The following is a 72089-nucleotide window of genomic DNA, read 5'->3' on the forward strand; positions in this document are numbered from 1 at the left end:
ACTCGACAACGATGTAGATTTTGTAACCAGTTAGGACATAATCGAAGGAAGTGTCCTTCGTTACTAAGACGGGCTCCAGATAGTTAGAGATTGAACAATAAATAATTTTATTATATATTCAATTTTTTTTATGATAATTTATTGTATATTCAATTTTTTTTATTATAATTTATTGTATATTCAAATTTTTTTTTTTATAATAATCTACTGTATATTCAATTTTTTTTTTTTTTGCTGTAATCAATAAATTTTACATTATAATAATCTAATATATTCAATTTATAGTATAATAATCTAATGTATTCAATTTATTCAATTTATTGTCTAATGATTATTCAATTATAGTATAATATTCTAATATATTCAATTTGTTGTCTAATGATTATTCAATTATAGTATAATAATCTAATATATTCAATTTATTGTCTAATGATTATTCAATTATAGTATAATAATCTAATATATTCAATTTATTATCTAATGATTATTCAATTATAGTATGATTATTAGCTCTTTTTTCTTTTTTTTTTTATATATATTTCTATGGAAAGTTCAAATAAAGTGAAGACTCTCGCTCTCTCCTAAGATCTCGCTCTCTCACTCTTGCTCTTTTTTAAGATCTCGCTCTCTCTCAATATCTCGCTCTCTCTGTTATTGTTGTTATTTTTCCATTAATGATTACTAGCTTTCATTTCTTCTGAAACAATCACAAACACTTTTTTTATTATGGATCTACTACTAAAAACTCAATGCGTAATCTTAGCATTCAATGTGTATTCTTGAATAATCTCATTTTTCAATTATTCAACCATTTCATTTTACCAAATTCAATGTTAGTTAGATTAGTCAATATAAACTAAATCTCCCTCTTTCCAACATTCTCGCTTTGAATCTTGCTCTCTCCTAAAATCTCGCTTTGAATCTCGCTCTCTCTTAAAATCTCGTTCAACATCTCTCTCTCTCCTACTATCTCGCTTTGAATCTCGCTCTCTCCTTAATCTGCTTCAGTCCACTTATCTCCTTAATCGCTTTGAAGTTTCGACATGTGTGTAACCTTCGATAACCTAATATACAAAATTTTGTTCGTAGACAAAGCTAATTCGGAATTGTCCTTCATTCAAAGGCATAACTTGTATCCATGCGCTTCATATTCGCCTAGAGTTCGCTCCAGAAATATAGCCATCTCCAACCCCTCACGTCAATCCCACAAGCCTCTGTCTAATTCAAAATGATAACAAAATGCATAGGTTGTTAGAAGTAGCTCGAGTACACAGATACATATAGTATACCATCTCATTACTTTATTTCCTCTCTGAGGGAGAAAGAAAAGTAATAAACCTGCAATCTCGAGGGTGGATGTGTGTCAAAACTTCAACCTTCGACAACCTAAGCGAGATTCGCGAGATTTTCCTTGTCGAGGGTTGAAGTTTTGGCCTATGTATTGTTTCCAAGTTTTTCTTTGTTCGTCGAGTTCTCAACGTTCAACCTCCACATTAGTCGAGTTCTCAACGTTCGACCTCTAGCCTCGAACTCCCAAAACAACAATATTTCTCTAATAAGTTTCAAAACAACAATATTTCTCTAATAAGTTTCAAAACAACAATATTTCTCTAATAAGTTTTGAAAACAACAATATTAATATTAAAGATCCATCCACCCTATCACAAATTATTTTGATGGAAGAACCCTCATTCGACAATCTCAACTCCTCAGCATAGTCTCATAATTGCTGGTATTGATCTAATAAATTTCCATGAATCTTTTACAAGACTTTCTTTCTAGTTTTATAAACTTGGGTCCATGAAATTTGAACTTGATAGTCATTTTTTAATGTTTCAATGAATTGGCTGAGACTTCATTCAGATTGGTTTCTAATACAATCAATGTATGTCTTGGTCAACCCAGATGAGTTCATATTTCTATTATGAAACATCCTAGGACATGTATGTTCATCAGTCAGAGACTTAATTTGGAATGTAACCTCCATTTACACCCAACAGACATATTGCAGTGACTCTTTTCTTATCAATTTTTTTTTTCAAGTTGTAAAACTTTTTAGGTCCATAATTCTTTAGAGCATCTTTTAAGATTTTCAAACTGCTAAATTCATACCAATGTAGAATTGAATATGATCAATATCCGTCTCATCCCTAAACTCTAGTGGTCCATCCACCTCCTCCCCATCAGAATTAAGTGGATCATTTAGGACGTCCTTTGACCGATAAAATGACTCAAGTTTTCCTTCAATATCAACTTGCACATCTAATTCTAAAATAGGTGAAGTTGGTCATTATCGATCTCATTCGACCCTTCACCCCTTGTAAATAACAAATGTACTTCTATTCAAGTCTGACAAGTGTAAAAATGCATGTAATGCACTTTCCCTTAGCACAAAAACTAGTTGTAGCTATTAAAAAGCAAAATTAAACAAAACAACTAAAGAAAAATTCATTTTCCTTAAGCAGAATCAAAATCTATCTCAATTTCTCTCTACTTCACATGAACGAAATAAGCAAGAAGAAGTTCAGATATACGGTGAAGAAAGAAGATGAAATTCAAGAAGAGAGAAAAGAGAAGAAGATATACTAGGGATTATAGTGGTTCGGCCAACAATGCCTACATCCACTGTAAAGAATAGCCACACACCATCTTTATTCAAGAATCGAGCATGGAGAAAGCTAATCAGTGTACATTCAGGTATATTTTTCTCTATCTCTCTCAGACTCCCTCAGATTTTAAAGAAAGCTCTCGCTGTAATAAATGAACATCCAACCTTTCTATTTTCTTTTTTTATTACATCAAAGAAATAATGCAAAATCAAAATCAATAAATGCCTTAACCGAATTTTTTGTTTTGTCATGTGCATGTGAGCTGACAGAGGAGGTGGTCCAAAGAGAGAGACTCCCCATAATTTCAGTGCAAATTTATCCATTGTAAGTATAAATTCACCATTAGCTTTAACAAATCTCCACCTTGAATTTAGACTTACTTGTGACTATTCCTTATTTCTATTATTATTCATTGGTAGATCTATAACCTTGAGCAGTTTTAGACAATGCTCAAGCTTAGTTCGAGTAACACCTTTAGTTTACATGTCTGTAGTGTTATCTTCTGACTTTACTTTTACTATGTTAACTGTCTCTTCTTCAATTACATCTCTGACAAAATGTAATTTCACATCTATATATTTTGTCCTCTTGTGAAATTGTTGGTTTCTTGATAAATGTATTTACAATCACATAGTATTGACCGTTTGTTGAAGGAAACCAAGTTCTTCTAGAATTCCTTTAAGCCACATTGCTTCTTTTAATGTCTCTGTCATTGCTATATATTTTACCTCTGTAGTTGACAATGCCATTATTGTTTGTAGATTAGACTTCCAAGAGATTACACTTCCCCCAAATACAAAAGTATAACCAGTTAAGGATCTTATTTTGTCCAAATCTCCTGCAAAATCAGAGCCTACACACCCATATAACTCTAACTCAGTAGACTTAGGGTATTTGTAAAGTAGTCCTCTATTTATTAATCCATTTAGATATCGAAAAACCCATTTATTTGCCTTCCAATGATTAAAGTTACTCATATATCTACTTATTAGGTTAGAACAATGTGCAAGATTAGGTTTTGTACAAACCATTAAGTACATGAAACTCCTTGTGGCACTAAAGTAAGGCACTTTTCCCATTCTTTTAGCTTCATAACTGTCTTTAGGAGAATCTAATGCTGAAAATTTAAATGTTGAGTTAGAGAGGTACTCACTGACTTAGCATCAAATATGTTAAGCTTCTTTAAAATTTTCTTAGCATAGTCACTTTGGCAAACATATAGTTCCCCCAAGGTTCTGTTTCTTGTGATCTCCATCCTTAGGATTCTACTAGCAGCCCTTAGGTCTTTCATTTAAAGTTCTTTGGATAGTAGCTTCTTGACTTTATTTAGTTCTTTGATATCTTTCCCCGCTAACAACATATCATCTATATATAGTAGAAGATAGATTTTCTCATCATTAGGAATCTCCTTTAAGTAGACACATGGATCAACTTACTTCTCTTGAAGTTAATTCCAGTGATGAATTCATTAAATCTCCTATACCAGCACCTAGGAGTTTGTTTAAGTCCATATAGGGATTTATTCAATTTACAAACTAAGTCTTTGGTTTTAGGATTCTCATTTCCTTCAAGTTGCTTCAAATAGATGTCTTCCTCTAGTTTTCCATGTAGGAAAGTTATTTTTACATCCATCTATTCTAGCCACTACAAGAAATTTGGGCTTTAATGTCGGTTGGAAAAAATGAAACCAAATGTATAATGTCGGTTTTTTTTAAAAAAAGAAAAAACGGATCTTTAATGTTGTTTTAAACCGACATTAAAGGTCTAAATTTATTTTTTTTCTTACTTTATTAAAAAATATATCTTTCATTTTAACCAAACTTGCTCTCTCCTTTCACCCTTTCTTACCAAACCCTTTCTTCTCCTTGGCCGTTCGAATCTCCAAAGTTTTCGTTGTTCCGATCATTGTTGTCACCGGCATTGTTAGGGTCTCTATCATCGTCAGTGGTTGGTCTCTGTCATTCGATCGTTGATGTGGGCGTTGTCAGATCGTTTCCTTGGGCATTGTCATGGGTCTCTGTCATCTTCAACAATGTTGTCCAATCGTTGTTATGGTCTCTATCACCGATATTGGTTGGATCTATAGATTTGGGTCACCGGCATTGGTGGATCGTCATCGGCGTAGTGGAGTTCGTCGTTCATTACAGAAGAAGTACGACATTGGTTGGATCTGTAGATTTAGATTGTTAAGAAGTAAAACATATCGTCACCGGCGTTCGACATTGGTTGGATCTGTAGATTTGGAGTACGTCAGCGTTCGATCTACTCATGGTCTTCCGATCCGGTTTTTCTTCTGTAGTAACTTGGCTTTTCGTTAGGTTGCTATCATTCATTTTAAGAATTACATTGCTAAGAACTGGTCCTCCGTTGACCTAGGTAATAGATATATTTGTTGAATTGTTATTGGAATCATTGGCTAGTTTTGGTGGTTTAATTGTTCTTGTTGAAATGATGTAGTTGAACAACAGAAGATTTCTGAGAGTGATAAAGATGCAGTTTGGAAGAACATTCTTCCATTCTTGTCACAGGTTCCATCTTTGTTAAGGTAAGTGTCTGTTGTCTATTTATGTATGATGTAAAATAGCAGTTGAAGACTACCTTTCTGAATATTTTGGATATAATAGGAGTTTGGGAAACTCATTATTCTATGAATAATCTTTTTAAATTTGGTAACTTTAAAAAATAATTGACTATGACATGTGTGGATCTGAATTCTTTTTGTTGCTTCAACATCGTACATATGCAGGGTACAGCTTGGGGAGTGCTTAAAGTCTATCATTCATGTTGATTATCCGAAGTAATGGTCGTGTCTTCTTGATTGAGTGAAAGAAAATTTACAAGCTCCAAACATTTATGGGGCTTTATTTTTGTTGCGAATTCTCGCTAGAAAATATGAGTGAGTATATTATGTTTTTTAGTTGTGGGCTTTTCCGATCCGGTCATCTACTTGTCTGATCTACTCATGGGTCTTCCGATCCGGTTTTTCTTCTGTGTAGTTTGAATTTTCTTTAGTTATGAAGCAGTAGCAATGTGAATAAGTTGAAATTTAAACAGTCAATAGGTTCATTACAGATGGAGTAATCTATCTTTCCATGTTCCTATGCTCTGTTGCTATCTTTAATGTCATTCTTCTTTCTTTCAGGATAATTTCTCTTAAGTGACCTTCTTTATGACAGTGATAGCACTTAATCGCAGGTTTTTGCTTATGAAATCTCTGCCCCTTTATAAACTTTTCTTTTTGAAATGATTGTTCTTCTCCTTTGAAAATAAGGTCTCACCATTTCCAAAACTTTTAGATTCTACCTTGAATTCCAGCTACTTACATCTGATGGCTGCACTTACTACATCAGTAGAGATATTATCATTTCCATACTTAAGTGCCATTTTTACATCTTTATAAGTATTTGGTAATTAATTAAGAAGAATGGTTGCTTCACTTTCTTTGCCTAGTTTCTCCTCTGTTTGATTTATTTCTGATGTTAGTCTTCTACAGTCATCTAGGTTCTCATACATTGTTTTGCAGTATTCATCTTGAATGAAAACAACCTTTCCCTGAAGAAAATTTTATTTGACACATCCTTTTTCTCATATAAAGCTTCTAATTTGTTCAAAACTACATAGGTTGTGCATTCATCAATTACTTGCCTTAGTATGTTGTCAGTTACATTCAATAACAGAGTTCTTCTATAGGCTACTTCTTCAATATTTTGTTTCTCTACTTTAGTTAAGGTTGTAGGCAATGTCTTAGGATCTTCTAATCCTTTTAAGGTTTTTTGATATGTTAATATCATTTTAAGCTTCTTTGACTATAGATTAAAATCATTATTTTCAGTGAACTTTTTAATTGTGTACTTTTCTACTGCCATTGCTAAGTTCTTTTCCAAGTTTTGATACCAAATTGTAAAGAGAAAACAACTACACATGTCTCACTGTAAAAGGTAATACAACAATTGAATATGATTGTCTTTCTTCTTTACTCTTCTGATCAACATGCAAATTCTCTCTAAATTTCTCTGATCTTTCTATTCACTCACATTGTGAGCTAAATGATGTATGTGTTCTTGAATATTCATTTTTTGGGAATTGTGATAGTTCTGTTGAGAACAATTGGTTGTGAAATATTTTTGGGAGTGTGTTTCTTTGAACAGGTTCAAGGTAAAATTTTGGTTTTGTTGTGGTAGCATCGTTATGCTGCCGAAAATTTTTCATCGTCTTCGTATCTCATATCTAGGTAACACTATGGTTTTGTTGTGGTTTCTACCCTATTTATAGGGTCCCTAGGTTGTATTTGAGGTATTATTCAATAAAGATTAGATTCAAGAAAACTCCAAGATTGGTCTTACATTAGTCTAGATTAAAAACAAAAACTCAATATTTAGTTTGATACTTGAGTTTGCCAACAACCAATTACAATATTAATTATTAAGCTTCTAGACTTGTTCTCCTAGGGTGAGCTTATGCGTGCTTTAGGAGGTGTCATAGCATCAGCTTCTCTTCTTAGAGTTCCTCTAGGACATAATTCATCATTTCTTCAAGGTCCAGCATTTGCACCTCCTCGGATCAGGGAGGCCATCTGGTGTAGGAGCATAAATCCAACTACAGAAGAAGGTATTCTATTCCGTTGCCTTTAGGAATTTTCATAAAATTAACTTGGTATATGTTTAACGTGGAATAGCACTAAAGTTGGTTTATTCTTAATATAGAATAACAATAGTAGCATTATCTTCGGTTGTTACTTGAAATCTTATCACCTTTTCTATTTTTCAAGATGGTAAATCATAATTTGTTTCATAAAGACCTTCAATGTCGGTTGCAACCTACATTGAAGGCTGTGTTATTGTTGTTATTGAAGCCCTTTAATGTCGGTTTAAAACCGACATTAAAGGGCTTTAAGAACACTATCTTTCAACCGACATTAAAGCCTGAATTTCTTCTAGTGAGTTCTAGGCCTTTACAAGCAACAATAGCTAGGAGAATTCGAACGGAAGGATGTTTCACTACTGGTGAGAAAATTTTTGTGTAGTCTATCCCTTCTCTCTATGTAAAGCCCTTTGCAACTAACCTTGCTTTAAATTTTACTCCTCCTTCAGTGGCCTTTTCTAATTTCTTTTTTAATAATCATTTACAAGAAATCAGTTTTTTTTTTTTTTTTTTAAGGTAGAATATCAAGATCCCGTGTATGATTCTTAAATAAAGAATCTAACTCTTCTTTTATTGCCTTTCTCCAAGAGGAACCTTCACTACTACTAATAGCTTCTTCATATGACTTAGGTTCATCACATTCAAAGTCATCAATAGTATTTAAAGCATATCAAGCATAGTTGTTTTGAGAATATCTTGTAGGAAGTCTGATTACCCTCCTTTTCTATCTCTTGATCAAGTGTATTTAGAAATATCCTTACTTACTGGTTCAGCCTGATGTGATTATAACTCATTGGTTCAGTTAGTTTCTTGAATCTCCTCTGTTTCATCTTCTTGATGGTCTTTTCCAACCTTTTCTTTCCCTTTATTAGAAAGCTCCACCTTAGACTTAGTACTAAAAGTTTCACTTTTCTTCTCAATCTAGTTGCTTCTCTGTTTTAAGTTAGATAGAACTCCTTTTCCCTGAAAACAACATCTCTTCTCACATTACTTCTAGTTTTAAAGTCTCATAGCTTGAATCCTTTTGTGTCTTCAAGATAACCTAAGAACATGCATTCAATGCCCTAGGATCCAACTTTCCTTGTTTGGTACGTATAAATGCAACACAACCAAACACTTTCAAGTTAGAAAGGTTAGACGTCTTTCTACTCCACATTTCTTCAAGAATTTTTAGGTTAATAGTAATACATGGATTTCTATTGATTGTATAAGTTATTGTGGCTACTGCTTCAACCCAATAAGAGTAGAATAAGTTACCTCAAATAGCATACATCTTACTCTTTTCATGATTGTTCTATTCATGCGTTCAACTACTCCATTCTTTTGTGGACTATAAGGAGTAGTCCTATGTCTTGTGATTCCATTCTCTAACGAAAACTGATTAAAAAATCCTCCAAGAAAATCCAAACCATTGTCTGTTCTAGATGCTTCACTCTCTTGTCAGTCTTAAAGGGATTGAAATTCCCCGAAGCGGAAGCAATCATTGAGCACAATTTTAATTTTACAGAATCATGAAAATAAAAAAGAATGGAAACACAATATGCATTATAATTAAACATGCAATTAACCAGAAAAACAAAGGAAGAGGAAGAAGAGATCCAAAGATCACTTACCTATGAAGATCTATATCTTCTTGTTTCCACTCCACAACATGAACACAAATTGCTCCTCCTGATCTCACGAACCCGACACCCACGAACATAATGTAGTAATGATGAAAAAGACACCACAACAAGATCTTTCTTATTATTCTTAGGGACGAGAATCATCCAGAGGTGTGGGCTTGCACTTAATTTTGGCATGAGGGAAGGAGAAGAAAATTGAGAGAAGATTCTGAGAAAATAATGTTTCTGCAGAACAAAGAGAGAAGTACGAGATCGCTTCACACCTTGCGGTGCTTACACCTCTGGGCTACCCAGAGCGTCTATATCACAGGGGGGAAAGAACCCTCAACTATACCTACCTTTCATAATACGTATGGCATTGTATCCGTGCACTCATTCTCTTTTTTTACCCGGGGGGTGCTTCACTTTCTACCTTGATTGTTACTTTCAAAACTTCTAATCCATTTACGATATTCGATCAGAAAGTTCTTCAAGTGAGAATCAAGGTGAGTGAAGCACCCCCCGGGGTAGAGGTGTGAAGGAACAACTCTTTCTTCACATGTTGAGGACTATTGATTAGAAGTTCTGAAAGTAAAAATCAAGGTAGAGAGTGAAACAACCTTTGGGGTGGGGGTGCGAAGGAACGACTTTTTCCTCGAGGAGGAGGGGGCCACTCAGAGCGTCTATATCACAGGGGGGAAAGAAGGAAGGGAGGGTTCGGGGGGAAAGAAGAAGGAGATGAAAATGAAAGAATCTCTTTCTCCCTCTCTTTCTTTATGTGAGATTAGGAGTTGAAGAGTTGAGGGAGTTATAACTCCCTCCCCTTTAATTTCAAAAATCAAATTCAAATAATTTGAATTTTTAATAATAATAATAAAGATAATAAATATAAATATTAGCTAACTTAATATATATAAATATTAAACTATATGTTATGTCACATCTAACATATAACCTATAGTTTATATTATATCACATACAATATAATCTATAGTTTATATATAAATCACATTCATATAATTTAATATTTGAATCACATTCAAATACAACCCCTCTCATTAAAGTATATAAATTTAATATAAATCATATTCATATTAATTTTAATATATAGTTCTTATATGAATCATATTCACATAATTAATATTTGAATCATATTCACATTAAATTTTAACATATAGATTTTATATTAATCATATTCATATAATTAATATTTGAATCATATTAATATTTATTTCTCATATAAAACTATATAAATTTAATATGTATCATATTCACATTAAATTTTAACATATGAATCATATTCATATAATTAATATTTTTTCCTCTCATAAAATTATATAATGTATCAACAAACATTATTTAATTGTATCTTATACAATTAATTCACTTTAATTAATTTGAAAAATTCAAATTACATCAAGGTTAATTTGATTCTCGCCAGTCCCCATTGAGCTAATGAAGAGACCTTGGATCTACAGATTAAAGCTCTAATGATACGAGATTAATTGATTAAACTTTTTTAATCAAATTAATCAATATTCATTAACTGTCGATCACTCCATTAAAGACCGACAGTTGAACTCTTCGCATGATAGATATATTTCTGTGTCTATTGGATATAACCAATCAATAGTGCGTTGACCCTTCACAAATTGCTCGTAGGTATAGTTAGGTCAAATTACCATTTTACCTATGTAGTTATATCTAACTCCTTAAGTACCACTGATCACTCTAATGAACAATTAGTCATAATCCAGCTATGATCGAACCCCTCTCGAGCCAGGAGAAGGTGAGGCTGAAGGAACTCGTATTTGAAAGAGATCGTTGAACGGAAGCGGATCGTCCAAATTTCATTAATTATTGAGAACTAAATTTACAGTAAACATATAGGATATGCATTCATAACAAATTACAATACGCTTTTTACAATGAAAAAAGGTTCAAGAGATATTACCTTTGAAGAACCTTTCTTCGTGTAATTTCCTCGAACAATCATGAGCCTTGAAACACAGCAACCTCTTGAAGACTTTTTTCAAGAACTTCTCGAACCAAATGGAAACACAACCATAATGAACCTTTGGTATTTTCAGGGTGAGAACCCAAGAGTGGTGGGCTCTGACTATTTTGGTTTAGAGGGATTGTTTGAGTTTGGAGGAAGATGATGATTGAGGAAACACACATAACTTTTCTGGGATACTCTCTATCGTATAGTCAATCCTTCAATCGTGTAAGTGTTTTTGGAAGAAGAAGAAAACTAATTTTCTTTTATTCCACTTGCCACAAAATTAATAACCACTTACTAAGGTGATTGGAGAGAAAATAGGAAGTTATTATTCAAAATAATAAAATAATATAAATAAATATGATAACTAACTTATCATATTATATTTATATTAAACTATATGTTATATCCAATATAACATATAACCTACAGTTTTAATATTGTATCACATACAATATAAACTATAGTTTCTTTTCTCTATTTTATGGCATTTAATATAAATCATATTTATATTAAATTTAACAATTATGAATCTCATTCATAGAAAATACATTTGAATCTCATTCAAATATTTATCTCCTCCAATTAAACTATAATGTATCAAATAACAATTATATCATATATAATTGAATCAATTTAATTATATCATATATAATTAAATCCCTCTTATTAATTTGAATAATTCAAATTAACCAAAAAACTGATTCTCAACTAAATCCTTTTTTAGCTATCAAATGGACCTTATGAACTTGTAGCTTGAAGCTCCAACGGTACGTAAATAATTAATTAAACTCATTAATTACATTACCCACCATCCGTTAACTGTCGGACACTTCATAAAGACCAACAGCTGCATTTTTCGCACCACAGATATATTTTCGTATCTATTGGATATAATCAATCAACAATACAATGACCCTTCACAAATTGCTCGTAAGTACAACTAGGCCAAATTACCATTTTGCCCTAATAGTTATATCTAACTCTTTAAGTACCACTGATTCCTCTAATGAACAATAGATCATAGTCCTACTATGACTAAACCTCTCCTGGGCCAGGAGAGAGTGTGGCATCACATTGAATCAGCCCTTAAAAGAGCAATTTATCTACTTACCCCTACTTCGGGGAAGGAGTGAATTTCATCTTGTGTAGCTATATTTCCAGCTCCCCAATCAGACGAATCCCCAAAATAGTAGACGTGTTAAGTTAGCGATCTGGCTACTCTCACCCATATAAATTAAAGGACTGCACTCATAGGCAGGAGTTCACAACTCACTCAGGATTGAGGTCATGTTACCTATGGTTATCCTAGTAAAATGTAAGTCTCTATTATGAACGACATTATATAATGAGACTAAACATTTCGTAGTCCAGTCTTATACAAACTCCTTTATATAGAATATCTCCGCTCACATGTCTAATACATGATCAGGATCATATCATTTGTAGGACTTTACAACAATTGTGACCTACAAAGCAGGTCATACTCATAATGTCACAAGGATAAGGTACCCAACCTTATCTATATACTATAGACCATTTATGTAATCACTTAAACATGATCCACATGTATGTCTCCACATACATGTTTAAGTTACAATGATAACCTTTATATTATCACTTAAACATGAGATCCACATGTATGTCTCCACATACATGCTTAAGTTACAATGATAACCTTGGATGTTAGTTTATTGGTTTGTGGTTAATGCAACTAAAATATCACATATTTTATAGATAAAGTGAATAAAATATCATATATTATTAATCACATAAAAGTTTGTTCATACAATGTTTACAAACTATAGGATCTTACGAGATTTAGGGCATCAACCCTAACAATCTCCCACTTGCCCTAAAGCTAATGGAGTGTACAAGATAATAAAATACAAGTACACAAAATAATAAACTAGGGCATAACACGCCCAGTACAAGATTTCTCACTTGCCCTAGTCCATCCATAGTCTGTCCCATAGACCCATACTCTGCACGTGACCTTCAAACACTGTAGTCGTGTGGGCCTTCGTAAACGGATCAACAATGTTGTGCTTCGAAGCTATCTTCGTGACAATCACGTCCCTTTGATGCACAATCTCTAGGATGAGATGATACTTTCGCTTTATGTACTTGCCGCGCTTATGACTCTGAGGCTCTCGGGAATTAGCCACAACACCATTATTATCACAATAAAGTGTGATGGGCTTTGGTATGTTTAGAACAAATTCCAGATTAGTTAGGAATTTTTTGAGCCAAACGACTTCCTTAGCAGCTTCACAAGCCGTTACATACTCAGTCTCCATGGTGGAGTCCGCGATGCACCCTTGCTTGGTGCTTCGTCATACTACTGCCCCTCCGTTAAGAGTGAATACTGATCCTTATGTGGATTTCTGAGAATCCTTATTAGTTTGAAAATCAAAGTCCGTGTATCCCTTAAGGATCAAATCCTTAGAACCAAACACAAGCATGTAGTCCCTCATTCTCCGTAGATACTTGTGGATGTTCTTAACGGTTTTCTGGTGATATAATCCTGGATTAGACTAATATCTAGTGACTATCCCCACTTCATAGCAGATGTCAGGTATAGTACATAACATCGCATACATCAAACTACCCACGATAGATGTATAGGAGATCCGCTTTATATCCTCAACCTCTTAGGGTGTCTTAAGGATGGTATTTTCATAAGTAAAAAAAAAAATACACAAGGGATTTGTTCAAAAGGTTCAAATTCAATGAAGGTAAAATTGTAAAAACTCCTATGAGCACATCCATTAAGCTTGACAAGGATGAAAAAGGTAAGTGTATGGATATAAAAACTTATAGAGGTATGATTGGATCTTTACTTTATTTAACCGGTAGTAGACCCGATATTATGTTTAGTGTATGTCTTTGTGCTAGATTTCAATCTTGTCCTAAGGAATTACATTTACATGCCGTTAAAAGAATTTTTAAATATTTGCTTGGTACTATTGATTTAGGCTTATGGTATCCTAGAAATGTTGAATTCAATTTGGTAGGATATTCCGATGCAGATTTTGTGGGTAGTTTACTTGACCGTAAGAGTACTAGTGGGACTTGACAATTTCTTGGTAGTTCCTTAGTTTCTTGGTTTAGTAAAAAGCAAAATTCGGTTGCATTATCCACTACCGAAGCGGAATATATTGCAGTTGCTAGTTGTTGTGCTCAAATTCTTTGGATGAAACAAACTCTTTGTGATTTTGGATTAAAGTTTGATATTGTGCCTATATTTTGTGATAATACTAATACTATTAATTTGATTTTATAATTTTACTTGTTAAATCTTTTCGAAGGCATTTTGATAGAGGGAGATATGGAAATCATGTGTTAATATTCTTAGAGGGAGTTGTGCTAAATTTATGTTCATGTTTTTAAGAGAAATATTTATGTAGTTCTAAATTTTTCTTAATTATTCTTTTTTATGATTCCAAAGGGGGGAGAAGTTTAAGAAAAATATGCTATAAATTTGTTATGATTTTGATTGTATTAATTAGGGGAAGAATTTATTTTTTTGAGTGAATTTCAAGAATGATCTTTATGGTGATATGTTGAATTTTATTATGTGCTACATATGGTTTACATGTATTTCAAGCTATTTTTCTTGAATGGTTTGTCATCATCAAAAAGGGGGAGACTGTTGGCTTTTTGGCCCTTAATCTCAAATTAATTAATTAATCAATGTTTTGATGATAACAAACTCAATTTTTAATTACTGAAAATCTTAGTGTTTTAATTTCCATAGCGTAGAGCTCGGAACAACGATTCCAACACCTTTTGAATCATTCAAATCGGAGCTAAAACGAAGACAATATGACCGAAAAAATTCTATAAAGAAAATACCGCAGTGGATGACGTGACATAACCAGACCATTTGCATGTAGACATGTGGCAGCATATTGATTGAATGGTGGATCATTAAGAGATTAACACATGATGAACTTTTGATTTTTGGACTTATTTAAAATAAAAAAATTGAAATTTAAAAGAAATTTAAAAGGAAAATAAATTTAATATTATTTTATGTTTGTGTCTAACGCCTAGTTTTTTACACATAGTATGTTTTTTATATTTGGATTGACTTTAAAAAAAAATGAATTTAAAAAGAAAATGAATTAAAAGAAAAATGAATTTAATATTATTTTATGTTTGTGTCTAACGGCTAGTTTTTGACATATTGTATGTTTTTTCTTTTTTGGATTAATTTTAAAAAGAAAATGAATTTAATATTATATTTGGTTTGTATCTAACGACTAGTTTAGTTTAAAATCTCTACCATTGATTTTTCTTTTCCAAAATCTAATGGTCCAAATTAATTGTGGTTTCTAAAAATTTTTCCATCTCTATATAAACCATCTTCCTCTCCAATTTTTAAGCAAACAAATTTTACATTTCATAATCCTCCAAAACTCAAAAGTTCCATTGTTGCTCTCTCTAAGTTCCCAATTTTTTTTACTTTTCATCTTATTCTTGAGAGAGTGTTATTATATTGTGAGGATAAATTTGTTGAGTGCTTAAACTTGTAAATCCACTATAGTGAGAGTTGTATTGTGTTCTTCAAAAATTCTAACATTTGTAATGGTTTGATCCTAAATCGTGGAAAGGATCGAGTTTTCTCTTGAACCCGTAAAAGGAGCGGTGGTGTAACGGTTGGGCTCTAATCCGTGGAAAGAGTCGGAAAGATTTTATTCAAATTCCTAAGAGGCGCTTGGGGGTGGAGTAGGTTGAGTTTGACCGAACCACTACTTCTCCTCCTCCTCTAGGGTTGCCATATCGATCCAATAGAGGTTCCCTCAACACTTGAGGTAGATTTGACCTACTAGATGAACCTACTTCAATAACTCTTGTTGAGGTAATAAGCTTTTCAACAACTCTTGTTGAAGATTCAGTAGTTTCTTTAGAAATCTCATTCAACACAATTTTACTTTTGGGTTTGTGCTCCCTTATGTGATATTCTTCAAGAAAAGTAGCATTTGTCGACACAAATACTTTGTTTTCTTTAGGATCAAAAAAATAACCACCTCTCATTCCCTTGGAGTAGCCTACAAATAGGCATAACCTCGATTGTGGTTCCAATTTCTTAGGATTGGCCTCAAGCACATGTGTTGGGCAACCCCAGATTCTGAAATGACGTAAACTAGCTTTACGACCATTCCATAACTCCAGAGGTATTTTAGCAACACTCTTAGAGGGAATGATACGTTGCAGTCTCCACTGCATAACCCCAAAACGAGTCAGGTAAGGAAGCGTAACTCATCATAAACCGAACCATGTCCAACATGGTTCAATTTCTCCTCTCTGATACACCATTTTGCTAAGGTGTACCAGGAGTTGGGATACTATTCCATGTTCTATCAAATAGTTCTGAAAAGTCAAATCCATAAACTCTTCACCTTGTTCAGATCGAAGTGTTTTAATCGTTCTATTTAATGTATTTTCAACTTCAGCCTTGAATTCTTTGAACTTTTCAAAAGACTCAGACTTATGTTGCATTAAACAAACGTACTCATATCTTGAATAATCATCAATAAAAGTGATGAAATATTCACAACCTCCTCTAGCTGTTACATTCATCGAACCACAAAGGTCTGAATGCACTAGCTCTAAAGGTTCTTTGACCCTATAACCTTTTCCAATAAAAGACCTTTTAATCATTTTGCCTTCAAAGCATGACTCATACACAAGTAAAAAATTTTCTTCTAACTCGCTTAGAAATCCATTCTTCACCAACCTCTCAATCCTATTGAGATTAATGTGTCCTAGTCTTAGGTGCCAAAGTTGGGCATTTTTTTTTAGGAGAAATTCTAAGTCTTTTATGTTGAGTTACGACAGCTTTAAACATCTCTATGTTATGGAGGGCATTTGTTATTAACGGTCTTAGCACATACAAATTGTTTTCCAATTTAGCAGAACATTTTAAACAAAGTGACTCGAATTAAAAGAAAAATGTTAATAAGGGAATTCCCGCGAGAAATGAATAGGAAAATCCCCACAAGGAATGAAGAGGGGAATCCCCACGGGGAATTAATAAGGGAATCCCCGCAGGGATTAATAGGGTGAACCTCGTTTTCCCGACGAGGAATCCTCGCCCATTGAGGACAGGGGTAGGGATGGGGTGAATTCCCCCCACAAGGCCAGGGATGGGGGACCCCTCACCCCACCCCAATCCTATTGCCAACTCTACTAGAAATAGTCAAATTGAAATCATAGAGATCGAATGTACCTAATTTAAAAAGGTATTTTTCCCTATGCTCTAGAAAGTTGACAATAAATTTTAATTATTATATTATTACTGACTTTTCATCTCTCGTTTACTTTATTTTAGTTGATGCATATTAATGGTTCAATTGAAAATATCAAACAAAATTGACACGACGCAGTATGTAGAAAGTTGACTTTGTAGCAAAAGTTTTATTATATAATTACATATACATGAAAATCTCACACCACAGCCACACCATATAAAACGTCTATAATGTTCCGCGTCATTTTTTTTTTCTTTGAAGGGGACGGGGTCCTGAATTTTCATGTTGGGGGCAAAAATTACCATATATATATATATATATATATATCTATATATCTTTACGTAGGAAATGATCCTTTTTTATATATAAAAAAAAAAAAATAGACATTTATTGATATAAAATGATTCATCTCATATCTGAGCAGTATCAATTATTTATTTGTTTAGTTCAACATTTAAAGTCGTAAATTCCAACCTTCAATCTTTAAAATTAATGTATAACATTTTAATTAGTTGAATCATATGTGAATATCTGTAGATTTATTATTACTTTGTTATTCGTCAAACATGTTTCTTACATATATTTTGACAATAATCTTTCCATAATCATATATAAAATGACATCAAAATCGCATCACATTTCTAATATTCCCTCTCATATATCTTAATAGAAAAAATTCACTCATCCCCTTTAAACAAAGCATAGAAAATCTGCAAGTATTTCTATAAGGAATACTTACATTAAAAAAAAAAAACCTTTATAAAATCACACAATGACAATGCATTGTTTCTTAATAGCTCGCCAATGGTAAAATCGACAAACTATAATGGATGACAAAGATTAGTTAGCCATATTTATTTGTAAATATGATACTATATCCTTTTTTGACATATCATTTGGTATCATTGATAAAATAATATATAACTATAGTATATAATGTAAAAGTATATATAATTAATATATTGGTTTTTGTATCACTGATGTTCTAATATAAAACATAAACTTAATTTATTATTTTTACATTAATGATAACATATATCACTGATATATGCCTAATGTGATTGGTAAAATTGTTGTGCTTGGTTCAACTATAGAATTTGGGTGAGATCTCAATATAAATAATCTTGGTAAGAAACTAACCCTTTATAATAGTCGAGTTGTCGTCTAAATTATATATGATAAGGAGAGAATTAAACCAATCCAACCCATTCAATACTAGAGAAACTTCATAGAGAATGTTTTTTCATCTTCCAAGTTTGGGTGAGTACTTTTACAAATGAACACGAACCCTAATCTAGCACTAGAGTATGTTGGCGAAGCACGTATAATATCAATTGCGAATTTTTTTTAGAATAATTGTAGGTAGGAAGATTCGAACCACATATCTCATGATTATTAGTACAATCGTATGTCAATTGAACTATGCTCACTTTGACAATATTATTCCAATTTCAATTTCAATTAATAACTTCGGATAAACACCTAATTTCAATTTTGAGTTAATAATTTCTAATAAATAACATTAAACTAATACTATTCCGATTTCAGTTTTTTAAAGGAAAATTTTAGTTGATTTTTACGAGCTATGAAATAGTTAAAATTTTATTTTTTATTTTTTATTATTTTTTTACCACATATGAAGTGAAGGAATCAAATCTCTAACTAATTGAGTTATGTTGATTTTATCTTTTTATCATTTTATTATAGAGAACGATTTAAAAAACATTTTTATTAATTCTCAGAGACAAAATTTGAATCAAAATATACAGCTAGATCGAATTTTGATTTGTATTTGTAGCTTTGATCAGCCGGTTAAGTTTTATAAACTCTAAAGTTAACGACGGCGGTAACATAACGATACTGTCAGTTATCTTTTTTATTTTTCCTTCCAAAATGAAGCCCTAATTTTCTCAATTTCAGTTCATCATTCTCTCTCTCTATATCACTCTCCATTCCCTTCTCCCTCCATCCCAGATTCTGAGCTTCATCCCTCTTAAATCCACAACCTGCTGCCGGCGACCAACCGACTAACCGCCACCTGTTCGCACCCTCTTCCCGCTCATCTTCCATTTCGATCGATCGAATTTGCGGCTCGCAGAGTCAAGGCCCCCGCCTCCCACCTCTTATTTCCTTTCTCTTCCTCGGTAAGTTTGATTTTTTTTTTATTCACATTCTCTTCCTTTTCGGTTTCTTTGATTTGTGCTTCCTGTTTCTGCCGGCTCCCATTCCCTTGATTTTTTTGTAAAATTGAAGTTACTTCTTGATCCTTTAACAACTTTTGGGTGTTTGCAATTTGGTACTTCTAGCTTAGCTTTGGCCACCTTCTAGTTTTTGCTTCCATTGGAATTTACAGATTGAATATAGTCGGCAGTTAGACAACCGGACAGATAGTCCTCTTCTTGTTACGAATTTCATTTTACTCAGTGAGGATTACGGGCTGGAAGATTCAGAGTGAATAGCTATCGGAGAGACGTTGTATGATTGATTTTTTATGCTAACATGTGAATTTTCAATTTAAATAAAATGTGAGACTCATCACGAAAATAAAGGTACAAAGATAATTTTGAAGGAAAACTTGAGTCGAATCAGACTGACGCGTTTCTAGGACAAACAATGGGAATGAGAGAGATTGATTTTCTGTCTTGAGATAAATGGACCCATAATATATCGTTTGTTTTAACCTAAAACTTAAGCTAGAATGTCTACAATTTATCCAAGTAAAATAATTCGCATCTTATTGTATCAATCTAGTAGATCATTTTGCTCCCTTACTTTAGGGTGTTAAGCGTGAATTGATTTTACTTATGTTAGGAGAATCATATGTTCCAATCTTAGACGTTTTCCAAAAATAAATAAATGAAAACTACTTAATTGTTACTCAGAAACTTGTTAAAGAAATTCATACCACTTATGATATAAAGATGTGGTGGTGGTGGAGATTCAGAATATTTGACCTTGAGGACAGATGTAATACGTTACTGCTCTTTCTTTAAATTATTCAAACGATTGAGGTTTACTTAAAAACAAGTCTGTTCACTAGGCAGGCGGGGACTAAAAGAATATGTCTTCATAATATTCCAGAATGTATCATGGCCCATCTTTTCATCTTTTTATTAAAAGAGAGAGTTCTGCCTCTCCCCGAGGCCTGGAGGAAAAATAGGCATGAGGAAGAGTGAGAGGATTAATTTCTCTGGAGTGTGACAACTCCTTCGCATGAATAAACTATCCGCATAAAACAATCGGGCAGAGGAGAAGGATGGATTGTTAGCGTGGCGATTTGGAAAACATAATTGGGGGGCATGTATGGTTAGGGTCCTTTTTGTACCATAATCTGCTGAAAAATAATTGTTAAGGTCTCTACTCTATGCACTTTAGCCATTCGATTCTATTGATTGTTAAGCTCATTGTCTACAAGCTTAAATTGCATTGCATAAGGCTTATTAGAACGAAGCATGGTTAAGGTAACTTGGGCCCAACATTATCATATGACTAGCTCAGCAAACGCAGGCCGTTGTGACATCTTCATTTATGGCAACTCAACTCTTTTGTCACCTACCTCTTCCGTGGTTTTGAGCTGTAGCTGTCTGAACTACCTAGCAATCTGAATTACAATATTTTGATGCCCAAGTTTTAGAAGAGTGCCAAAGGTTGAATTCTTTAGAAAATACATGTTAGAATCTTCCACCATGTGCACAGGATTCAGTCGACCAAAAGGGATTTGATTTTATAGGACTGGATTACAAGTCCTATAAAATTTGAGAAGTGAAAGAAAAATGCTATTCTGATTTAAAAGAGGGAGGAGAGAAGAGAGGAGATGATGTGGATATGAGAAAGAGGGAGGAAGACTAAAAAATCTGCAACATTAATTATTTTGTGAAGGGCTTAATGATAGAGACGAACTACAAGTATTTAATAAACTATAGGAATTAATTCAGATTTGAAATTATGGAGGAAAGATAGAGCAGAAAACTAATCCAGAGGCTCAAAGTGTTATTTTTCCCCAATAATTCATTAGTTTGAAAAATGTAATTTGCTGGAATGTACATCAATCGTTAATTTTTCTGATTGCATATTTATCTAATTTATACCCATGAATCCTTCTGCAAGCTCTTAACTACCTAACTCAAATCCAACGTTTCTTTTTATCAAATTATAGTTATTATATATTGCTGCTAAAGTAATTTAATGATTGCAGATATTTGATGTTGGGGAACATAAGGAAGGCAGTGCGTTCACTTCATACAAGCCGCAGACTTAGACATTTAGAAGTGAGGAACAGTGGGACAACTGTTACAGTAGAGCCTCTCCTTCACAATAAATTGTTCTCACATTATAGATTTTTAGCTAGAGGACATGGTTCCTCCCCATCGTACAGCACAAAAAGAAGTTTAAGCTGGACTAGGGAATCTAGAAATTTTTGTATCTGGACAACGAGTAATGTTGTTAAACACCATGCACAATTCGTTTGGAATAGGGTTTGCAGCAAGTTCTCTTCCAGTGGCCATAGTATTCCCACCTTGAACGAAGTTGCTCGGGCATTTTGCTTGGCCATGTCTCGTTCTCACCTGATAGTTCCTGGTGTCTTTGCTTTTACATGTGGAGAGCTAGCATGTGCCCAAAGAACATTCACAAACATAGATCCCTATTCATCTCATAATTCTTTCTACATTCGGGCACAAGATGGACATGCCTATTTGATTTCGTTACTATTTTCTACTTTAGAAGGCATTATATTATTATTTAGAGCCCTTTATTTGGCAATCTTGTTCTCACCTAGCATACTGATGGCTCCATTCGTGGACATCTTTGGACTTCGCTTCAGGAGACTCTGGCTTCAGGTTGTTCATCGTTCACTGGAAAAAGGTGGTCCAGCATTCATTAAATGGGGTCAGTGGGCAGCAACACGACCAGATCTCTTCCCTAGAGATTTATGCATAGAGTTATCAAAGCTTCACACTAAAGCTCCAGAGCACAGCTTTGCCTACTCAAGGAAAACTATAGAGCGGGCATTTGGTCGAAAGCTTTCTGAGATATTTGAGAATTTTGAAGAGCAACCTGTTGCATCAGGAAGTATTGCTCAAGTACATCGAGCTTCTTTGAAATTTCGATATCCTGGTCAACAAATGGAGCCCATGGTGGTTGCTGTAAAAGTCCGACATCCTGGCGTTGGGGAATTAATTAGGAGAGATTTCATTATAATCGATTTTGTAGCAAAAGTCTCGAAGTTCATTCCTACACTCAATTGGTTGAGATTGGATGAAAGTGTGCAACAGTTTGCTGTTTTTATGATGTCTCAAGTCGACCTTGCAAGAGAAGCTGCACACTTGAGTCGCTTTATCTATAATTTTCGGCGGTGGAAAGATGTTTCATTTCCTAAACCTGTGTATCCACTTGTTCATCCTGCTGTTTTAGTGGAAACTTACGAACAAGGGGAAAGTGTTTCACACTATGTTGATGAGCTTGAAGGATATGAACGGCTCAAGTCAGCACTGGCACACATTGGGACACATGCTCTTCTAAAAATGCTTCTGGTAATATAACTGTATACTATTGCTGTAGCCTTGTTGATGGTTCTTACTTCTTTTAAACGATTTTCATTTATCTGCTAAGTAACCATTTTGTCCTGTCTTTACGACGTGCACTCATCTAATGTCAGAAATTGTAATTTCTTGGATGTGTTTGCATTTAAAATACTGTCCTATTCTGAGATGGTTTCTTTAGTTATTTGAGTGTTGCACTTTTCTCTGAATGCCAAGGAGTTCAATCTTCTTTGTTTCAGGTGGACAACTTTATACATGCAGACATGCATCCTGGAAATATCCTTGTCAGAGTGTCTCATGAAAAGTCCCGGCGGAAGCGACTCTTCAAATCCAAACCTCATGTTGTCTTCCTTGATGTAGGCATGACTGCTGAACTTTCTGGTAATGATAGAGTAAATTTACTGGAATTTTTCAAGGCAGTCGCTCGTAGGGATGGCCGTACTGTTGCCGAGCGTGCCCTTAAATTAGCAAAACAACAAAATTGTCCTGATCCTGAGGCATTTATTGAGGTAAACAATGTGTGTCATTCATATTCTTTATGAAGCCTTTTAAAATAATTGCGGTTTAGGTTGTGGAAGGCAGAGTTTGGCTTTAAAGGATTGTTTTGTAACTCCACTTGTTTCTTGTTTTCAATTTTTTTAGGCTCCGTTTAATAACCATTTGATTTTTAAATATTATACTTTTTTTCTCATATTTTCTTTGCAATGGTTTTCATCTTTGTCAAGAAAACACTTGGATTTTTAGCCATGTTTTAAAAACAAAAACAAGTTTTCAACTTTTCACCCTTTTTTCCCTCAAATATATATTTGTTTTTTGTACTCAGAATTCAAACGGTTTCTTAAAAAAGGTTAAAACCATGCTAAAGAAACAGTGAGTAGACAGGCATAAATTTTAGAAACAAAACTAAAACAAAATTGTTATGAAATGAAGTCTTAAAAACATGTGTTTTGGTGATGGTTCTCTATTCTTTCTCATTTAAAGGTACTTTCTATATATTGTATAAAATTTTTGGTTTCTTGTGTTTTTTGTTATATTTTAAAACAACAAAGCACTGTTTTATTGGTTTATAACTTATAAAATGAAAAAGAATAATTGAAAGTAAAGTGACATAATAATTTTAAATATTTTGTTTTTAAAATTTGTTTGTCAAGTAGTAGGACTTTCATTTTTTGTATTCTAGCGGTTGCCTTTGCCATGGAAACAAAAGTAAAAGAAATAAGAAATGGTTCTTAAATTTTTTCTTAAAAAAATAAGTAAAATAAAATAAAAAGAAAGAAGAAAATAGAAACCAAGGGAAGCGACAAATAAAAAGCAAGAAAGGGAAACGATACTATGCTATGCGTGCTTTTAGCTTATTGGCGGCTCCTCTGTGAATTTGAGATTGAGATTTATTTACCTCGGGAGTCTTTTCAGTAGGTTCGATTCTATATTTTGCGGGAGTATTTCTGACCAGCTGCTTACAGGAAGTGACCGAGGCTTTTGATTTCTGGGCTACTCCCGAAGGTGATTTAGTTCACCCTGCTGAAGCCTTGCAGCAATTACTGGAGAAAGTGAGGCGTTACAGAGTCAACATCGATGGAAATGTCTGCACTGTGATGGTGACAACATTGGTTCTGGAGGTAACTTCAGTCTTCCATTCTTTTTAGGATGTATATTTAAAGGTTGCGAGAATTATTTTATGGTCTAGTGACAGTCCCCAATTGGCAATCACTGATACTTTGTTTACTTCTATTTCTCATTTGGATAGGGCTGGCAGAGGAAACTTGATCCTGCTTATAATGTGATGGAAACACTGCAAACTCTGTTACTGAGAGCTGGTTGGGCTGAGTCTCTTTCCTACACAATTGAAGGATTGATGGCCCCGTAGAATGTTGTGCCTGATCTGCTCCAACAAAACAATTTTGACGATGTAAAGGAGAAGTTACAGATATTAAGCTTAATCTGTTATATTTAAGTTCCAATCTTTTATTCACATCATTCTTTCCACTAAGTTTTTGCTTTTAATTTTCTTGTTTTTAGCTCAAATGTCGGGCAGACGCAGTAGATAAAGGTATAAAGCATAAAGCAAATAATGTGGTAAACAACCTAAGTTTCTTTTGATTTTACTGTAAAGTTAGCATCTTCTGCTCCTGGTAAACAGAAGCAGCAGGGAAAAACATGATCTTCTTCATAGTTATTTCTCATTTGAATTTGATTTCCTACACATTGAATTAGAAAACCATTCTCATGAATGTAGTAAAGTATTGTATAGATACGTTTCAATAGTGGTAGTTGTTTGTCTGAAGCATCATTTTGAATGGACCTTGTTTACACAGGATTCACATGTAAATATTAGATATTTAACACCAATGAGACCTCGTTGGACTTCCATACTCGTTTTAACAAAGAAATCTCTTTGGATAGTCAATGTCTGGTTGTTTTTCCAATTGCTGATGTCTTGATGTAAAATTGACTAATTCGAGCCTATTATTGTATTGAATATAATAATTAGGCTAATTCCTCGTGGCCATTCCATCTGATTAAATAATGGATCTTCTAGAGTATCCTGATTGATTATTCGTAGCCTACATTTATAAAGTCCTATTCCCTTTAGGTGGTTGTATTTTGGTCAATGTTTTGCATTACTAAACTAAGTCGCATCTTGCTCGAGGCATGACCATATATTGTATAATCAACTAATCAAGAACGTGTATGTTAGTTGGTTTTTTTTTAAAATTCATGTTGATAATTAATATAAAAATTTACTGTGTATATTTTATAGAATAGTCAGTTATCAAATTTACTCATCCTTCGCCGTATTATTAGACCTTTTTCCATTTGAAAAGTCTAACACTTCGAATTAGGATGACTTCTTCAAATGAGCCGAGAGGCTTTAATCTTAACATATATTGTCATTTATAGTTCGTTCTTTTTTCGTTTTTGTTTTTGGATAAACATATACGGTAAGTCGGTAGCTTCTTGAGTTACAATTTGAATTTTCCCTTATATATATATATATATATATATTTACATACATTAAGATTACAGAGGGTGGTATTGAATTTGTGATCATTATTGATATCGGTAATTACATCAATTCTTGCTTGCTATCTCTTGTGAAGATTGTTCAAAACCTTACCTCTAGTGTATATAGGTGCTATGTGGATCAGTACTCAACTGTATGGATGGAAAAATGGTGCCATAAAGTCGCTGATTAAATTCTGTTGCAATCAAAATAACTTGTTATTTTTTAAGAGAATTAAATTTAGAACTTATCGTAGCGTATCCGTTATCAAGGAAAAAAAAAAGGAGAAAAAAGAGATTATTTAAAGACATTAGATAAAATTAGACGGATGGTGGAACAATATTAGATTCCAATTTTACCGAACACGCCGTTGTTGAAGGTGCAACATAAAATTCAACCATCCATAAAATAAATTAGAAAATAAGAAGAAGGAAAAGAAAAACCCGAGTCTACCTCAAAACCTGACTAATCCACGAAAGGCCGAAGAAGAAAAGCCTGTTTGATTTTATTTAAAACAACAAGAAATCAAAAGCGAAAGAACGGCATTGAAGCCTTCTCACAAATGCAGGCATGTCTTTCTCCTTTCTATTTCTCTTTCTAATTTCTTTTACATTCCGATTAAATTTGTTCGTTCTTCAATGGCAGGGATTCAAAGCAGCCATCACTTTCCATTTTCAACTTCTGTTTATTTCACTCTGTCTTTTCACCTTCTCTTCCACTCTCAAGGTTTTCCTCTTTTTTTTTTTTTTTTTTTTTGTTCATTGCTATTATTCAAATCTCGTCTCCCTTCCTTCTCCAACCTAACCTCCTCCTCCTTTTAGATCGGAGAAACCTGCTCCTCCGGCGACAAATGCGATTCCGGTCTGATATGTGATACTTGTCCTGCAAATGGAAATACGCGCCCAAGATGTACTCGCATCCAGCCAATTAATCCAACATCCAAGGCCAGTCTCCAAAAACCGCCTCTGATTTCCGGTATCCAGAAATTCCGCTAATAATTTAGCCTTTATGTTTCGTTTCGTTCAGGTAAAAGGGCTTCCATTCAATCGATACTCATGGCTTACGACTCACAACTCCTTCGCTCGTACCGGCGAGAAATCGGACACCGGAGCGAGCATATTGGTGGCCCCGACCAATCAGGAAGATACGGTCACCAGTCAACTAAACGTGAGTTCTCATTCATTCATTAACATCTTCCTGAAGATCTTCCGCTTTCCATGGTTTCATATTAGAATGAAGAATCTACCATTTTCTCTTAATACAATGATTTTCCATTTCTATATGCCGCCTTTCTTTTTACCCTCTTTTTCGCTCTTTAAATTAGATACACAACTCTTTAGATTTCTTTCCGCCCCACAAAGGATTTTTTGCTTTTTTTTCCCCCTTTACTTAAATCTTTGGAGTCTAAATATATGTTTTTCATCATATTTGGATTTTTTTTTACCCAATTCGGCTCCCCATCTTTAAAAGTTCTCAGTTTCATCTCTAATGTATTGAATATTTTCATTTAAGTACTTATTCACATAAAACATTTAAATTGGTTAACAAAATAAAAATGTCATTGCAAAATACACTTTATTAACTGATCGAATTAAATATAGTATAAGCATTAATTTTTACAATTTAATAAATTTGCATGTTAATGTTGGTATACTAATAATTGACAAATACACAAGGATTATGAATCTATTTTGAAAATTTCAAATACATAATAGAGGAAATTAAAAATGGAATTATAAAATAACAACACATAGAAAAGTAAGAAAGTAAAATTTAAAAGTTTTAAAATTAAAAGGAATGTCTTTTTTTAAAAAAATTACTTTTAGCTGTTCGGAATGTAGCGGAAAAGATATATGTTAATGGAATAGACAAACAAATTTAATTTCAAGAAATCGAAAGTAATAGAATAATGTTACATTATCAAGCTGTATGATGTGAATAATCTTTTTAAAAAGTGGAACAGTGACGGTAGGTGGACTGTCCCAAACAACAAATCTCTGTGTGGCCGATAATGAAATTGGTGGATGTCACGTGGTTTAATTATTCTATTTGTGCACTTTGGCTTAAGATCAAAGCATCATCGCTCATTTATGCATACTAACCGACATTCATATTCCAACAAACCTAAACCAAATCTTTACCCCTTTCCATTATATATATTATACTTTTCAATATTCATTTTGATACAGAATTTGTGGTTTAATTATTCTTACGGTTAATTATGATGAATTTGTAGAATGGAGTTCGTGGGTTAATGTTGGATATGTACGACTTTCAGAATGATATTTGGTTGTGCCACTCCTTTGGTGGCCAGTGTGTGAATGCCACTTCATTTGTAAGTGCTCTGCTTAATTTTTCATTATCATCCATTTCATTTTCATTTTGTGGAGATAGATGGGTATCATTTACCAATCGTATTAGAATTATGACTTTAACCTGTAACAAAAATTTTCAAAACAGAATTTGGTGCACATAATTGTTAAATTTATGATCCAATTTAATGGAAGGTGAATTAATTATGAGGTAATAATTAACTTACTACAAGTGGGCGTAAAGTTGAAATAACTTTTTCTTTCCTTTTTCGAGTATAACTTCAAGAGTTGTAACTAATAGTTTTTCTCCAAAAAAAAAAAACTATTATTTGCACATTTCGCTTGCCACGGTGAATGGTGATATAATTCGCTGTTATCTTTCTTTAATTAGCTTACCTGACTAGAATTGTTCCTACCTTTTTAGCTTATTCTGGCTTTATTTTCTTTCATTAGAGTTCTAAATTAAGAATTATTAGGACAAATATCAATTTATACCTTCGCACTTTGAGGGTTATATCAATTTAAACCCTAAACTAATAATTGTATCAATATAAACCATGAATTTTAGGTTGTATCAATTTAAAACCCCAAACTAATAATTGTATTAATTTAAATCATGAATTTTCATAAGTGTATCTATTTGACCCCTAAACTGTTATAATAGTATCAATTTAATATCTCCATTATGTTTTAATGGGGTATAATTATAAAAGTTTTGAATTTAAATTGATATGTTTATTAAAGTTTAAGGTTTAAATTGATACACTCAGACTTTAAATTTATACAATTATTTGTTTACATCGATACAACTTCTAAAATTCAAGGTTTAAATTAATATGACCTCAAATTTAAAGCTTAAATTGATACAATTATCAATTTAGGGTATAATTTGATATTTATCCTAATTATTATTACGGAACTTATCGAAAGTTTAAAATGTAGCTCTGAAACTTACTTAAAAAAGCTTCAAACAATAATCCAAATTGAACTTTTCGAAATCTCTCGTTAAGAAAAAAGTTAATATATCCATGAAATAATGTTATTGTTATTTCCATAGAATGCAGTCTTTTTTTATTTTTTATTTTTAAATGAAAAGAAAGTGATCTTGTTGACTTCTTTTCCAGCAACCGGCAATCAATGTGTTGAGAGAAATTGAGAAGTTTTTGGGAGCAAACCCAGAAGAGATTGTCACAATCTTCATTGAAGACTATGTGAAATCACCACAAGGCTTGAGCAAGGTGTTCAATGCTTCTGGACTGAACAAGTACTGGTTTCCTATCTCCAGAATGCCCCAAAAGGGTGGCGATTGGCCAACTGTCGATGATATGGTGAAGCAAAACCAGAGACTGGTAGTTTTCACCTCTAAAGATTCGAAAGAGGCCTCGGATGGCATCGCCTATCAGTGGCGCTATGTTGTTGAAAGCCAATGTAAGCCAATTCCTATGTTTTTTAGAATCGTGTTGTTATGAGTCTTATGAAAGCAAAAGAGTGGGAATGCATCTGCAGATGGAGATCAAGGAAAGAAGCCTGGATCTTGTCCAAACAGAGCAGAGTCGCCTCCATTGAGTACAACAACCATATCCTTGATCCTCATGAACTATTTTTCTACTAATCCCAACAGAACAGGCGTTTGCTCGGATAATTCAGCACCATTAATTAGCATGATAAATACTTGCCAACAGGCAGCCGGCAAACGGTGGCCAAATTTCATTGCTGTTGATTTTTATCAGGTATAACGAGGATATATCATTTTCCTTGAACTACACTATGTTTGAGTAGGGTAGATTTGAGATTAAGACAATGGGTGAGTTTCTTCTATATATAACATTGGCACTTCTGTTTCTCTACTTATTGCTTGTAGAGGAGCGATGGTGGAGGCGCTCCAGAAGCTGTGGATGTAGTCAATGGGCATCTCACTTGCGGGTGTAATAATATTGCCTATTGCAAGGTTTGTAACCTACTTTAATTTTATCCTCGTTATAAGACTAAGGTGTAGTAGGTCGTAAATACATCCACTAAAATGCGTCTGAATTGAAGAGAAATAGATGCATTTATGGCCTAAAAATTGTAAAGAGCTGATGGTATTTGAGAATAGGTCGTTGGCTAATGGAAAATTGAATGGATAAACAGGGAAATACGACAGGCGTATGCGATAACCCACCGATTTCTCCCCCACCACCAGCCGCCTTGGAAAGTCCAGTGCAAGGTGCGGGAGACTCCGGCGATGCACACTTTAATGGCAGACCAGCCGATCTCAGGTGGTTATTTGGGGCAATTTTGGCCGTCACACTGTTATTACGCCTCAATTAGTCATTATTCCGATATTGATAACCAGTTTGTTGGTTTCAATCATACTACGTATGCAAACTATAATGTTCAAATTCAAACACATTTGAGAATGAATGCTTCTGAGAGTAGTTTTATTTTAAACGAATATTTTCTTTTCACTGGCTCTTTTATCAATCCTGATATCTGCTAAAAAAGGAACAATAATGTCCAATGACGCATACAGCTGGACTATGGATAAGTCCAATAATATTTAAAGGTAGTTTTAAACGGCATTAAAAACCCCATCAAGAAATATCCAAATCTGTCAAAAGGGATGCTCAAAAATTCATTTCGATGTAGAAATAGACCACTTTTATATCACCCACAGGTTTTTAGGGAGACTATAATAGCTGTCAAGTGACATCAAGCTTGAGCTTTGCTACCCTTTCCTGGGAGAAAATGATGGAAAATTCATGTTACATGGAGCAAAAGGGACCCCTTAATTTATTAGGCCCAATCAGGAAACTGTTATCATATGCAACACTGTTGACAAACTGGATACAACTTTCTAAGCTATAAATTGAAATTAATGCTTATATATGGGGTGTGGATGCTCTATTTGAACCTTTTCCTATTATTTTCAAATTTATGTTGTTGAACAGTGAGGGAATGGGGCAGACAATGTAAGAAAATAACAATACCTCATCCGCGAAGACCGTCTTTGGAGCATTGACAGAGATATGAATTGATTATCTTCAATGGTATAAGGAGCGGCAGTGGAAGCTATTGACAGCAAAAATGACGAACTATACACATTGTAATTGACATTGTTGTGGCCGTGTAGGACAGCTAAAATGAAGGACCCGACGTACTAGTGGTGAATGACTATTTGGGTGTCCCAAGCTGGAAAAGTTGACTGCTACTTGTGCTGATGTTATTCACGTATCTCGTTGTCGAGTACTGAGTTCATCCACATTGCTGCCACCTAATTCTGTCGCCTGCCTTTCATTTAAACCATCCTTGACATTGTTTGAATGTGAATTCTTTGGGTCCTTTCCAGCTTTGCGATCCTAAGATAAAATTTCATGCTTGGTTTAATGATCTATATGAAACAAACTTTGAGAGGTTGGAAAAGATATATGGAGCATTCAATGAATTAAAGGTTCATACTTGTGGACTAATGAACTCTTATGAGGGGAAAACCATTTGCAGTATTATGGTGACTAGCCTGAAAATTTGAGTTCAATGACTACTACATTTGTATCTGGGCAACTTAGGATTAAAATTTCCGTTGCATATTAGTGATGCTTTGCTCAAATTAAATACTTGCCACCTCAGCATTATATTCTCATTCATTATCTGAAATTGAAAGTAGCTGGATCCAATGATTACATGTGTCATGGCATTCTGCAATTCCTAACTTCCTATATATTAATAAAACTATCCAAGATATATATAAATCAATAAATGAACTTCAAGTAAACTCTGTCTCATACCCCTTTAAAGTTAGCATCTTCAGCTTCAAGCATATGAATAATATGTCCCATTTTCGGCCGTTTTTGAGCATTTGGGTCCACACAGCGTAATGCGACAAGAAGAGCCCGCTTTAATGCTCTTGAAGTAGGCTTTTCAGAAAGCTTTGGATCCAATACACCCTCTGGATTACGATTACTGACCATTCTCTTAAGCCAATCGATCAAGTTCACCTGTAAATTTTAACCTTTGCAAACTCATAATCGAATTATAGGAAAAGGGAGATCTGAACAATAGTACATCTAGCTCTTAATCATGAATTTTCTTAGAGGTATTGAGCATACCTCATCTGGAGGACGACTATAATCGACAGGGTTCCGTCCTGAGATTATTTCCATAACAAGTATTCCAAAGCTATACACATCACTCCTTTCATTTAGCATTCCCGTACTCGCATATTCTGGTGCTACATAGCTGGAAAAGAGTATAAATCCCATTACAAGCTCCATATTCACACATCAAACACCCACAAGAATGTATATAGACACCTGTGTACGTACCCAAATGTTCCCATAACTCGGGTTGTAATATAACTATTATCAGAACATAGTAGCTTTGCAAGCCCAAAATCTGAAACCTTGGAATTCCATTGCTTATCGATTAGGATATTGCTTGATTTGATATCCCGGTGAACGACTTTTGGTTCTAATCCCTCGTGAAGGTAAGCTAGCCTACATATGCAAGTTATAATACATTAATGACAAGAATGTAATGCAGGCCGGGGCCAGGGGGATGAAGAAAACTCGATTTTCTACAATTGAGTTGAAGCTAGACAATACCCTTTAGCGGTTCCAAGAATGATATTCATTCTAATCTCCCAGGTAAGAGGGCTGAAAGATCCCACATCCCCATGAAGCCACTGTTCCAAGTTTCCATTATTTATATACTCATATACAAGCATCCTATCACATTACATAGAGAAGAAAAGGCAGATTTTAGCGCTCAACATTCACCTATCAACATAAAACATTAAATGCAAGAAAACAAGAAAAATAATGGAATAACTAAAGCCTCATCTTTAGAACCAGAGGCAAACTGGAAAAATTTGACAGCAAAGGTATTTGGGGGGGAAAAAAAAAGAAAAGAAAAAGAAAGAAACAGAGTACCTATGAGCACCTTCAGCACAGTATCCAAGCAATCTAACTAAGTTCTTATGTCTGACTCGTCCAATTGCTTCAACTTCAACTTTAAACTCCTTCTCGGCTTGTCCCCTACGAAATAAATGATTCTTAAATGCAAGTCCCAACCCATAAACTATGGCAGATGAAATTAAGGTCGAAGAAATAAAGGCATAAAGACTGAAAAAAGAGTACCTATTGTTTAGCAAATTCTTCACAGCAACCTGAGTTCCATCCTCCAATATGCCATGGTAAACAATTCCATACCCACCCTCACCAATTACATTATCGGGGGCGAAACCATTAGTCGAAGCTTCGAGCTCTCTGAGAGTGTACCAATGCCCCCAACCCAAATGCGAAACTTCAGGCACCACCATAGGCAACTGATCGCCACCACATCGCCCCTCTCCACTGCCCTGTGAGGAAGAAGACCGACCAAGACGGTCAGGATATGAAATCCTATGATCCTTCCCGATCTCGATATGAATCCTGTTCACTCGCTCTTCCTCCTGAGGCAACGAAAGCAAAGCTTGCCGCTCAATTCCAGGGATTGGTTCCGGCTCCGGAAGAGGGTCAACCTGAAAATGGGACCTACTCGGCTTATGTTCTTGGTTTTGAGCGAGGGAATGATCGATTCTGATCTCTTGGATTTCTTTGGAGACGATTGGAATAGTGGGTCTGTGAGAAATCTTCTTGCGAGAGCGTTTGGAAGCTATCCAAAGAGAGATTAGAAACAGAAAGAGCACAAAAGCTGCTCCAACGCAAACCCCAAGAACAACCCACAAGCGTAAGCCAAAAATAGAGGTCTGCTTGGAGAGCTGATCGGCCATGGAGCCTGATTTGTGATCATACATTCATTAAACCTATCCGATTTGTTATCGGCAGGAAAGGAAGAGAAAGCTGCTTCTACACATAACACATCCGCCCTAAACGAAAAAGAATTGAAAGGATAAATTTATAGTCGGTGGTCACATCAGAGGTGCAGGCAGTGAAAGAGAAAGATGAGTAAAGGAAGAAAGAGAGAGAATTGGGAGTAAGAAGCAGCTGGCATGATGGGACCTTTTCGAATCCATAAAATCACAGTCCCAAATTGGTTCTTTCTTGGCCCTTCCCACTAAATTTACGCGGGTACAGATATCTTCTTTACAAACTCTGCCCTGCCATGTGAGAAATGGTACTCATTAAACTTCATCGTTTTCAGGCTCAAGCTCCACGCCAGGAATATTGATTTCTTTGAAAATGTTTTCCAATTTCCCTAAATAGTAAACCAAAGCTTCATAAAGTTTCCAACTTTGGATCACCCTCATCATTACTCAACTGCTCCCTCCAGCCCATCTCAATACAAATTTTCCCGACCCAATTCAAAGTTTTGAGTTTTTGACAAATCTTTTTTTTTTCTTTAATATTAATCCATTTATTGGATAACATTGTGGAAAATTTGCGCCTATAAATTTTATTTTAAAAAATTAGTAAAACCGACAAATAATAAGATTGATGGCAACTCACATTTCATGCACATGATCGCTAATTTTCAAATCCCTATTTTAATCTTATCTAGTTTATAGTTTTTATTGTAGATGAAATTATAAATACAGAGTAAGTGTAAAATCATGAACAAAGATGGGATTCTGTATACAATATAATTGTAGATGCCTTAGTTTTCCATTTTTTCTCAATTGATTCATTTGAAAAAATGAAAATAACCGCACTTCATTGTAACAACCCCACCTCCTAGGACTACTAAAAATGAATCGTTACTGCATGCATAGATATTCGCATTGAGGAAAATAAAGTAAAATAAAATAGAATAATCGTGATTTTGAACTGCTTTAGTATATAATAAAATGTTTTGTCATTATCTCAAGATCTTAAATCGTTCAACCTGGGCATTCTTTTTAACGTGAAATAAATTATAATAAAACCATAAACGTAATAAAAACAAAACATGAGAAAATATAAAATGGTCAAATGCAGAAGCGAAATCTGGTTCCTTTGACACTGTCACGGATTTCTCTTGTCAGTCGCCCGAGTGTCCTTGTCCTTATTTGAAAAAAAATAAAGATAAAGATTGAGTATAAAATACTCTGTAAGTGATCTCATTACCGGGATCAGACTATGCATCCACGAGCAAAGAAAGATAGCCCGTGGCTCATACAGCTACATCGATTTTTTATGATGAAAGGAAAACCAAAAGACGTACTATCTTGCCTTGATACGCATATCTAGTGGCTCGTAGGCACACCATCAAACATGAAAATAACATGAACGTGAACTCGTCGACTCACGCATGTTTAGCGGCCCGTAGGCTCGCCGTCAAACATAAAAATAACATGAACGTAAACCTGTCGGCTCATGCATGTCTATCGGCTCGTAGGCTCGCCGTCAAACATGAAAATAACATGAACATAAACTTGTCGGCTCACGCATGTCTAGTGGCCTGTAGGCACACCGTCAAACATGAAACATGAAAAAAAAATGTAACATGAACGTAAACCTGTCGGCTCACACATGTCAAGCGGCCCGTAGGCACACCGTCAAATATGGAAAAATAACATGAACGTGAACATTTCGACTCACGCATGTCTAGTGGCCCCTAGGCACACCATCAAACATGAAACTAGACCCGTAGGTCCTCTGAAATAAAACATGCGTCAAGGCAAGACAGTAAACCGCTCTATTGGTCTATTCATGCATCACATACATAATATCAGTACTGATTAGAAATTCAAACATGCTTATAATACTCCTAACTGTCATGCAAGTAAAACATAATGACAAAATAATCATGCTCAAGAGTCCATTAAGTAACTTTATAGGTCTAGTTTAGGCCGCCTGGCACGAAGGCACCGGTAATAGTACCACTTATCTCAACTTGGTCACAAAAGTCCACGCAAATAATTCCTTAAAACCTTTGGAAAACTTGAATCAACCCAAAGTTGTGCCTTGGTCCAAGGCAAATTCCAAAACTTGATTCAATTAGCCAATCTGATCAAGAATGGATTTCAATCCAAAAGAATAACCAACCAACAACTTACCCAAAACTTAACGATCTTTACCAATTTACTGCAAAACGAAAAATGGAGTCTAACTTGATGGTCAATACCTTAAAACTTCCAAATCTTGAATCTAAATTTCACATCAAAGAGAGGTTACTAATTTAACCCAAAATCAAATGGGTGAATTTCACCTGCCAAATTATAAGGAAAATAAGTCTTACCCAAGGTTTTCTCAAGATTCCGGTAAAGATCGAGCAGTGGCAGTTGATGGCGCATCGGCTCGTAGCTACCATAGATAGGCAGTGGGTGTTGCAGTCAGACGACATAAATTGTTTAGGCCAGCGGTTGGTAGAAACGGAGCTGAACGACTAGGCGCAGCGGCTCGCGGTCAACCCGACGGTCTAGACACCGGCGAGGCAGCGGCGGACGAACGACGGGCTCTTTTGCTGCGATGGGGACGATGCTGGCAGTCGACGCGACGATGGCTCGACGAAGCACCAGGCGGCGGCGGCTAGGGTTTGGAAAAAACGGGAGAAGAAAAAAAAAAGAGGGGCGTGTGGGCCTTGAGGAGAGAGAAAGAAAATTTATTTATTTATTTATTTTAACCTTTCCCACAAATATATATAAAAGCTTAAACCTTTTCATTTTCTCCTTAAAAAACAAATTTCCTAATCATTTTTCAAAATATATATACTTATATATATTTTTCTTTTAAAAACTCCAATAAACAAATTTAATTATCTTCATAGATAATCAAATCTCCAAATAGAAGCCAAAATAACACTCAGTTAATTCTAAATAATTAAATTATATTTTAGCTTAGCCAAAAACATAAATCTCACATAATTTATCCAAGTAGCCAACATAAATAAAATAAAATAAAATAAAGCTTAATTACAAAATAAATCAGGATGTTACATTCCTGATTTTCCTCATGTAACATTTCAAATTTTATTATTAATTTAGATTCATTTGATCTAATCACATTTTTAATTTATTCAAATGTTTGAACTGTTTTTCATTATTTTATACATTTTCTTAATAAATTAATTAGATATTTTTTCCATATTTTTTAAGGTTTAAATTGTTTTGTATATGTTATTAGATTTAATTGTACATATTTGATATTTAGTCATTATTTTAGCTGATATTTTAATAATACCCAATTTGCTCTTAGTTAGTTCATATGTTCAGAATATTAAATACAGTTTAAGTCTAGAACTTTATTAATAATCAAGATATAAATACAGTATAAGTAAAGAACTTAATTATTATATTATATTATATTATATTATATTATATTAAGATTCTGTAAGTTAAAATAACATTCAGAAAAAGGAAATTAAAGAAAAATAAAGAAACCTAAGTTTACAACAAAGTCATCCCTTCTATTTCTTCACGAGCTTCCCCCTTCGTGTGAAGAGTAGCGCCATTGTCCATGTTATTCCACTCAACTGAAGTCTACCCCGAGCCATTTTGCCACATTCATTGACTGTCTCACATTTTCGTTTGTGTCGAGATTGCCTCCTTGGCGTAGGGTAGCGTAGATAAGTGTCATCTTCCTCTATCATCCATTCTCTCTTTTTTCTTGATATATTTTTTGTTGCTATTTATCACATACCATTGCTACTGTCATGTATGGTCGTAAGAGTAATCGACCAGTGGTATTTAGGTCAGTATCAGAGGTTTTTGTTGAAGTTTTAGTTTTTATGTGATATGGGTTAGCTTCAATTAAATTATGTTTTGGAGTTTGATGGAAGTTTTAGCTGCTATCAGAAAGGGGTGTTTGACGACATTCGATTTAATGTAATGAAACAGTATAGTGTATTTTGCATAATAATATAGTATATTTGCACTTTTTTGGATTTGTTTTAATTTGTAATGTCTGGTTTTTATCAATGTTAGTGTGTAAGGGTAGTTTGGATATTTGATCATTAGTATTTTCTTATTTTAAAAATCATTTTTCTATTTTTACGATTTTAATTTTTTTTTATTATTATTCAAAATGAAACTTTAAAATTTACTATTTGTCTTGTCAACCTTAACAGTTTAACAAATATATTATCCATAGTTTTTGTTTTTGTTTTTTTTTTTTTAATTTTATGTCTTAGAATTTTATATCTTTTAGATGCTATTTGGATGATAGATGGTATTTCATGGTATAGATATTAAATATTTGAAATTTGAACGTTTGAGTTTTAAATACGAGATAATTAATATCGATGTTTAGATATGTAGGATAAAGAATGTCTGAAAAATAAATTTTTGGGTTTAATTTACCAATTTTATATATAGAAATCAAAATTAAATAATTACTTAATTAAATGCAAGAGACCAAGTGATATAGTCATTAATTAAATTTAACATTATTTAATTTATTGTTATATTGATTAATGATTTAATCGGTAAAAATAAAAATAAATGTATAATTTTATTTAAACAAAATTAAACTTTTAAATTAATTACTAAAAATAATGGAATTAATTAGAATAGTGATAATTAATAATAATAATTTATATTAAATAGTTAAGATAACTTAAATATTAATTTTAAAAGTATTAGCTGAAATTTATTAAGTCTAAATAATATATTTATATTTAATAAATAATTACCATTAATAACAATGAATAATTATAACAATTTATTAATTAATTAAACTATATTTTTAATATTCATCTCTAAGCATAAAAGTCTCAGAATTATGCAGCGTATTAAAAAATCCATGTCAGTTGAGTTTTAAAGTCTCTTAAATAATATATAATATCTTAAATATTAAAATATGAAATTTTATGAAACACACAAATATTAAACGTCTAAAATCTCATGAGAAAGCCCGTGAAACAAAAGGACATAAAAATACAACTTTCTAAAGCTTTCAAGGAACATTTGGTTGAATTATATTAATTAACGTCAAAATTAATATGTTGTTCTTTTATATCTTAATAATAATAGACCAAAAAAATCAATGGTAATTGATTATGCAACTTTCGGGTAAAAATTAGAGCAACCTTGAGCAAGTCATTTGAGTTAGTGTTTGTGTCACTTTAATTATTTAGGGTAATGACTTGTAATTACCAAGGATGCGGCTGGGTGTGATTGATTAAGGATATTTTTAATATTAGCAATCTAGTTAGTAAACCAGTGCTTGATTATTTATTTTACTATAAATACAAATAGGAGGCATTTAAGGTAAAGAAGTAGTTATTATAGCCTTAGATTATTATAATTGGGTTATAATAGTTTGTGTTTGGGTGTAGATTATTTTAGTTTAGGTTATAATAATACGTGTTTGAGGTGTAAACTATTTTAGTTTGAGAAGGAAATAGTTATACTGTACCAAAGAATAAAAAAGTGATGAATCTAAAATAGTACAAATGATAGCAAATAATAAATACTGTAGCAAATAGGGGTTTTGAAATAATGATGATTGTAGTTAATTAGAGGTTTTGAAATAGTATTTACTCTAGGAAGAAGTGATCATTATAATCTTAGGATAATTCTTGCCCCAAACGTCTCCATAATGTTCCTCACTTCAATGCATAGAACACAGCTGAAGTACTTCCTTCACTATTTCTCTCATGTTTCACTCTTTGTTCACAACTTTCCACATTTTTCACTTTTTTTACACTGAAAGTAGGATGTAATTTTGTATATTATTGTTGTTGTTATTTGTTATTATTATTATTATTTAGTATAGTCTAATTATTTTGAACATTACTAAAGGCATGTCCATATTCTTGTTTAGCTCAATAATGTAAAGGTAAAAATCTAACCATCAACCTTTAAGATGATAAATGATGTGTTATCTTCTAAAATATGATAAGACAATGTATCCATACTTTAATTGTGATGTTCTTCTATAGTGTATTATAATTTGTTCGAAGTACGCTAAGAAGTATAATGTGCCCATGCCCTGTAAAAAAGTACGACCTGGAATAATGCTCTAAAAATTATGACATGCCCATGCTATAAGCAAAGACTGCTCTTTGAAATGTTTGTGTTGTGAAAATTAAAGTTTCTTTTAAAATTTAAGTAATTTGAATTGTTCTAAAATGGAAATTCTTTAATCATCCAAGATATTGTCTATCAAAGGCAGATTCCATTCTATTCTTGACTGAGTGTTAAAAGTATTTTCTATTTGGAGATAGAAAATCAGTGAAGAAAAGTGGAGTCAGCTACAGATTGTCTCCCTTCCTTTACATGTTGATTAAACAGTCATTTTTTTCATTAAAAAAAATCACAATAAAGGGGCTGGGATGAAGAATTGTTGAAGAAGCACTTTTTCAACAAATCATGAGCATCAGTATGGGTAGAACAGTAATGGGAAGACAAGATAATATGGCATTTTGTTGTTGATAAAAAAAAGAAAGTACATTTTTTTTTGAATGGGGGGGCTTAGATTCTGACAACAATGGCTTGGCCAAAGCAATTATTGTTTTGACAAGTGGATATGGAGTTCAAAATTTGATTGTCACTCTGAGAAGAGCTTTGCAATCCTAACCCAACTTTTGAATCCTGTTTATTAAGATCACAAAAACAACCTTCAAAATCTTCTCTCAAAAAACGAAGTTTGTTCACCAACAACTTATTTCCGTGGTGTAATATTCTTAAACTACGTAATTTTGTGACAGAACAAAGAAACAATGATTTATAGTTTTAATATAAACGGGAATCTGAACATAACAGTTACAAAAAAAACCATCATATCTAATCTGAACTCCAAATCAAATACATATACTAGAAACAAGAAACGTGACTACTAAACCCCAAAAGATGGACGAGGAGAAAAACGATCCAACCCATAAAAATAATGATGGAGAAAAATCAGTGAGTACTTGAATGCAGATTTGTACAAGAGGAGAAAACTGTGCAGATCCTCTCCACAATGAAATTAGCCAGCTCAATGCAGTATCTTTTCCCCATTTTCAGAATGATTTTGCCAAATTCTAGTGAATGATTTGAAGAGAATAAGAACATTGACGGTCACAGAAAATGTCAACAATGTTGATCATTGCAGCTCTGTTGTTTCAGTTGGCCTTCCTGTGTTAATGCTGGAAACATACGTGAACCAAAAGTAAAGAAAAATGGCAGAGAAACGAGAAGGAAGGAGTTAAATTCAAGTACGTTTACCCATTAAAAGGGGAAGGGAATACAAGGCTGTGCTCTGGAGTGTAATTTAAAAGCACACCTGACCGATTTCCTTCTACGATGCTCGGTTCCACCGAGATGCAATTCTGTAATCCTTGTAAATCAGGAGGTGCTGATATGTTATAGGGGCGTGACACTGCAATAAATAAGATTAAAAATTGAAAAAACAACCTCATTTTGTTGATTAATCGTAGATTTAACAGTGATCTAACATGGTATCGGAGTAGGAGCTGTCGAAGATCCCACTCCGACATTGAAAAAATCAACAGACTTAATACTCAATAAGTTACTCTTCTCACTGCTAATTAGTTTTAAGATGAAACCTCATGTTATCTAATAGGAGCTCTCACATTATAACTCGATAGCTCGAGCTACCTTTTGGTTTAGCAGCAATTTAACAATTCTCATGAAATAATGGAATACAGTAGAAGGTTGGTAGATCAGATTACGCACCAAAGGGAGTTGTCTCCGATTGGCTCACATTCACATTCACCTGGTGATCATCTCGCAGTACATTTCTGCTGCAAATCTCCTTCAAATGCAACATGGAAGAAAATTTCAAGCATTGTTAGTTTATATTGAGAGGGAATTTGAAATAGATTTCTATCTAGGTTATACTTCAGTTTTCAACCTTGTACTAACACAAATGCAACCTGTGAATGAATTACTTCAATGTTTTACCTTAGACTTGGAGGACTCACTCAAGTAAAAAGGGACAAGGTGAGCCTGGATGGGCGGGGTCAATTCAAATGGAGTTTCCGCATTAGTTCTTCCAATGTCTGACATGAAAGGATGGATGGAGGCAGCCTTTTGGTCAGCCAAACTGAGAAAGATCTGGTTTGGTCTTTCTTGGTCAGAAGAAATTGACCTGTTTTCTTCACCAAAGTCCATTCTCATGTGGGAAAGTTGGAGATATTGCAAACTTCCAGGAAAGTTCATAGGATGCATACTCAAGCCATTTCTCATCGACAGCATCTGGTTGATGTGAATGACACAGCAGAAATGAACTTGGAGAATGCAACTATTTATGTATAACTAGAAAAGACAGCCACCCATGCACCTACCTGAACTTGAAGTTGAAGCTGCTTCAGATATTCAATTGCTTCGTCCAGCATCGAGGCCTTGTCAGTCTGTTACACTTGCACGCAACAGAAAAACAAATCTCAGAGAAGGGGAGGAAATTAAAACCTAACAACACCTTAATTTGGAATTCAATTGTGTGTTACCTTGTTAGAATTGGGGATCAGATTTTGCAGTGCCTTCATTTTTTCATTAATTCTGCTCCTCCTTCTCTGCTCAGGAAAACGATCAAAATAAAAAACGATGATAATAACGTTTGGAAATCAAAATAAAAGGAAAGAGATTTACCTTTTCAGACAAATTATGAACTTCGGCGGCTCTGCTTCTTTTGGAAGAGCTGCGAGGATTAGGCTTTGTAGGTAGCTCTTCAACCAATGCCTCCAGACCCTCCTACGCATTTACACAAACACATGGACTGCATAAGAAAGTCTTCATTCCCATGCCCACCAGCTCAAGCCTCAAAATGGGAAAGAAAAAAAGAAAGGAAGAACAGAACCGAGAAGTGGAATGAAGTAGGTACCTCACTTTCGCAGTCAAATTCATCGTTTTCGTTGTGATCACTAGCTCCAACCGACGTAGAAGATGCATTAGGTGGAATGGGTGTGGGACAAGAGCGCAAGGGATCATGTAATACACCGGACGATGAGGAATTTGCAAATTGTTCTGAGGAATCGACGGTGGAGATCTCGTCGGGCACTGCATTAGGCGGCCCATAAGAAGGGGGAATGTTATGGGTTGATGGGGTGAAGGCTCTTATGTTGCAGGTGAGTTCGGAGAAGATGGAGGGTGAAGGAGAGAGGAGAGAGAAGTGGGAAGCAGAGGAAGAGGAACGTAGCAAAATCTGTTGCAGAAACAGGGAGATATCGTCGGGAGGGGAAGAGGAGGAGGCGGCGGCGGCGGCGGGAAGAGTCCACGTCGAAGAAGTACATGCATTTCGATCGCGGTTGTTAGGAATGGAATGGTCCATTTTAGAGGGATAGGAAGCAGAGTGGCACTTCTTCAGCTCCCGTTGGTCGGCGCTACCCTGTAATCTCTCCGGGACACAACTGTCCGGAACTTGTGGGCGGCTTACGTTTTTTTGTTTTCCTCCCTCTCCTTTGAACCTTCTTTAAAACCTTTTTGCCAACCACGAATATAGTTATCATGGTCCAAATAACACAACATATAATACAATGCAAGAGAATTAGTAAATACAATGTAGTTTATATCAAATTCATTAAAAAATATTTACAATATTCTATCGAAATCTATTACGATTAGACACATATTATGATAGGAACCAAATATAGTTAGCACAGTCAAAATAACACAACACGATAGACACATATTTCCTCCCTCTCCTATGAACCTTCTTTTAAAACCTTTTTGTCAATCACAAATATAGCTATCACGATCAAACTAACACATAAGCAAGAGAATTGGTAAATACAATGTAATTTATATCAAACTCACATAAAATATTTACAATATTTCATCGAAATTCTACACGATAGACACATATTATACTAGAAAATTCATCCGTGATAAACTTTTATCATCACTAACAAAATCTATTATAAACTTTTATCATCACTAACAATAGACTGCCATCACTGATCAAAATCTATTTTCGATAGACTTGCTATCACTAATAACTCTATTATGGGTATAGAATTATTACTTTCTTTGTATATCAAGTGTGAAGAAAAGAATCATAAATAGCTCGATAATGAGGAATAAAATTATAAAAAAAATAGGAAAAGAAAAATGCATGATAAAAGGGTGTTTGTATTAAGTAGTGATAGACTTCAATTATTACTTAGGTTAGATATGTTTGTTACTGAACACATGTTACTTTTATTTTTTATCATTTACAAACTTCGATCATAAACATGTGTTAGTTTTTTAAAATTATTATGGTAGAAGTCCATCACCTATAGACTTTAATCACAAAACACGTAATAGTTTACCATGGACAGATTTGTATAAATGTGTTGTGGAAAGAAGTTTATCATTAATAAACATCCATAATAAAATATATAATCTATCAATGGTAGAGTGCTATCATTTGTAGACCTATATAAGATTAGGATACATGAGTTATGATAAAAGTCTATCATTGATAGACTTCAATCACGAAACATAAAATCTATTAGTGATAAACTATTATCATTGATGAATTTGAATAACATATACGACAAGAAAAAAGGTATTTCCTGATGCCAAGAAGAGGCAATGTTAGGAACACAATAGTCGGGAGAAATACTAACTCCCAATGTTGTAAATTATGCGTTGAGAATATACTTCTCTTATGTGACTCAAGATATTATAATCAAACTACTATATATGTAAACATTATTCTCTAGTACATTTCTTTTATGTAACAAATAATATTTTCAACGATTTCGGTTAATTTGAATGTATGTGAAAACTTTTGTTTTGCGAAATTAGTGATTTGGGTCCTAAATTTTAGGTTATACAGATCAAAATTAACAATAATGAAAAGAAATAATAAAAATACAAAACACATACACTTATCTCCTGACAATATCGTGGCGAGATCAATGAGGAAATCGACCGGCTGTAGACATCAATATCTCCCCACGATGCCCTAGACTGTCAGAAGAAATGATAACTCTTAACGCCCTCTGGACATCGTTGGGGGATTATCAGCCAACGGTTTTTAGCTATCTTCTAAAAAATTTGGACGTCGGAAAACTACTCTTTTCTTGTAGTGATAAATGTTGAATAGTTAGGTGTTGAAATTTAGTGATTAATCATTAATTATGAATTTCTATTACTGACATATTTGAATAACAATAAATGAATTATGATCTCCAATTAAAGGAGAAGAATACAGAAAAGAACATAATTATAATTAAAAGTATTAACAACAAATGTTGAAGTCTAGTGATATTTCTCTACAATTCCTTCAATGGATAAACAAAGAAAAGAACATAATTATAATTAAAAGTATTAACAAATGGAATGAAAAGAAACATTTTTAAACGATGATGATTATCATCTTCCATGGAAAAAAAAAAGTAAGAAGACATTTACCAAAAAAAATTCTCTTTCTTTTCATTCGCTTAGATGTTGTCTTTGTTTAGTTGATGTATAATAATAGTTTTTTTTAGACAATGATAAAAGTCTATCAAGGGATGTTTTGGATAAGAAGATGAGATGAGTTGAGATATAAACTAACTCATTGTTTGGGAGGCCAACTTTATATGTCATTGATATTTTATACCATGTTCACTAACAGTGCACTTAGCCTTCATCACTACCATGCCTCATTGCTCAATTCTAGTGACCGCCTTCGACGGCCAACTCCAACGACCACCTCCAATAGTCAATTCTGAAAACCACTGCTTGTGCCCAACTCTGGCCAACATCCAACCATCACTGTTGACAGCCAATGACGATCATTCCATCAATTCAGACGACCATTATTTTAAATTATGACTATTACAAATTTGAGCTTTGTTGACACATAAGTTTTTTTGTTTTGTTGATGCTCGTGATATAAAATAAGTCCTATCAAAACGTTGAATTCTTTATTTTTTTATTAGTTCATAATATTTTATAGTCGTTCTTTACAACAATTTAACATTTAAAAAAGTCACTTTTATTAGGTAAGAAATCAAATAAACTTGTATGTAAAAACATCTTTGAGAAAAAATTGTCACACATAAGTATTTTTATTTTAATTTTTTTTATAAAAAACGTTAAAATAAAAATATCACATGCACAAATTTATAAATTGATTGCTTTAATTAAAAAAAAAAAAGAAAAAATGAAATGCATGAGTGAAAAATGAACTCTAAAACTCCAACAATACATGTGACTTAGAAGGTAAAAAAATAAAGTTATTAAAATATATATGAAAAAAAACGATCATATTTATGTAAAAAAATGCATTAAATATCCATGAAGTAGGAAGATAGTGAAATTACAGTATATAAATCCAAACCATGAAATACTGGAAGAGCTTACTCAAACACCGTGATGGTGATACAGACAGCAGACTCCATTTACTTGAACTTAAAAAAAGAGGTTTAGAATTATCATATAGTGCGTTGGAGAGGGTGCGGTCATAAAATGTGTAACTGAATTATGGTATGAGGATCAGCTTTTGCTTTTGAGCAGCGTGGTCTGAATTTTGTCAGTAACTGAATTATGATTGGACCCTCAATCATCCATACTCTACACCAAATTAATCTTAATCTCACTCCTTATTCTATTCTTTCCAAACTATTGGCTGCTAATGTTACCTCCACTTCCCACCCCCACCATCTCATTTTCCTCTTTATTCACTCTTAATTAACCCTCCGCACTGCACTATACGACTCTACTCATCCATCTCCCTTTTTTTCTATAATTTTCCTCCATATTCTTTGTCCCCGTACACTGTCTAAAACATTCCACCTTGTTCTTTTTTAAATCCATCTCCCTTCATTTTTACATTATTCTTGTTTTAAACACATTTCTGCCATAAAACAAATCAAATAACAAAAATGCTTCTTGTTGCTATGGATTAAAACTTCCTTTGTTTTTTAATCAGTGTGTAACAAAAATACTTTGAAACTATCCACCATCAACATTTTGTTCTTTTGATTTTAATATCACCCTTCATAAAGTTAATTGTAAATAATGCCTCTAACTACTCTAAGCTCATAATCAACTGTACAAATTTATTGAAACCTTGGGGTGTGATAGCAATGGAATGCACACATTAGAAGTGTCTAGATTAGAGATACAGCTGGTTTGTGGGTGAGGGGGGCTCAATTGGGGTGGTAGCTATTACATGTACTTTTGTAAATGGGAGAGAGATACAATGAATTTAAATTTAATTTAATTCATTCCAAAATTTCCCATTTTTCCTTCATGTCTCTTGTCTTTGTAACAAGGACACGTACACATTTGCTTCCATGCCTGTTGTAATTTCAAGCTACCCTTCTTCAACTTACAAACAATTGAACCCCACATCACTTTATCCGGACCCATTCTCGTGGGGTATGGTATAATGAGTACCATAGGCCTTAATCCAATAGATACTACTCTCGATACTCTATTATATCTTACAACCAAAATAGTAAAATGTTGTGAGACAGCTCATCACGAACTATAGTTTTAATTTTATATCTATGCGAGGAAGCTAGTTAGTAGTTTCTAAAAGAATAGTTTAACTAGATATCTAGATCCTTCTATTTTAAATTGAAGTTAAATATCATCCTACCATCTTCTGATAATATTGTCACTTGACTTCAACTAACTAGTGAATGACATGTATTCTATAACAACAAATAGAGTCTATCATTAGTAACTATCATTGATAAGAAATTTGAAATTAAAGGGGAAGGACGACTTTGTAATATCATACTATAAATTTTGACACTAGTTAATTGTTATATTGATTTCTTAGCAATACTGACAATTACCAAGTTAGTTTCAGTAACTTTCAAACAAAAATTGTCAACAAGAAAAAAATATTCATATATTCAATTGTACATGGCCTTGATGTCTAATAGTATTTAGATGGTTTTTTCAACTTAAGTCATTAATAGATAGTGGATGCTTAAATGGGATGATGATGAGTTTACCTAGTATGCCGCTCAGTGAAATATGAAAGATGGATGGAAAATGTAATCCAATAAATACTTATTTTGTTATTATTATTATTATTATTATTATTATTATTATTATAATTTAAAATTAAGCTTATTTTCTTCTATTTTTTTTACCATAATTATTTATTTTTGAAAATTAAGTCCAACTTAGCATAGAGATCTTCACATAGTAGGATACTTAATTTACAACAACTACTCAAAGTTCTGCCCTGACTCCCACAACATTAACATAAAATCTAAGTTTAATAAGACAAGATGAGCCACCTAAATTTCAAAATCTCTTAGGTTTCTGAGAAGTGACTGACTGGCAGAACTACTAGGTCTCGGGATGTTGACCGCTACCTGGGGAAGGAAACAATAGAAAAGGTGAGCTTATAATGCCCAGTGAGTGACTTCTTTAAAAGAAACATACTTTTATAAACTCATGATATAAATATGTTTTTAATAAAAAATTTACCTTCACATTCCAAGGTTCGGAAAGAAAAACTCGTGATATTAACATGCATTCATACTCGACCTCATTACTCAAAAAATGTGTTGGAACATCAAGATAAAAGTAACTATGCGTTGAAAATTCATAAGTAAAACACTTAGTAAATATTTTAAAAACTAGTCACTCACTATCTTTGGGTTATTTCTTTGAAGGATTGTAAGCCTCCCTTTTACGCGTTTGTCCTGAAAGAATAACAAGAGTCTTTGATTAACACCTTAGCTCCCTCTCGAGTTTAACTTATAATTCAAGTAACGCATGCTAAGCCTCACACTTAGTTCAACGCATCATCTTATTCCCTTTTTACTCGACACATCCTCGGTATATTGTACTTAACACATTGTCACACTTAACCAAATTTTTATCTTTCGGCTAACTAGATGGGTGGCAGCTTGCACACAAGAGGCTCCTAAGCATAAGAACATGTTGGCTTCACCTATGCGACGAACGCTTAGTGTCTACTGATCAACTACTTGCTTATGCGTGAGTTACAACTGCCTGCTTGTTCATCCAACCAACATTTCAGATTTCACTTTCAGCTTGAATAACTTAAATTCTAGACTTCATCTCATGAAACTTCCTTCTAAGAACTTATTCTAGACATCTTGACTATCTTACCTTAGAATTCCAACTTCTGATTCCTTCCGAGCTTGGAATTCACCAATCTTTACAACTCGTCCACGTAGCTTAAGATCCTTGAACACTTGAAGAAATTCTTCAACTTTCAGCTTAATTCTATGGAAATTTTCTTCTGGCAACCTTATTTCAACTCCTTCAACATCCAAGCCTAAAGCTGGCAGAAATTCTCCTTCCTTAACTCGAGTAGAATGCCTAAACCAAGCACCTCAATCCAAACCCTCCTTTTTATACTAAGCTTACATGCTCATAATGCTTCTTAAAGTGACAGTTGGCGCACTAATCCATCTTTAGGGCTTCTAAGCACGCCATTTAGCCCAATAATCGAGTGATTAAGCTGGATGCTTAAGTCTTTCATCAACACCCAGGTTTGCGTTTCATTTGTCTTTCTTCTTGGCCAACGCATACCGCAGCTAACGCCGCATTCCCTTGCTCACACATCACTTAACCAACACATACACTAGCCTTACCCTTAGATACTCATGCTTAGGCCTAATGCTCCTAAACGCCTCCCTTAACTTTTCATGCCTTAGCACACCTTGTCTACCATGCATTCACCGAGGCAACCTCAATCGACTACATACTATTCACCTTAGCCCTTTACTACTGTCCATTTGGCTTTTGACGCATACCTTATGTTAGACTTAGCCAATTTCCACTCTTAGGCCTACAGTCGCTCATGCGTTCCTCACTTTTACATTCATGATTCTCTTCTACGCATTAACTCTCTTATCTTGCCCGAGAACTCAACTTTTAGTACTTAGGTAATTTCCTACTTCCCTTTCAACCTAGCGTCACACCTACTTGCATCTGTCTTAACTTCTCCAAATTTTGTCTAAGTGTTGGCTGCTTTTTTTACTACTCGAGAGTACCCCATTTCAAGAATTATAAATTTTTTCTCATCTCTACCTCACATACATTAGTCATTATAACTTCCATAATGTTTCAACTACTACAAACATCATAACTATATGCTTATGGAGATTAATTAAAACACACTAATTAAAGGGATTTAAACATGATTAACTAGTAAGATAGGTTTAGGGGTTTACAAAGGAAGTGTCTATAGATTTAATTTTTAAAACAATAATTCAAAAATCAAATCGTTACTAAATGGAGCCTAAGATCTTGTTATCTTTGTTTCTAAGAAAATGATAAAAATTTCAAGTTGTACATTCATACAAGACATTTTCATGTCATCTTTAAATTTTCACTGTGACAATTTATCATCGATCAACTCATACGATATTGAGATTAAATTGAGTTTTTTAAGTAAGAAATAATTTGAAAAGTGTTTAAACATCAATAACTAAAACCAAAATTTAGTCTATTTTATTTCAACTCATACAATAGTGAGCTAGGAAAATTTTCTTTATCCCATTTGTTCTCTTATTTATTTTTTTCCTAATCTATCGTTACACTTTGCCTCTTGATTTCTTTATACCAAATTAGAACGTGCATTGCCTTCACAACAAATCATTAGTAAAAATTATTAATTTAAAACTCAGTACTTTAGTGATATAAAATCACAAGAAGATTAAAAAATCAATTGAAACCTGTCTCTCATTCATTTTACTCCAAAAATTTTATTGTGTGTAAGGCCACGGCCAAGAACTTCATGTTTGTAATTCTAATGATTAACCAAAGTTATTGCTAAGCTACTATTCTTACATAAATTTCATAAAACGAGAACTATGCATATATATATATTTTCTCTCGTTAAAAAAGAAAACGCAAAAACAATGGCACGACACCGACACGTGCAATTTAATACATTGGGAACATACCATTTTCTAAAAGTGAAGGCCCACCAATCAAATCACATACCGAAAGTGATCAAATTGGAGACTTGGGGCATTAATAAGAGCCGTCGGATCAAATAGTCAGATGCAAATCCCTAGGGGTCAATCATTCTATCCTCTGGACACGTCCACATCCAAATCACAGGCTAATGAGACTGAGAAGACTTGGTCTGTGTTTGGACGTTGATCCGATGTTCAATGACGTCACTTGATAGAGACATTAATACTTCTATGGACCCAACCCCAGGGTACTCCACGATATCCTTTTCCCTAATCGCATCTTGCCACGTTTCATTTATTATGCTCCAATGCCTCGAAAAAGATATTGCTAAAATAAGATTTTCCGTGAATTTTAGGAGACGTTTTATCGGAAAAATAAAAAAGATATTGTCATTTTAGAGACTATTTAGAAAACACTCAACCTTCCCCTTTCATATTTTTTGTATGTTTAATTATCATTCCGGAAACCTTCTTCATAATTATTTGGTGTGGAGAGAACGAAAGACCTTCTTCATTCTGGAGACATTCCTCATAACATTCATAATTATTTGATGTGTTAAAAATAATTTTGTACTGGGAGAGAACGAAAGAGGGAAGAGTAGGAGAGAGAGCGAGATTTTGAGAGAGAGCGAGAGTTTCCAGCTTTTTTCTTTTTAAATTGGGAGTTTCCAGCTTGATATGTTATTCTTTCTAACTCATTCATTGGTATATATCTGACACGAAACTTCTTAACTTGTGAGTTTCCAGTTTTTTTCTTTTTTGGTCTGATTTTTTTAAAAAAAAACTTTATGAAGGGTAGTTTTTTCATCTTAAGTTATTTGATGTGGAGAGAACGAAAGACTTTCCTCATAACACTCATAATTTTTTAATGTGTTATAAATAATTTTGTATTGGGAGAGAATAAAAGAGGGAAGATTAAGAGAGAGCGAGATTATGAGAGAGAGCGAGATTTTGAGAGAGAGCGAGATCCTGAGAGCGAGATGTTAGCGAGAGTGAGATATCCGTACAAATTTTTCTTTTTTTTCTTTATCTAATTCCCCATTCCACCTTCTTTTTTCTTTCTTCTTTTTTTTTTTTTTTTTTTTTTTTTTTTTTTTATTTTCTATTTTATAAAAATAATTTCTAAAAGTATTTTATTATTATTTATAATTAAAAAAAAAAAAGAAAAAAACTCCATCAAAATATTGGTACCAAATGTACAAAAGGAATCCAAGATCATTATTGTAAAATCTTTTAAACTATTGACTTCACTACTGTGATTAAAATTTCTGTTCTTTATATTAATTAGTCTTATTTATAGACTTGCATGTGAAGGTTTTGAGTGTTGATTTGATTTATTATCTCCCCAAATTATTATCTAAAATATGTAAATTTGAATATTGAAGTTTTTTTTTACCGAACTTTTTAGATTTAGACTATCTGATGTTATTATTTATGTCAGTGACATTTAAAAGCTTCTATATCAAAATAATTACTATTCATAATATATAAAAAGAATAAATTAAAAAAATAATATCTCATAAAAATAAAAAAATGTAAATTAAATATCTCATTTATATAAAAATAATTACAAAAATCAATGTGTCCCACAAGGCGGACGTCGTCGATTTCGAGCTGGTTGTCGTCGTCGACTTCAAACTTGAGGTTGCTTGGGTTCTTCTTGATGTTGCTCTGGTACCTTTGCAGGCGCTTCATAATATAAATATTCATTATGCTCTCCACGACCCCAGCCATGTCCATGCACGTGTGAAGACGAAGGACCGACCTCTGAATCATAATGTCCTGAACCAAATACTAGCATCATCATCATCGGACTAACATAATCAGTTTGACTCTGCGTTTGCATCATAGAGGGCAACTCTTCCACATTATGTGCAACCTCATCAAACTCATCATCTTACCGAACAGGTCCTCTACGTCTAGGAGCTGGTGGAGAAACAATAGGTATATCGTACATATAATGAATTTCCTCCATATAGCTTTGGTTGTCACTACATATAGCAAGAACCTGGTTCGGATCATTCGCAATCTCACGGAGTCTACGGTTGTTCTATCTCTGTGAATTATAAAACAATTAGACAATATTTAAAATAAATTTAAATTTAAAATAATTAAATAATATTCATTTACCAGATGACCCACAGTTGCTCCCGAACGAGTGACGTAGCGCCTTGTGATATTATTATACCAATGAATATATTATGGAGTGACATTTGTGTCAAACTGTTCAAGAGAAACCCTCATTGTAATAAACCTTGTACGATAGTGCCATCGCACTACCAAATGTACAACTTTTTCGGACTGATCTCCAGTCCTTAGGTCAATATCATGCAGTATGGGTTCAATATTACAAGGCGATGGGACATCCTGCTGAAAACCGAATTGTCTCATCACCTTGTCAGGAAGATGCCACTCACTAATGTCAAAACATATGAGAGGACTCATCGTCCGCCATATGTTTTGACCATTCGTACAAAAATTAGGTAAAGTATGCATAATAATTTTGTACGGCTCCCAAATAACCTGAAACACAAAATATTATATTAGAGAATATTAAAGACAAATACAATAAAAATGTGTATAAAATAATCAATTAGGTTCAGTGTAATGTACCTGTTCAGGTTGAAGCAGATCAAATATGTATCTATACTGGCTGACTACACGTGTGGCTGTTCTAGTCACACAAAATTTGTCTCTCCACCTAAATTTTTAAATTGATAATTTAGAATGTAAATTAACTAGATCAGTAATATAAAAGTTAAATTGAATTAAAACAACATACTGAGAACCGTAGGCTCGTCTAACTAACTGAGCGTCATGAACATGTAGCTGTGGAGCCATTGTTGGAAATCGCTCCCAAGCCCATAGTTGCAAAAGTATGAGAGGCCCAGCTATCTCTCGAACCTCAGGTCTTGTTGCTTTGCATAGTTGTCTATACAACCATGCCAAGCATGCTCCACCCCACGAATACCGCCCCGCATCATGGAGGTTAGCTAACAGTGGCAGGAACATCAAGAGAACAAAATGGTTTGATTTATCTGAAAACAGACTTCCACCCATCATTTGTAGTATATATGCTCGCGCGTATCTTTGTGACGGTTTCCTCGTCTGCATCATCTGTGAGCTGATGAAATTGTGTTCCTAACCATATTAAACTTAACCTCGATCCTTTAATCTTGTTGGCAGGTGGGGTCGCACCGAGGTACAGTTGAAAAACTTCTAACCAGTCATCGTACATCACTCCGGTGACTGGCTCACTGTCAACAGGTAACCCCAACAACACTTCTATGTCTTGTAGAGTGATAGTGCACTCTCCAACAGATATATGGAATGTATGTGTCTCGGGCCTCCATTTCTCGACCAAGGCTGTGATTAGATGCTAGTCCAACGGAATAAATACTAATCTAGCAACCCCATAGAATCTAGATGTGCGCAATAGCGGTAGTATTTGAGGGTGGAGCGGGATAGTACGCTGGAGAACTGCCTCTCGATGCCTGTAAGATATTTCTCCAGTAGTACGATCTCGCCATACAACAAATGATCGATGAATGGACTGGTCGTACAAAACATCGAGATCAACAGGTCCTGGGTTTAAAGCCATGATCTGAAAAAAAAATAAATTATTTCTCAATTAAAAAAATATTTGTTTCTCAATTAGAAGAATAATGTACATCTTAATTAAAAGAATAATGTACAACTTAATTAGAAGAATAATGTACAACTTAATTAAAAGAATAATGTACAACTTAATTAGAAGAATAATGTACAAGACAAGTTAATTAAAAGAATAATGTACAAGTTAATTAAAAGAATAATGTACAACTTAATTAAAATAATAATGTACAATTTAATTAAAAGAATAATGTACAACTATGAAAAAATTGAATATACAATAGGAGAGAGCGAGATGTTCAGCGGGATTGTAGGAGAGAGCGAGATGTTCAGTGAGATACTCTCAATCTCGCTTTCTCCTTCAATCTCGCTCTCTCAATCTCGCTCTCTCCTACAATCTCGCTCTCTTCTTCAATCTCGCTCTCTCAATCTCGCTCTCTCCTACAATTTGGCTCTCTCAATCTGGCTCTCTCCTACAATCTGGCTCTCTCCTACAATCTCTGAGAATGGAAGCTCCAATGGAAGTAATATACAAACCTATCTCTGAGAATCAATCTTTCGCCATTTTATTCCATCATTGAATTTATCTCAGCTGTTGCCTACTGAGAGAATTTATCATTATTTTCTTAGAATTTTGGTTATTTTGTTTGTATGTAAATCATGTTAGATGAAAGTCCATTCTCGAGTGTGGTAACTTGCATAACTAAACCTTTGTTTTTAGTTTAATTATATAAAAGATGGAAGTTTGAACATTTTACCTTACAGATATGTAACATCTTAAGTTAATTCAAAGTGTATTAACTAATGATAACATAGCATCCATTAATGATAGTTCTTATGGTTAAATTAATTAAAACCTTTTAACAACGTATGTATGAGAAATGTTGAGGATATGGGATGATTGCATAGGATTAATTAGACTAAGCTTATCCTGATTGTGTAAAGAGCATTAGTCATGGCCGCTCTTTCCTTTAATCTTGCTCTCTCCTACAATCTTGCTCTCTCCTTCAATCTCGCTCTCTCCTACAATCCCGCTTTCAATCTCGCTCTCTCTTATAATCTGCTTCACCCACTTATCTTCCTTGTCGAGGGTTGAAGTTTCGACTTATGTATGTAAGACTATACAAAATTAACGAGATTTCTTTCTAGAGCGAGATCCTCATCACAAAATTAGCGAGATTTCCATGCATGTTGAAACTTCAACCCTCGACAACCCTAAAGTGTTTCTTTGTTTGTCGAAACTTCAACCCTCGACAACCCTAATTTACTTATTGTTTCCAAGTTTTTGTTTGTTTGTCGAGTTCTCAACTTTCGACCTCTACATTAGTTGAATCCTCAACCCTCGACTTCTAGCCTCGAACTCCCAAAACAACCATATTTCTCTAATAAGTTTCAAAACAACAATATTTCTCTAATAAGTTTTGAAAACAATAATATTAATATTAAAGGTCCACGTTTTATCAATCTATTGAAAATTGGTATCATCGAAATTTCGTTGATACATCAATTATAATAAGTCATAATCGTAAATATAATTAAATTACTTTTGATCATGTTTATTTAGAAAATCTTATCACATTTATGTTTACTATTATCGTTACTTTTTGTTTCCAATAGTTAAACAGTAACGGTAATAGTATAAATGTAAAAGTTCAACATTTTTTCTTTGGAACATTAACAATAATGGTAATCATAACTATACATTGTAATTTTTATACGCAATTGAATTAAACATTCTTCACTAGTCAATAAATTTACATTTTTTTATTACAGATTTAGAAGTGAGCTTCAAATGTCAGTACAGGTGCAGATCAACACAAGTAAACAACGCCAACGTTAATCAAATGGGGTACACTTTTCACATTACCATTGAACTATTACGTTTTCAGCAGGGTAAACGTGGCCTTAATTCAATGATAAAACACTAATTATTATTTTAAGCTAATTTAAGGACAAAATATACTTTTGGTCATTGACGTTTGAAGTTTATGTTTAGTGATCATGAAGTAATTATAGTTCATTAAAATCATATATAATTTTCTTTTCCCTGATAATGTATAGGTTTGAGGTTAATTATAGTTCATTGTGATAATAGGTTAAATCATAAATTATAGCTTTCGACTTCGTATTTTGTGTAAAAACATATTTATAATTTTTAAAAATTTTTTAAAATACCTTTAAACTCGTACTGTTAATATATGAACAACTTCTATTAGTACTTTGTCGCAAAAATACATATGAATTTTTTAAAATCGCATTAGTACCCTTAACTTGTTTTAAAAAAAAAAAAAAAATATTTTTACCATGTATCTATACCTTATCACTTTCTTCTTCTATTTCTATCGTTTTCTCATGCTTCAATCTATGACTTCTCTTCATTTTCTTCCTTTTTTTTCCTCTCTTCTTCAATACCCTTTTACCCACCTTCTTTATTTTCCTTGTCCCTTGATTCTCTTCTTATAACTGATTCTATTGTTTTATATTATCTTTTTTACATTTTTTATTTATAAAAATAGAAATTCCTTTCAATTAAGATATCTAAACTATAGTCAGAAGAAACATAATAACAATCCACAAAAGACATTAAAACTAATTGTTTTGACATCGTAAGTTAGCAGTTGAAAGTGTTTTAATTTGTTGTTTGAGCTTAATACACGAAGAGATGTATTGATATGGGAATAATAATTTTGAAGATAATTAGTAGGAGGGAAAGTAAAGAAAACTATGAATTATCAAATTTATAGAGATGAAAACTTATGTGGATTATTTTTGTGATTCAATTTATTCTACTTATTGTGATTAGTTAAAAGATTTACTGTGATAGAAGATTATTACTCATTTAATTTGTTAATCATTTTTATATTTGATTATTCATTATTTTGCTAAATTTTAAGGAGAGATTTTGATTTTGGGATTTTTTAAAAATTTTTTTTTGCTTCGACTTGAAATTTTTGTTTATGTTTGATTATTGAATAAAATTGGTGCATGAAAATTGAGAGAAAAATGAGAGTACCTATATATATCAAAGGAGGATATCTATTTGTTTTTGATTCAATATCATAATTTCAAACAATTGACTACATTTGATGGTATGAGTATTTTAAATATTTTCAAGGTTAAAAAAATTAATGTAACTTTTGAAAATTCAAATGATATTTTTTAAACGAGAGGTATTAATTATTTATGTCCATGATACTATGATAAAAGTATATATATATATATATTTATTTATTTAGAGAAAAACCTTTTTAAAGTTTAGAAGTATTATTGAAACTAAGGGTCTTCAAATGACCCAATAATCAAAACAATCTAGATTATCTAACCCAGATTATAAGGATTGAGTTGGATTAGTTTTATTCTTAGGTTGGGTTTGATTAAATTTTTTCTATTTTTGTCGTGTTGGGTTGAGTTAAAATTAAATTCGGGTTCACCCAACCCAACCCGAAGTGGATATATATAAATATATTTTTTTTGTGTTTAAAGTTTGACTGATGAATTTGTGAAACTTTAATATTTTTCTTTTAAAATTGTCATGATGTTTATGTCTTTTTTAAAGTTTATAATAAATATCATGGATTTTTGGTATTTAACATTTAAATTTTATGAGAATTTGGTTATTAGCTATGTGTTGTAGATAAAATTACGTATTTTAAATTACTAAGAAAAAATACGTTATAATCCAATAACCCAACTCATCTCAACCCGAATTTTAAGGGTTGAGTTGGAGATTTTATTCGGGCGTTTTGGATTGTCAACCCTACCAATCCAAATTTTAGGGTTGATCTAAAAATTATCAATTCAACCAAACCCGTACACACCCCTAATTGAAACTTTTGAAAGCTTAAGAATATTTTTTGAACAAAGTATATAGTTACTATCCAAAACTAACAATAAAAGTATTTTTTAACTTTTTTTTTTTTAACGGTTTAAGATTACTATTGAAACTTTTGAAAGTTAGAAGAAAAATATAAAATTTATGTGTATTTTCTTTAATTAAAAAAAAACCATTTCGAGAGCTGGAATGCTTCGAACTCGTTAAATTCTTATACTTGTAAATATGTATTATTTATTCTCTTAGCTCTAGCATTAATTACTTTTGAATTTGTTACTACTTAATTCCTATCATACAAAATCTTGTCAAAATCAAGTGTTAGTTTCTATTAGGTATCCCTTTCTTTCAGTTCTATTAGGTAGGATATAAACTCTATCATTTATAATTACATTTGATTCCTACTGGTTTATCAATATGCATATAAATTTCATTAATGCTTAGTATTCTTTTAAGGATTAAATTATTATATTTTTTAAAATATCCATTTGATAACCGTTTAGTTTTGAAGACACCTCCTCCCTCTAAATAATTATTTTATTTTGTTATCTAATTTCTATTAATGTTTCAAAAGCCAAGTCAAAGCTTAATTGAAGATAAATTCCTCATCAGCCTTTTCCCCGCTTCTCTGTTATTTTCCTATTTTGGTACTAGAGCCTTATGGCTGACGCCGCTTCACTCAGAAACACCATGGTCGCCAAAATTTCACCAATCTGCCGTTTAACCAACTCTTGAATCAAGTTACCTCAATAAAGTTAGGTCGAAACAACTACTTGCCATGGAAGAACATGGCTTTACTAGTTCAGCGTGGGTACAAGTTAGAAGGATACCTGATTGAGCTTATTCAATAGCCACCTATGCTTAATCATGCTGAATCACGAGGCACAACCACGGCTGGAAACTCATCAGTAGCTACTGAACAATTTGAGGAGACGTCAAGCAATGCCCCTGGTGGAATGTACAAGCATGCAAAGAAAGCAAGTAGAATCAATAAACACTCAAATTACATTTAATTTGAGTTCTAAAAGCATGCAATAAAAAAGGGTTTCAAGAAGTTATACCTTTGAAGAATCCTCCAAATCTGAGCCGCTCTCCACGAATTCTAAGTTTCAAATCCACAGTGAACCATCAAGAGATCTCTCTACTATTGTCAGTCTTGGTTTGAGTGATAAAACTCAAGATTGAAGTTAATTGTGAAGGGAGATGGGGAGGGTTTGAGTAGAAACTTTTTCTGCAGCAAATTTGGAATTGATCCAGAATCCCCATCTCTTTCAATCCAAAATTGAAGTGTTTATATATATGATACATGCAAGTAATCAACTATAATGCTAATTGACACCTCAATTTTACATTACTAATGGGCTAGGTGATGGGATTCAAAGAATCCACTTCTAATTTCCACTCTAAAAAATTCCATTTTCAATTTTGTTTTTGATTTAATTCAAAATTAAATCAATTTTGAAATTCAATTTCTAAAAAACTGAATTGAAAATTAAAAAATTAATTTGATTTTAATTAAATAAATAATAATTTAATATCAAATATTAAATTAATCAAACACCTAATTTAAACATGAATCCAATTCATGTAATTCAATATTTAAATATTTAAATATTTTAATCTCTCTAATTTCGTTTAATTTATCAAAATTAAACATTAATTATATCGAATATAATTATGCAAACCCTAATTTGAAATTGAACTTTTCAAATTCAAAACCTTAATTTTTAATTTTAACACTTCAAATTGAAATCTAAATTCAATTTGAACATTTCAAATTAAAATTCAATTTGAACACTTCAAATTGAAAACTTAATTTTGATTTTGAACATTTCAAAAGCACTCAATTCATTAATTCAAGATGTTCATGTTTTACGAGCTAGTAGAGGAATCTTATGGACCTACAGATCATGAGCTCTAACGATTTGAGATTAATTGGCTAAATTATTTAGACTATTATAGCTCCATAGTTGCACTCTCCCCACTGTAGATATATTTATGTCCACTTGATTTAACCATAATCAGTAAGTCGACCCTTCACAAGTTGTTCATAATAACAGTTGGGTCAATTGCTGTCTTACCCCTAAAATTACATCTTGTTCCTTAAGTTCCACTGATTCTCTAATGAACAATTGGTTTGTGATCCAATCGTTAAGCCAAATCCCTCTCAAGCCAATGAGACAGTGGGGCCCCTTGTTCAAGACCTGAATTTAGTACTTAAGATAACAATCTTTCTCTTATCCCTAAATTGGGTAGGTGTGAATTCCGTCTTACACCCTATGTCCCCAGCTATCTACCCAGTCTTATCCCTGAAATGGGAGGCTTATTAAGCCAACGCTATTGAGCCAACCCTCGCCTATGAAAATCTAAGGATAATCTCGAATAAACATGAGTTCATAGTTAGCTCAAGATTAAGGTCGAGTTACTTCGGTCAACTATATGAAACAATCATTCTTAAACAGTAAACAACGTTATAAAGTAAGAGTGACTTATTTCTTGATCCGATTTTATGCAAACTCATTGCATAGGATGTTCCTCTTCTCATGTCTCCACATGAATGATTCAGGATCACATCATTTGTACTATCTACAAAGCGGGTCGCATCCAATAGTGTTACCAGAATAAGGTATCCAACCTTATTCATATACTATAGACTGTTTTGGCTATTTACCCAAACTTGATCCATCTTTATGTCTCTACATAAATTTCAAGTATTCATGTAATAGTCATGGATCTTAGTTTATTGGATTTAGTCATTACAAGTGCAATTTACATATTCAACAACACTTTAATTGAATAAATGTCAATAACATCTTTATCGATAAAAGAAAATGTTTAACTTTACAAACTGCGAGTTTTAGGACATACAACCTAACAACTCCTTCGAGGATTGTAACAGAAGCAGTCATCAATCCTCAATATGAAGCATGGTTAGTTGTTGATCAATTACTACTAGGGTGGCTCTACAATTCTATAACACTAGAGATTGCAACCCAAGTGATGGGATGTGAGACATCAAAGGATTTATGGGAAGCTATTTAGAGTCTGTTTGGTGTTTAGTCCTAGGCTGAGGAAGATTTTCTCCGACAGACATTCCAACAAACTCGTAAAGGTAATTTAAGAATGGAAGAGTATTAAAGGATTATGAAAAAAAATGTTGATAACCTTGGTCAGGCTGGAAGTCCCATTACAACACGGGCACTACACTACAAGAAATAATGGATACAATAGCTAATGAAAAAGGCTACAAAGATCTTTCATAGCCTTTTTCGAAGGTCCTAACAGCCCATGTTATTAAAAGACTGGGATTTTTTATAGCTTTTTTGTAGAGCTATAATGGATGCTATAATAGAGTATGGAGATATAACATGTATACTTGACTATGAAAACATTCAATAGTATTAGTCATTAAAGCTATCTTTAACATATAATAGCTTGCTCTCAATGCTATCTTTATGATATAATATCCTTTTCTTAATGCTTTATTTGATATACGATAGCTTTTTCTTAAGGCTATTATATCATATATATACCTTTAATCTTATGTTATAACTAACAACACTGAAATTATGTCCATTTACATTACAAACACTTGTTTTAAGTTAAATAGACATATGAAATAATTCATAATGTATGCATTAAATACAATGACTTCCTTTCATTATTGAAATTTAGTAATCAATTTACTTAGAAACTAAAAAAATTATCCAATAATACAAAAAATACATAAAATGTAATTTTCAAGGTTCACAAAATATAAAATTCATTAAGTTTTGAGGATTATAGCATCATGGAATTGAGCTTCCATCTTTGATCTTCATCTACCTACATAAACAATGAATGAACATCAGATTGGTTCCCAAAACCGCAATTTAATGTCAAAACTATATAAAAAGTACATAATTGTCATTTTGACTCTCAAAACAACCTAAATATATGTGGTTTATTAATAATCGACAAAGTTACGTAAACACAATTATTAAACCTTTATTTACCTCTAAATTTATGAGCTTGTCATTCATTTTAGCTATTCTCAATGTAACAAATATATATAAGTATTGGTCAGGAAGGATAAGGTTACATTAAACTTCATACATTATTGAAATAATAAATGCCACTAATTAGGCAATAATAATACAAGAAATGGTCATGAACTCTAAACATATGAACATAGTAGTAAAACAGAGACAAAGGCACAATGAATAAATATGTTAAAAACAAATTCAGAACAATATGTAAAATATGGAGATGTTTTACAATTCTAATAATAAATTGAATTCATTAATAGAGTAAAGTGTAACTTGTATACCCATTAAGAAAAAAGCAAAAAATAAGCATGAAAAACATGCTAAAATAATACTTTCCTACTTGCGGTTCATTGACAAAAAGATTCCAATCTTTTCTATAGTCACGGACCTATAAATAATACTCATGGGAAAAACAAAGCACTAAACAATTGAAGGCGAGAAGAGAAATAGTGTAGAACAAGAGAGAAGAAAAGGAAATTGTTATCAAAAGAATAAGAAAACGATAATTCAAAATGTTTTGAATTGAAATTTGAGCATTTGTATGTAATTACCCGCTTTAAAAGTTTCTCATGTTTGAATTGGTTGAGCATCGAATGGGGGAGCATCGAGTGGGAGAGCATCGAGTGAGTTTTGTTTTGCGGCAGATTTAGGCGGGCATCGAGTTCTTCACAGTGGGGGAGTTCTGGACTGGATCAAGGACCGGATCAAGACTTGGATCGAGTCGATCGAGGATCAAATTCTGGACCAGATTGAGTTCTTCACAATAGTGATCGAGGATCGAGTTCTGAACTTGTTCTTCACAAACGGGACCAGTTCTTTACAGTGGAGATCGAGGATCAAGTTTTGGACTGGATCGAAGATCGAGTTTTAGCATAAAATTTTATGATATGTAGAGCTTATTCTCTCCATCCTTGTAGTCATTTTATGGCCCATCCCACCCTTGAGCTTCAACCTCGATAAAAAGTTATTAAAGTGAAGATATTCTGTTGCAACCCTCAAAACATTCTATCACAAGAACCCAAAACTCTTATTATGTTTAACATCATCAAAAGAAAGAAATGAACTAGGAGAAGTGGAAGAAATTTTCCTATGAAACTAATTGAAAATTAAGTTTGACCATAATTTGAAAAATTCTAAAGATGTCCAGCTAAAACAGCCACCACGCCTATGAATCTAGAGGTATAGTTCCATGAATAATATACAAAAATCAAACAAAGAACAGAGCATTTAAGACACAAATATCTTATTTATATAAAAAAGACCCTAATCAATCGTATTGTAGAAGAAGAGCCACCAACAGGCCTTTAGTGAGATTTGAATTGAGGTTTCTTGAAAATCAAGGCAATGACGAAGGTGTCGTTGTCGCTTTGCACTTCTTCTTTTATGATTTCTCCAGGAAATTTGGGAGTGACAAAGCTTGGTCGGGTTTCCAACAATAAGAGTTTGGGTTTTTAGAGGAAGAATGGTTTGGTTTTTGTGTGAAGAGATAAGGAAAGGAAAGGGAAGATGAAAAGGGAAAAATAAACTCTTGCACATACTGATTGAGCTTTGCGCCCGTTGCTTTCAAAGTTTTAAACCCTCCCAAATTTCATTTTTAACAATTGAACGCCTTTTTTTTGTGGGATTTCATAGCATATTTTCTGAAAGGCTAACTACCAAAGCTATGATAACTCTTATTTCTTATATTGTTAGTTTCACAGGTTTTGCTAGGCTTGGAAGAAGAATACAACCCTATTGTAGCAACTATTCAAGGACGGTCAGATATCTCCTGGCTCGATATGCAAACTAATCTACTTGTGTTTGAAAAGAGATTTAGACCATCAAAACACTCAAAGAGTGGCTATGAACTCCAATCCTACCAACGGGGTCAATCAAAACACATCAATCAATGTGGTAAACAATCAATATCACAATGACAACCAGCGAACACAAAGGATTACTAACAACAACAGTCGACAAAACTCAAATGGTCGCTTCTCAAGAGGAAATGGAACACCAAATAGAGGCTGAGGTTATGGTCGTGGAAACAAACCAACATGTCAGGTCTATAGAAAATATGGTCACTCTACAGACTATGGCTATTATAGGTATGATCAAGAATTTGTAACCAATATGAATTCGAACAAGGGACGAAATAATGGATGATCACACGACAACCCCTCTCCTCCCCTCTGCTGCTTTTATGGCAAATCAAATCAACTACCCCATGTTTGCTCAACCTAAAACAGTAGAAAATTAGAACTGATACGCAGACACTGGAGCATTAAGCCATGTTACGTCTGACTACAACACTTTAGCCAATCCAACCGAATACACAGGCAATGACCTTTTCACTATAGGAGATGGAAGTGAACTAAATATCTCTCATGTGGGTGACTCTAAGTTAACAAATGGTCATGCTTCATTAACTCTTCAAAATGTGCTCTATGTGCCTGCAATAACTAAAAATTTGGTTAGTATGTCAAAGCTACACAAGACAATAATATATATATTGAATTTCATGATTGTTACTGTGTTGTTAAGGATAAGGCTATGAGGGACTATTTACTAAAAGGGGTGCTTAAAGATGGACTCTATCAACTTCAAGATGCCACCGTACGGTCAATAGGTGGGTCGCAGCAAGGAGCCACTGGTGAAGCTTAACCAGAGTATACAAATAAAGGACCCTCTATCTTAAGTTTATCTACTGTAGGAGTCAATGTCAATAATCTGGTGACCAAAAATATGTTACACAGACGCCTGGGTCATCCTTCGTAAAAAATTCTAGAGTTCATCATTAAAAACTATAATCTAAATGTTAAGAAAAATGATAATGATTAGTTCTGTGAAGTATGTCGATATGGCAAAGCCCATTCCCTTCCCTTTCCCCTTTCTAATTCAAGAATAAGTAACATGTTTGATTTAGTACACTCGGATATTTGGGGATCAACCCCAGTGCTATCTCGAGAAGGCTTTTGTTACTACGTTATATTTGTGGATGATTTTAGTTGATACACCTTGGTATACCCCCTATGACAAAAGATTGACACACTATCAACCTTCAATCACTTTCTCACTATTGTCAAAACTCAATTTAGCTTCAACGGTGGGGAATATGTAAAAATACACAAAACTTGTCAGCGAATTGGGATTTCCTCTCGTTTTACTTGTCCATATACTTCTCCACAAAATGGCAGGGTTGACGTAAGCATCGTCACATTGTAGAAGTAGGACTAAAACTCATTGCTTAAGCCTCAATGCCTCTATACCATTGGTGGGATGCTTTTCAGATTGCCTTGTACCTCATCAATGAATTTCCAACATCTCTTCTCAAGGGAAAATCTCCAATTGAAGTCCTACTATAGAAATGGATGAACATATTGTCCTTGAAAACATTTGGGTGCACTTATTATCCATGTCTTAGACCATACGACGGTCACAATTTTAGTTATCGATCAGAAAAATGCATCTATTTGGGTCCAAGTTTGTCTAACAAAGGATATAAATGTTTGAAGTCTGATTGTTGAGTGATCATATCAAGACATGTAGTATTTAATGAGGAAGACTTTCCCTTCAACAAGGTATCTGGCAGTAATGATCTCATAAATTCTTATTTTTGCACTCCTGAACTTTTTAACCTTTTGAATTCTATTGTCTAGGTCTCGCCAATTACAAAAGATCCTGCCCAGTCATAAAGTGCTCCATTCAACTACAACAACCCATCTTCACCTTAAAACCCTATACATAATCATAGCCAAATTAACCTAAACTCAAAATCCCCATCCAATGCGCTTACCAGCCAAATCAGTTCACCAACTCATTTACATCCCCACATTTCCAACATCCCCTCACCAACTCCTTACAGCCCTATTGGCCACCAAATCTCAGTCTTCATCTCCTAATCCAATGAGTCACTAGTACATTAACAAGTCCACACCATCCTCATCTAATCCATCATCCCCTACAAAGAGTCAGTCCATCTCCTTTGTAGTCCCCCGTGTCTCTTCCACTTTTGCCTCAATTACTGTCTCTACACCCACCACAATGACAAGTATTTATCTCTTCCTCCTCCACAATCTACGAAATCAACAATTCCTTAACCCTCACATCCAATGATTACTCGAGGCAAAGTTGGGATCTTTAAACCAAAAGTTTGGACTGTTCAGACTGTTAAAGAGTGGTTGTTAATTGAATCCACTAGAGTGAATGATGCCCTTAACAGTCCACAGTGGAAAGATGCCATCAATTAAGAGTATCTCGCTCCACAAAAGAATCAAACCTGGAAACTTATACCTTCATCACCCACCATGAACGTTGTAGGCAACAGATGGATTTTTAGAATCAAGCAAAATGCAGATGGTACAATCTAGAGATACAAAGCAAGACTTGTTGCCAAGGGATTCCACTAAACGCCTGGTATTGAACTTTTTGAGACATTTAGTTCCGTAGTTAAACCATCTACCATTAGAATCTACTAATCATATAGTGTCAAAATGATGGATAATGCAACAATTCGACTTTAACAATGTTTTTCTAAACGAAAGGTTGGATGAAACAGTGTATATGCAATAACCACCCGACCATGTTGATTCACAATTTCTAGATTATGTTTGTAAAAGCCATTTAGGGTCTCAGACAAGCTCTAAGAGCTTGAAACAACTCTCTGAAACAAGCTCTTGTCTCGTGAGGATTATCTAATTCAAGGTCAGACTCCTCCCTGTTCATCTATAAGTCGAGGTCATCTATTGTGTTATTACTAGAGTACATATATGATGCAATAATCATTGGCAATGATGCATCTTTGATAAGTAGACTAGTTAAGCTTCTTGACATACAATTTTCCTTGAAAGACTTGGGGTCTCTAAGCTATTTTCTGGGCATTCAAGTTCATTATTCGGAATCAAGAATTTTGTTAAATCAAGAGAAATATGTGGCTGATCTTCTCAACAAGCTTGAATTCTCAGATGCTAGTTCCACACTTACACTTACTGCACTTGGCAAAAATATATATGCTATAATGCTTCCCCTTTGGAAAACCCCTTTTTGTACAGAAGTACGATTGGCACTTCAGTATCTAACAATGACTCGGCTTGACATATCTTATGCTGTAAACCACTTGAGTCAATTCCTCAAGTGTCCAACTACAACTCATTGGCAAACTGTGAAACACATCATTTGGTACATCAAGGACACTCAACATTATGGTATTCTCTTTCAACCTAGTTATGATCTGTCCATTATTGCATACTTTGGTGCCGATTAGACAGCTAATATAGATGATTATCGATTAGTAGCTGCTTATTGTGTATTCCTTGGGGGTAATCTCATGCCATGGTCTTCAAAGAAATAAAATGTAGTTGCAAGGTTCAACAATGAATCTGAGTATAGAGCACTGACTCATGCCTCCATTGAACTAATCTAGATTAATTAACTATTACATGAGGTTGGATTTATGACAAATACCCCTCCAATATTATGGTGAAACAATGTCAGTGCCAAAGCTTTTGCACTAAATATTGTGTTCCATGCCCAAACTAAGTATATTGAAATAGATATACATTTTTTGCACGATTAAGTCCTTGTTGGAAAACTAGATATTCGGTATGTGGCATCTACCGATCAGGTTGTTGATCGTCTAACCAAATCACTCATGGATACTCAATTCTTCGTCCTAAGGTCCAACTCGGAGTAGTCGAATTACCCTCTCATTTGAGGGAGGATATTAGGAAGAAAGTCCAACAAAATATCAAGGAAATAAAAGAAAAGGAGGAAAGAAAGGATCAACCACGCCACCACTATTCCAGAAATATCAAAGAATAATTTCTGTTATCAATTGGTTTAAAAAAATCTTCTAATATCCAATTCCTTGTTGAGATCTGTACATCTAGCTATTCTTTATTATTCCATTTATGTCCCTGCTTTAGGGTTATATTGTGTATAAATATCTAAGGCTACAAGAATCGTGATATACTGAATATATTGAAGACAAATTCCTCATTTACTTTTTCCTTGCTTCTCGGTTATTTTCCTATTTAAAGCTAGCCATAGAAATTTTTGACCTTTTTATGGGCCAACCTTATCTTTTTCATTTAATTAAGACATTTTACTAAGAAATTAATGATACAAAATGAATAATGGACGAGGCGATAAGAAACAATCATATCTAGATTAATTTGACTTCCTTGCCAAAATGGCTCCTCCAAATGGTCAGCAAGGAGGATCTAATGTTTCATGAACACGGTGAAAGTGGGCACAAATCTCTTTTACAGAGTGATGCTCTATATCAATTTCTTCTTAACTAATTAATAATATTTTTCACATCAATACTGAAAGAACCCCTATGAGGGGGCCTTGAGCGGAAGCGGAATCGTCCCAAATCACAATTCTTTTGAAGAAAAATAAATTTTACAGAGAAGATAGGAAAAGCATGTATTTGTAAAAATTATGCAACATGTTGAAATTAAAAGGAAAAAAAATTAGGATTTCATAAAACCTACCTTTGAAGACTTTTCTTCACTTGTGAAACCCTTGGAATCCCAAAAGACACTTTCACTTGGAAACCTTGGTATCCTCTGGATGAAAGACCCAAGAGTGGTGGGCTTTCTATGATTTTGGGAAGAGGGAAGAAGAAATTTTTCTCTGACAGAGGAAAAAGAATTATGTATTGAATGTTGTGTTTTCTCACCCTCTTCTCTGTACTGCAGGAAGAAGATGAAGATCGATATCTCACTAAACCACGTATGTGGTAGAGAGAAATAAGGGGAAGGAGTTGTAACTCCCTCCCTTTAATTAATTTTAAATTTAAATAATAATAAAATTATTAATAATTAATGAATAATTTTAATTCATAATTAAACTTATAAATATATAATAACCAATTTATTATATATCTATGTAATTATATGTTATATCATATACAACATATAACATATAGTTTAATATTCTATCATATACAATATATAACCTATAGTTGCTTTTCTCTCACTAATGACATTTAATATAAGTCATATTTACATTAAATTTTAACTATATAAATCTAATTTATATAGTTAACATTTGACTCATATTCAAACATTTAATTCCTCTCATAAACACTTTATATTATAAATATCAAATACATTATAATAATTATATAGTATATAATTAAATAAACTTAATTATATCACATATAATTAATTTTCTCAATTAATTTGAATAATTCAAATTAATCCAAAACTTGATTCTCATTAAATTTCGTTGAGCTACCAAGGGGACTTCATGGACCTGTAGCATGAAGCTCCAACAGTTCGTGAACAATTAATTGAACTTTTTAATTAAATTATTTACCATCCGTTAATTGTCGAACATTCCCGACAGCTGCATTCTTCGTACTACAAATATAGTTCTGGGTCTATTGGATATAACCAATCAACAGTACGATGATCTTTCATAAATTGCTCGTAAGTACAGCTGAGTTAAAATTATCGTTTTACTCCTGTAGTTCCATTTATCTTCTTAAGTACCACTTATCCCTCTAATGAACAATAGATCATAGTCCAACTATGACTAAACTTGTAAGACCCACACCTTACTTTTCCCTTTTAAATTATGTTTATTGTTTAATTTAAGCAAAATGTTGGGTTAAATATCTAAAGCTAGTTACAGCGCCCATACTTACGTTGCCCATTCCTTACGAGGAGTTTGTGGTTTACTATGATGCGTTCCGACAGGGACTAGGTTGTGTGTTGAAGTAGAAGTTTAAGATGGCAGCCTTGTTGGGTTTTATATCCTAAAAACTCGCAGTTTGTAAAATGATAAACATTTTATATAATAAATATACTTGTTATTGATTTCATAAATTATATGAAAGTTTAAATCCAATAAACTAAGACCCATGACTATTGTATGAGTACTTGAACTTTTTGTGGAGACATAAGAGTGGATCAGGTTCAAGTAAATAGTAAAAAAGATCTATGGTACATGAATAGGGTTGGGCATCTTATTCTGGTAACACCATTGGATACGACCTACTCTGTAGTTGTTACAAAAAGTTGTAAAGTGCTACATACGATGTGATTCTAATTCGTACATGTTATGAAATGAGGAGTGGAGGCGTCCTATGCAATGAGTTTGCATAAGATCAGGACCAAGAAATAAGTCAATCTTACTTTATAACGTTGTTCTATATAAGACTGACTATTTCACCTAGATGACTTAGGTAACTCGATCTTAATCCTGAGCTAACTATGAACTCCTGTTTATTTGGGATTGCCCTTAGATTTTCATAGGTGAGCATTGGCTCAATAGCGTCGACCTAATAAGACTCCCATTTCAAGGGTAAGACCGGATAGTTAGCTGGGGACATAAGTTACAAGATGGTTCACGCCTACCCAATTTAGGGATAGGAGAAATGTTGTTCTCTCAAGTACTGAATCCAGGTCTTGAACGAGGGGCCCACCTTCTCACTAGGCTGAGAGAGTTTGGTTTAGTGATTGGATCACAAACCAGTTATTCATTAGAGGATCAGTAGAGCCTTGAGGAATAAGATCTAATCTCGAGGGTAAAATAGATATTTGACCCAGCGGTTATTACGAAGAACTTGTGAAGGGTTGACTTGCTTATTATGGTTAAATCATGTGGACATAATATATCTACATTGAAGGGAATGCAACTATGGGCTTTAGGGGAGTGGCCCATTAGTTAACGAATGGGGATTAATTTGGTCTAATGAGTTTAGCCAATTAATCTCAGATCGTTGGAGCCCATAATCTGTAGGTCCGCGAGATCCCCTACTAGCTCATAACGGATTAGCTCTAGAAGAGCGTGATAAGTTAATTTGAATCGTTCAAATTAGAATTAAGGGAATTAGTAATTATATGAGATATAATTACATGTTTAATTTGAGAATTAAACGGAATAGGAGAATTTATATATTTAAATATATAAAGATGGATATGTGTTAAATTTAATTTAATATTTGATATTAAATTAATTAAGTTTTATTTAATAGTTAATATATGAAATTAATTAAAATTTTCATTTTTAAAATCAAAATAGATTTTGTAAAATCAAATTTTGATTTTTGAGATGAAATTGAAAAGGAAAAAACAAAACACACAAAATGGAAAAACTAAATTTTCTATTATCCACCTCCTTAGGTTCTCACTCAAGATGCATCTTCTTTGCCTTATCTTCTCCAAGCATGAGCTGTAACTCATGCAAGTCTCTCCTTTGCATGTTGATTTGCAATATAATGAAATAGGAGTGAAAATCAGGCATGCAATCTATAGAGAGTTTGAGAGAAAATTCAGTTTGAAGAAAGAGCTCTTCAACAAAATTACTGCAGTGAGCATTTCTTCTTCATCCCTTGATTCAAGCTTGTTTTGAGTCCCACAACTAAATCTAGAGCACCAAGAGAATAGTGGGTAAGATCTTGAGGTGGTGTGCAATAAGATTTGGAGAAGATAGCAGCTGGAGAAGAAGCTTTGAAGAAGTTCTACAAGAGGTATGTCTTGAAACTCACTTGTTTTCTGCAAGAGCATGCTTTATATTTTGCCAAAATTAGTGAATTAGAGTGCTTAGATGATCCTTATACTTCCACTGTTGCTGATACAATTCTTCAATTGGTATTAGAGCATCATATAAGCATTCAATTCGGTTTAATTTTGGCTTAGTGGGTGTTTTATATGAGAAATATGAAACTGATGCACTGATATGGTTTTCTGAGTTTTGACATTTTAATTCTCTTTAATTTCTCATTTAAATTTATAATTGGCTCTTGTTTGATGAGCTTTTATGTGTTAGCAAGAGTCTGTAATTTATTTGGAGTCATTAGAGTTAAAATTAAGATGTAATTGAAGAAACAAGTGAATGAGGCCGAGTTGTTGTTCCAGTTTTTCAGCTTCTGCTCAAAATCGTTGTTAAGGTTTAGTTGCTAAGCGATCATCTAGCTCCAGACGCTACAGGATGAAAAGAAAAGCTAGACGATCATATAGCAATGGGCGCCGATC

At 33.5% G+C, this 72089-nt stretch overlaps 4 protein-coding genes across 16 annotated transcripts; 2 read left to right on the top strand and 2 right to left on the bottom strand.

Moving 5' to 3' along the window:
* The first annotated feature begins 18964 nt into the window (after nucleotides 1-18964).
* LOC120074162 (uncharacterized) lies at nucleotides 18965-24874 on the top strand. Of its 2 annotated transcripts, XM_039027187.2 has the most exons (6): nucleotides 18965-19260; nucleotides 21312-22647; nucleotides 22896-23165; nucleotides 24120-24275; nucleotides 24404-24565; nucleotides 24676-24874. In XM_039027187.2, the coding sequence occupies exons 2-5, from the start codon at nucleotides 21319-21321 to the stop codon at nucleotides 24521-24523; spliced, it is 1875 nt and encodes a 624-aa protein (XP_038883115.1). In that variant the 5' UTR covers nucleotides 18965-19260; nucleotides 21312-21318; the 3' UTR covers nucleotides 24524-24565; nucleotides 24676-24874. The 2 variants fall into 2 exon arrangements, with proteins under 2 accessions (XP_038883115.1, XP_038883114.1); XM_039027186.2 differs by having other exon boundaries at nucleotides 24404-24874.
* Nucleotides 24875-25912: 1038 nt separating this feature from the next.
* On the top strand, nucleotides 25913-30402 carry LOC120074165 (PI-PLC X domain-containing protein At5g67130-like). The gene is made up of 9 exons (XM_039027193.2): nucleotides 25913-26228; nucleotides 26306-26386; nucleotides 26482-26604; nucleotides 26687-26827; nucleotides 27897-27995; nucleotides 29097-29400; nucleotides 29479-29702; nucleotides 29834-29920; nucleotides 30103-30402. The coding sequence occupies exons 1-9, from the start codon at nucleotides 26223-26225 to the stop codon at nucleotides 30280-30282; spliced, it is 1245 nt and encodes a 414-aa protein (XP_038883121.1). The 5' UTR covers nucleotides 25913-26222; the 3' UTR covers nucleotides 30283-30402.
* LOC120074163 (putative serine/threonine-protein kinase At1g01540) lies at nucleotides 29994-36512 on the bottom strand. 9 transcript variants are annotated; one of them, XR_016528184.1, is made up of 9 exons: nucleotides 36109-36481; nucleotides 33087-34048; nucleotides 32880-32984; nucleotides 32553-32675; nucleotides 32274-32444; nucleotides 32058-32187; nucleotides 31737-31946; nucleotides 30942-31310; nucleotides 29994-30261 (listed from the first exon to the last, which is right to left on the bottom strand). XR_016528184.1 is itself a non-coding variant. In XM_090311546.1 (9 exons), exons 3-9 carry the CDS (start codon nucleotides 33743-33745, stop codon nucleotides 31179-31181), a joined length of 1530 nt encoding a protein of 509 aa, XP_090167672.1. In that variant the 5' UTR covers nucleotides 33746-33817; nucleotides 33951-34048; nucleotides 36109-36481; the 3' UTR covers nucleotides 30722-31178. The 9 variants fall into 9 exon arrangements, 4 of the variants coding, with proteins under 4 accessions (XP_090167672.1, XP_090167674.1, XP_090167673.1 ...); XR_016528187.1 differs by lacking the exon at nucleotides 29994-30261 and adding an exon at nucleotides 30564-30689 and having other exon boundaries at nucleotides 33087-33817; nucleotides 36109-36512; XR_016528183.1 differs by lacking the exon at nucleotides 29994-30261 and adding an exon at nucleotides 30564-30689.
* Nucleotides 36513-40524: 4012 nt separating this feature from the next.
* Nucleotides 40525-43439, bottom strand: LOC120074164 (uncharacterized). Of its 4 annotated transcripts, none has more exons than XM_039027190.2 (8): nucleotides 42636-43439; nucleotides 42404-42505; nucleotides 42262-42327; nucleotides 42100-42165; nucleotides 41717-42010; nucleotides 41489-41567; nucleotides 41018-41171; nucleotides 40525-40938 (listed from the first exon to the last, which is right to left on the bottom strand). In XM_039027190.2, the coding sequence occupies exons 1-8, from the start codon at nucleotides 43080-43082 to the stop codon at nucleotides 40896-40898; spliced, it is 1251 nt and encodes a 416-aa protein (XP_038883118.1). In that variant the 5' UTR covers nucleotides 43083-43439; the 3' UTR covers nucleotides 40525-40895. The 4 variants fall into 4 exon arrangements, with proteins under 4 accessions (XP_038883118.1, XP_090167675.1, XP_038883120.1 ...); XM_090311549.1 differs by having other exon boundaries at nucleotides 41076-41171; nucleotides 41489-41564; nucleotides 42636-43245; XM_039027192.2 differs by having other exon boundaries at nucleotides 41076-41171; nucleotides 42636-43216.
* Nucleotides 43440-72089: the final 28650 nt, after the last annotated feature.

The sequence above is a fragment of the Benincasa hispida genome, chromosome 3 (genome assembly GCF_027475165.1).
Source record: "Benincasa hispida cultivar pf3 chromosome 3, pf3_genome.v1.1, whole genome shotgun sequence".
Classification (NCBI taxonomy): domain Eukaryota; kingdom Viridiplantae; phylum Streptophyta; class Magnoliopsida; order Cucurbitales; family Cucurbitaceae; genus Benincasa; species Benincasa hispida.

What these genes read in the sequence shown, in the direction of transcription:
- LOC120074162 (XM_039027186.2), top strand. Translation starts at nt 21,319, where the DNA reads ATGTTGGGGAACATAAGGAAGGCAGTGCGTTCACTTCATACAAGCCGC. An exon ending in CTCTTCTAAAAATGCTTCTG is followed by an intron (nt 22,648 to 22,895) that starts GTAATATAACTG and finishes TCTTTGTTTCAG; the next exon opens with GTGGACAACTTTATACATGC. An exon ending in ATCCTGAGGCATTTATTGAG is followed by an intron (nt 23,166 to 24,119) that starts GTAAACAATGTG and finishes AGCTGCTTACAG; the next exon opens with GAAGTGACCGAGGCTTTTGA.
- LOC120074165 (XM_039027193.2), top strand. An exon ending in CAATTAATCCAACATCCAAG is followed by an intron (nt 26,605 to 26,686) that starts GCCAGTCTCCAA and finishes CGTTTCGTTCAG; the next exon opens with GTAAAAGGGCTTCCATTCAA. An exon ending in TTGCTGTTGATTTTTATCAG is followed by an intron (nt 29,703 to 29,833) that starts GTATAACGAGGA and finishes TATTGCTTGTAG; the next exon opens with AGGAGCGATGGTGGAGGCGC.
- LOC120074163 (XM_090311547.1), bottom strand. Translation starts at nt 33,745, where the DNA reads ATGTATGATCACAAATCAGGCTCCATGGCCGATCAGCTCTCCAAGCAG. An exon ending in CGAGTTATGGGAACATTTGG is followed by an intron (nt 32,188 to 32,273) that starts GTACGTACACAG and finishes ACTCTTTTCCAG; the next exon opens with CTATGTAGCACCAGAATATG. An exon ending in ATAGTCGTCCTCCAGATGAG is followed by an intron (nt 31,947 to 32,057) that starts GTATGCTCAATA and finishes TAAAATTTACAG; the next exon opens with GTGAACTTGATCGATTGGCT.
- LOC120074164 (XM_039027190.2), bottom strand. Translation starts at nt 43,082, where the DNA reads ATGGACCATTCCATTCCTAACAACCGCGATCGAAATGCATGTACTTCT. An exon ending in AATTTGACTGCGAAAGTGAG is followed by an intron (nt 42,506 to 42,635) that starts GTACCTACTTCA and finishes GTAAATGCGTAG; the next exon opens with GAGGGTCTGGAGGCATTGGT. An exon ending in TGATCCCCAATTCTAACAAG is followed by an intron (nt 42,166 to 42,261) that starts GTAACACACAAT and finishes CAAGTGTAACAG; the next exon opens with ACTGACAAGGCCTCGATGCT.